Genomic DNA, 72,089 nt, shown 5'->3' with positions numbered 1-72,089 from the left:
TGGTTTAGATCTGGTTTAGTCCAAATTTAGTCCTGATTTAATCCTTGTTTAGTCCCGGTTTATTCCTAGTTTAATCCTGGTTTAGTCCTGGTTTATTTTTAGTTTAAATTTAGTTTAGTCCTGGTTTAGACCTGGTTTATTCCTAGTTTAGACTTAGTTTAGACCTGGTTTAGTCCTGGTTTATTCCTAGTTTAGTCCTGGTTTATTCCTAGTTTAATCCTGGTTTAGTCCTGGTTTATTCCTAGTTTAGTCCTGGTTTAGTCCTGGTTTATTCCTAGTTTAGTCCTGGTCTGGTTTAGTCCTTAGTTTAGTCCTAGGTTAGTAGCTTGTTTAGTTCTGTTTAGTCCTGGTTTTAGTCCGTTTAGGTTTAGTCCTGATTTAGTCCTAGTTTAGTTTAGTCCTGGTTTAGTCCTAGTTTAGTCCTGGTTTAGTCCTAGGTTTAGTTTAAGTCCTTAGTTTGTCCTGTTTAGTCCTGGTTTAGTTAGTCCTAGTTTAGTCCCTGGTTTAGTCCTGGTTTAGTCCTGGTTTAGTCCTGGTTTAGTTTAGTCCTGGTTTAGTCCTAGTTTAGTCCGTCCTGGTTTAGTCCTAGTTTAGTCCTGGTTTAGTTTAGTCCTAGTTTAGTTCCTAGTTTAGTCCTGGTTTAGTCCTAGTTTAGTCCTGGTTTAGTCCTGGTTTAGTAGTTTAGTTTAGTCCTGGTTTAGTCCTAGTTTAGTCCTGGTTTAGTCCTAGTCCTGGTTTAGTCCTGGTTTAGTCCTGGTTTAGTCCTAGTTTAGTCCTGGTTTAGTCCTTGGTTTAGTCCTAGTTTAGTCCTGGTTTAGTCTTGGTTTAGTCCTAGGTTAGTGCTTGTTTAGTTCTTGTTTAGTCCTGGTTTAGTCCTAGTTTAATCCTGATTCAATCCTGATTTACTTTTGCTTTCATTCTGGTTTAATCCTGGTATAGTTAGTTTAGTTTAGTCCTGGTTTAGTCCTGGTTTAGTCCAGAGATGGTCCTGGTATAGACGTGGTTTAGTTCCTCTTTAGTTTTGGTTTTGACCTGATTAAGTTACTGCCAGAATCCACATGAGGAGTGAGTGGGTGGACCGGAAACCTGCTTTATATATACTTACAGTTTAGTACAGTACAGTATAGTTTAGTGCTGGTTTAGTCCTGGTTTAGTTCTGGTTTAATCCTGGTTTAGTCCTGGATCAGACTTGGTTTAGTCCTGATTTAGACCTGTGTAGGACCTGCCAAAATCCGCCGGAAGAGTGTGTGGGTGGCCCGGGAAAACCTGGACTTTATTTATAGCTATTTCTAATTTAGTCCTGGCTTAGTCCTGGTTTAGTCCAAGGGTGGTCTTGGGGTGGTTCAGGTACAGACCTGGTTTAGTTCCTCTTTAGTCTTGGCTTTGTCCTGATTAAGGAAGTGCCAGAATCCACAGGGAGAGAGTGAGTGGGTGGACCGGGGAAACCTGGATTGTAAACAAAGTCCTGGTTTAGTCCTAGTTTAGTCCTATTTTAGAACTAGTTTAGTTCTAGTTTTGTCCTGGTTTAGATCTGGTTTAGTCCCAGATTAGTTCTGATCTAGACTTGAATTAGTCCTGGTTTAGTGCTGGTTTAGTCCTAGTTTAGTCCCAGTTTAGTCCTGGTTTAGTTCTAGTTTAGTCCTCGTTTACTCTTGGTTTAGTCCTGGTTTATTCCTGATTTAATCCTGGTTTAGTCCTAGTTTAGTCCTGGTTTATTCCTTGTTTAGACCTGGTTTAGTCCTGGTTTAGTCCTGGTTTATTCCTTGTTTAGACCTGGTTTAGATCTGGTTTAGTCCTAGTTTAGTCTTGGATTAGTCCTAGTTTAATCCTGGTTTACTTCTGGTTTAGTCCTGGTTTAGTCCTAGTTTAGTCCTGGTTTAGTCCTAGTTTGGTCATGGTTTAGATCTGGTTTAGTTCTAGTTTAGTCCTGGTTTACTCTTGGTTTTCTCCTGGTTTAGTCCTGGTTTAGTCCTGGTTTAATCCTGGTTTTGTCCTGGTTTAATCTTGGTTTAGTCCTAGTTTACTCTTGATTTTGTCCTGGTTTAGTCCTGGTTTTGTCCTGGTTTAGTCCTGGTTTTGTCCTGGTTTAATCTTGGTTTAGTCCTAGTTTAGTCCTGGTTTAGTCCTGGTTTAGTCCTGGTTTAGTCCTGGTTCTGTCCTGGTTTAGTCCTGGTTTAGTCCATCTTTCGCTCTGATTTATTCCTGGTAAAACTGTTGAATTCTCCGTCTTCACCTTCACCTTTCATTAGCGGCTGGTGCCGGCTTTTCACACCAAAACAACAGCCTTCAGCACCGCGCTTTAAAAATAATAGAAAAGAGTGAAGGGAGGGGGGCCGCTCTGTCTCCATGGCAACGTTCCCACAGTGAAAAAAAAAAAAGAAATCATTTAGTCGGAAAGAGCTTTGCATCAGTTCAGTGAGCAGAGGAGAGGAGGGAGGGCTGACAGCGCTGTTAGCACCATAATATCTGCAGCTAATATCGGATTATTAGGACGATAATGAGAGGGAGAACCGGCCCTGTGCGGAGGAAATGTGATGAGAACAGTGGAAAAGAAGGACAGGCTCGGGAGACCACCGGGGTTTCAATATGTGGGACCAGTTCATTTGTTCATTTGTTTTTCAAAATAAAACCAAAAATAAGAAAATGAAAAAACACTGCTACTTTCTTCATTATTTGTCTCCAAAACCAAAGTGAAAAAAAAAGGATAAAGTTTTTTTCAGTTTTCGATTTTGTGTTTAAATGAGGTAACAGTTTCCGTGACTTAAACTGTGATGCTGGACTTTTGTGTCGCATATGGACTCAACCAGAACTAAACCAGGACTGAATCCCAGGACTGACCAGGAATCCCAGGACTCAGGACTGATCCCAGGACTGATCTGAACCAGGACTGAACCAGGACTGACTGATCCCAGGACTGAAACCAGGACTGATCCCAGGACTGAGGATCCCAGGACTGAACCACTGGGAGGACTGAACCAGGACTGATCCCAGGACTGAACCAGGACTGATCCCAGGACTGAACCAGGACTGATCCCAGGACTGAACCAGAACTGAACCAGGACTGAACCAGGACTGATGACTGAACCAGGACTGATCCCAGGACTGATCCCAGGGACTGAACCAGGACTGATCCCAGGACTGAAAGACTGACCAGGACTGAACCAGGACTGATCCAGGACTGAACCAGGACTGATCCCAGGACTGAACCAGGACTGAACCAGGACTGACTGACAACTCCAGGATCCCAGGACTGAACCAGGACTGAAACCAGGACTGACTGACCCAGACTGAACTAGGACTGATCCCAGGACTGAACCAGGACTGAAACCAGGACTGAACACCAGGGACTGAGAATCCCAGGACTGAACCAGAAGTGAACCAGGACTGAACCAGGCCTAAACCAGGACTGAACCAGAACTGAACTAGGACTAAACCAGGACTGATCCCAGGATTGAACCAGGAGGACAAAACCAGGACAGAACAAGGACTAAAACAGGACTAAAGCAGAACTGAACCAGGACTGAATGTTGGGACTGGCCCGGAGGTGCGCTGCATAGATCGTCAGGTGACCACAGGTTTTCGAAATGACCGGCACAGAGCTCCACACCCCATGGGGCGAAGTGCAGCTGCCACCCGATCGCGCTTTGCGGACACCCTGCTTCAGTCCTGCTTCAGTCCTGGTTCAGTCCTGGTTCAGTCCTGGTTCAGTCCGTATGCAGCTCAAAAGTCCAGCATCGCAGTTTAAGTCGCCTGGTTTAGTTTCTCTTTAGTCTTGGTTTTGACCTGATTAAGGAAGTGCCAGAATCCACATGACGAGTGAGTGGGTGGATTGTAAATAAAGTCCTGGTTTAGTCCCAGTTTAGTCCTGGTTTATTTCTGTTTTTCTTCATTATGCATCTTTTGGCTGGAGCGACTTATAGTCCGGAAAATACGGTACATACAGGAGAAAATACAATGCTCAAAAGGAGTAGGCAGAATTTATTTGAGCCTAACCCTGTACGTATATCCAGAATAATCTCTCTGCATGTTTAGAAATCTGATCCTCACGTCCTCCGCTGAATCTCAGGCCCAGTCAAACGTGAACATCCAATCAGATTTTCACATATGAATTAAAGGAGCTCATTGGTCACAGATCATTTACAAATAAAATCACTTTTCTCTCACCTCAGATTAACAGAGTTCAGTGTTTTGCTCATTGATTCTCCAGAAGTTCTCCGTGTTTTTCAGGCCCCTGTGATGTTTTTTTCCTTTATTTTTTTCCAATATGGACAGATAATATGTGTCCCTGATCCACCTTAACCTGATTTACACCAGACTGAAGTGTGCGTCACTTTGAACTGAGTCTGCACATTAACCCAGAACGGCTCTTACTGAAATTGCAGAACATCTTGACACGCTGAAATATCAAACTTTTATTACATCCAATTGAGAGAAAAGCACAGACATCGTCCCTGTCCCTCTCCTCTTCATCCTCTGCTCCATCTGACCTTTTCTTCATTTTCTGCTCCATCTAAACCTCTCTTCATCTTCTGCTCGATCCGACCCTCTCCTCTGCATCTTCTCCTCCATCTGACCCTTTCTTCATCCTCTCCTTCTTTTGACCTTCTCTTCATCCTCTGCTCCATTTCACCCTCTCTTCATCTTCTAGTCCATCTGCTCCTCTCATCGTCATCTTCTCCTCCATCTGACGTTCTCTACATCTTCTTCTCCATCTACACCTCTTTTCATCTTCTCCTCCATCTGACCCTTTTTTCATCTTTTGCTCCGTCTGACTCTGTCTTCATCTTCTCCTCCATCTGACCCTCTCTTAATTTTCTCCTCCATCTGACCTCTCTTCATCCTCTCCTCCATCTGACCCTCTCTTCATCTTCTGCTCCATCTGCTCCTCTCCTCTTCATCCTCTCCTCCATCTGACCTTCCCTTCATCCTCTTCTCCATCTGATGTTCTTTACATCTTCTGCTCCATCTGACCCTTTCTTCATCTTCTGCTCCATCTGCTCCTCTCCTCTTGCATTTTCTCCTCCATCTGACCTTCTCTTCATCCTCTCCTCCATCTGACCCTCTCTTCATCTTCTTCTCCATCTGACCCTCTCTTCATCCTCTCCTCCATCTGACCCTCTCTTCATCTTCTTCTCCATCTGACCCTCTCCTCTGCATTTTCTCCTCCATCTGACCCTTTCTTCATCTCCTGCTCCATCTGACCTTCTCTTCATCTTCTTCTCCATCTGCTCCTCTCCTCTGCATTTTCTCCTCCATCTAACCCTATCTTCATCTTCTATGCCCTCTGACTCTCTCTTCCTCCTCTGCTCCTCTGACCCTGTTCATCCTCTTCTCCTCTACCCCTCTGATTTTCAAACTTCTACCCCTCTCCTCTTCATCCTCTACCGTTCTGCTCTTCATCCTTTACCCCGTCTGACCCCCTCCTCCTCCTCCCTCCGTCTTTTAAAACAGATCTTCGCGCCGGTGGGTAGACGCGGTGACAGTGATGCATTGGCCCTAATTGCTAATACATGGGATTATTACGCTAATGATAATGGATCCCACGTCCTGCTCAAGATGGCCGTGGTGTCTGTGGGCGCTCGCTCTGACAGCCCCATCTGCTCCTCGCTCATGTTTATGTCACATGTCCAAGCGGATTCGAACACCAAATCTCCAGCTGTGCCCCGAGCGGTACCAGGCTTAACTATGACAAAAACACAACCGCACGAATGCGAGACAAGCGTCGTTAATGCTGCCGTCGTGGGAGACAGGCCCGTGTACGAGAAAAGTTACACAAATCTGACTATGTGGGCTGGAAACGGATTTTTAAACTGTGTGTTTGTGGATTTTTATGCCACACGCCCCAAGTGTTGCAGTCAAGAGCGTACTAATCGAGACCGAGACCTGTCCGAGACCACAGGGTTCAGAGACTAGGACAAGACCAAGACCTCTGAGGGTCGAGACCGAGACGAGACCGAGACTTTTAAAGGCACAGACTGAGACAAAACCGAGATTTTTAAAGGCTGAAACCAGGACAAGACCAAGATGTTTAAAGGCCGAGACTGAGACAAGATCAAGACTTTTAAAGACCGAGACAGAGACAAGACCAAGACAAGACCAAGACTTTTAAAGGCCGAGGACAAGACCAAGACAAGACCAAGACTTTTAAAGGCGGGGACCGAGACAAAACTGAGACTTTAAAAGGCAGAGACTGAGACAAGACCAAGACTTTTAAAGGCCGAGACAAGACCATGACTTTTAAAGGCAGAGACAAGACCAAGACTTTTAAAGGCTGAGACTGATATAAGACCAAGACTTTTAAAGGCCGAGACAAGACCAAGACTTTTAAAGGCTGAGGTTGAGACGAGACCCAGACTTTTAAAGACCGAGACAGAGACAAGACCAAGACTTTTAAAGAAGGGGACTGAGACAAGACCAAGACTTTTAAAGGCTGAGACTGATATAAGACCAAGACTTTTAAAGGCCGAGACAAGACCAAGACTTTTAAAGGCTGAGGTTGAGACGAGACCCAGACTTTTAAAGACCGAGACAGAGACAAGACCAAGACTTTTAAAGGCAGAGACCGAGACAAGATCAAGACTTTTAAAGGCCAAGACCGAGACTTTTAAAGGCCGAGACTGAAACAAGACCAACACTTTTAAAGACCGAGACAGAGACAAGACCAACACTTTTAAAGGCCGAGACAGAGACAAGACCAAGACTTTCAAAGACCCAGACAGAGACAAGACCAACACTTTTCAAGGCTGAGACCGAGACAAGATCAAGACTTTTAAAGACCCAGACTGAGACAAGACCAAGAATTTTAAAGGCAGAGACTGAGACAAGATCAAGATTTTTAAAGACCGAGACAGAGACAAGACCAACACTTTTCAAGGCTGAGGTTGAGACGAGACCCAGACTTTTAAAGGCAGAGACAGAGACAAGACCAAGACTTTTAAAGGCCAAGACTGAGACTTTTAAAGGCCGAAACTGAAACAAGATCAAGACTTTTAAAGACCGAGACAGAGACAAGACCAACACTTTTCAAGGCTGAGACCGAGACAAGATCAAGACTTTTAAAGACCCAGACTGAGACAAGACCAACACTTTTAAAGCCCGAGACAAGACCAAGACCATGGCCCATTGAGCCCAAATCAAGACCGTCTTTGTAATTTTCAACATTTATTTGTATTTTACAGTTATTTTTGGCACATTTATACAAATATTTTTATAAACCTATCTCCATTTTATCATTTTATCTGCACTGAAACCCTTTTTTGGACCCTCACCCACAGTTTGAGAACCCCTTCTTTAAGAGAACTTCCACTGGTACTTTACAGAAAACTGTGAAGAAAGTGGGTAGGATTTTTAAACCTGTTTTTTCAAGTTTCTAACTTACATTCTCTTACTGGTTTTGCAGTGGCATTTATCAGACTCTGCACATTTACCAAGCACACATTGTGACAAATACAGATGCATTTGTGTCCTTTTATTAAGCACTAAACTTCAGTCACATGTCACGGTAAGAAGTTTATTGCCAACAGCAGCACTCGACAATCCTACTCAATGCTGTATGTTTGCAGAACGTCCGGTTAATGTTTTTTTTTTATGGCAAAATGTCTGTGGAAATGTCTTGTGTATTTTCCACCAGCTTCATAAATCTGCCCAACACCAAATCTTCATCCAACAAGGTCCACAAAGAATATTTGTTCATGAAGAATCATCCACAACTATCAAGGTAAGAAAGACGAAAGCTTAAAGGCGAACAACGACGACGCATTAGTGAACTACTGATCAAAACTAATGGTCACGAATAAAACAGAAGTAACTTGTTCACTTCACAAAAATGGATTTGGGATGTACATATTAGATTTGTGATTTGGTGATGGGGCAGATTTATGAAGCTGGTGGAGAATACGACATTTCCACCAGACATTTTTGCTTTCTGCAACTTTTGCTTCATGACATCATAAGGTGGAACAGAGTGTTTTGAGCTTTGGAGATGTAGACAGACTAATAACAAAGGGTTACTACAGCTCTGTTTTTAAGGCGGTGACAACATTACAACACGGTTTAAAGCTCACAAGAGTGTAGGACCTTTAAAATGAACTAGTTCTGTATTTTGTGTTTTTTAAGACAGCACCTTTACAGCCGAGTTTCTGAGTTGACTGAGATTATCCTTGTAAAGGAGTAAATTGTGTTTATTTGTAAAAGCAGCACTCTGAGTCAAAATCAGACCTCTTGTGCAGATGTGTCTGCATCTAGCTGGTAACAAATTAGAGAGCCTTCTTTTGCAGGTAATCTGTAAAAGTGGGACTATAATAATAATAATAATACACATAATATTGCACTTTTCAAGATACTCAAAGACGTTTTACATGAAGAGACAAACGCAGGCAAACAAAAGAAATAAGAAAGTTCAGGAAAGGTGGTTTTAAAGAGATGGTTCTCAGGAATTTTGTTTTTAAACATGGGAGTGTGGATGAGTCTCTGATTGTGTTTGGGCAGGGACTAAACCGAGATCAGACTAAACCACAGAACAGGACCAAACTAGAATTGTGAACATACCCATATATACAGTATATATAGAACTACTGTATTTTATGTTTGCTTCTGTTTCTACTGTGCTGTTCCCAGCTACAGTTGCCAGGAGATTTACAGAGCCAGCTGTGAGCGCATACAAAATCCCAGCCAGAGATTCTTTATTTATTTTTCATTTTTGGAGATGAATTTCAAATATGAATGATTCTGTTTGTGGTGGTCCAGATGATGCCAGTGCCACAGACCAGGGCCCAGCTGGACTTTACGCCCAGAATGTGAACACAGAATTGTGCAAAGACAACGCCAATGTCCCTTTGGGCAGACCAGGACCGGAGAGGGAGAGACACAGTGCACCATGAGGAGGAAAAAAGCACAAACCAGCGCCTTATTTTTCAATTACTGGTCCATCATTTAGACCTGGTTTAGTCCTTATTTAGTCCCGGTCTGGTCCTGATTTATTCCTGTTCTAATCCTGGGTTGGTTTTTGTTTAGTCAACTTTTACTCCAGTGCATTTGAGATCTGAAATTGTCAGAGCTATAATGAAATTGTACAGACTTTAAAACACAGACGACACTTCTGAATTACCACCGGATGACATCGCCAGGTGGGACCAAGCGTTTTGGGAGCAGGATCACTTGAATCATGCAGCAATGATGAAACAACATAGTCAATCTAGTAATGCCTAGGAAATAACATTGTATTATTATGGTAAGAAGTTTAAAAAAATAATTTAAGCACAACACAAAATCCTTTGCACCAAAATCTAAGCACACTGCCACACACACATTGGTACAGATAAGGTGATAAAGTGTCTTGCCAGTGTACACAGGCTTGAATGTAGGAATTGAACCTTCAACTTTAGGAGTATAGGTTGGAAACTGCCACCTAAAAAGCTACCTGAAAGTAGATGGAAAAATTACTAGAAAGATATTTTACATTTCAACTCATATCAGTGGCAGCTGAAGTGATATGGAGACTTAAAGAAGACATGTAGTGCTTGTGTCCTTGGGCAAGACACTTAACCTACCTCGCCCTGAGTGTCTGCGTACACTACTGTATGAATGTGTGTGTGGTTCCTTGTTTTAAAGTGCTTTGATGAAAAAGCACTGCATAAAGATACTTAAAATGTGCTTAAAAATGACTCAAACATGCACGAATCGCTCCAAATACAACTTCAAGAAGGTAAATGAGAAGCGGAAACAATTATACCATGATTAAAAGCGTTATCTTGTATATAGATCTGCTTTAATCATTTGTCTTTGAACTGGCATGTTGCTGGTTTGATTCCCATCTGTGCCAATTCTATCTTCACTCACATTGTCACTCTAGAAACTAGTGTTGTAGTACTCAGTTTTTTTATGGTCTTGGTTTGTCTCGGACTCCAGTGCTTCATTTGGACTTGGTCTTGTCTTGTCTTGGACTTGAGGTCTGGTCACTTAATGTAACTCCAGTAGGAACTTGAAAAGACAGGTCTGAGGTCTGACACAAACTGTAACTGTAACTCCAGTTAGGAACTTGAAAAGACAGGGTTAAAAATCCTACCAAAAGGTAGCATCACCTCTGGATATATATTGGCCCGGTCAAGCAGAAGTAAACAACAAGGCCAAAAATTCAAGTTAATGCATCTGATATAAGAATGTATTGAACAGATACATATGTACTCTAGTTTGTGAAACTGTTTACCTTTTTCTGTACCATTTTTGGTTCTAAAGTTCCATACGTTTTAAACAGACCATGTATGAAACATGGAACAAAAATTATATTAGACCTGCAAATCATGTAAATAAATGGATGTATTTCATCATATCTTGTGTTATTTGATCTTTGAACTGTTGATGAAGGGACATGATTTTTCAAAAAAAAAATTGATTTAAAATGATAAAAATTTGCTTGGAAGGACTGACATATTTTATACAAATAGTTTCCTTTCATTTTGAAGTAATATTAAAGTATTCAGAAGAAAAAAGTTGACAAAATGATGTAAAATCCATGCACCTTCTACTTGTTTGAACAATTTTCCCTCCGTTACTTTTCCCTCCGTTACCATGACCTTTCTTAATAAAAAATCTCATGACTCAAAAAGTACGAGGTTTTTCAACCTAATCTTGTACCATATGGTAGAAAACTATATGAAGCAAATATTCAAACCAGTTTGTTAAGGATATGTAAGTGAGAACCAAGAGTTATCACTGTTTGGATTTATTGCCCAAAAAGTGCTGCATATTTCATTCCCTCCGTTACCGACATGAGTTTTTTAAATTTTTTTGTCAACAATTTGAAAGAATATCACAGGTTTAACTTGACCCTGTTGGAGTGTAACTCTTTCCTACATTCTGATACTTTACTTATTTCAATAGTCCCTCTAGTTTCTGAATAAGAGACATTTGAATGTCAAAAATCTGCCCCTGTTTCCCTCCATTACTGCTTGACCAGACCCATATTTGTACAAAAATAACTGTAAAATACAAATAAATGTAGAAAATGACAAAGACGGTCTTGATTTGATCTCGATGGGCCGTGGTCTCAGGTTTGTCTCAGTCTCGACCTTTAAAAGTCTTGGTTTTGTCTCGGTCTCAGGACTCTGTGGTCTTGGACTGTTCTTGGTCTCGATTAGTGCGGTCTTGACTACCACAATAGGCAAAACACAATGCACCTTTAATAACAGAAATCTCCTGTACTTGTGTGAAATGAAAGTGTGTGTGTGTGTGTGGTTTTGGTGTGAGCCTGCAGAGTGAAGCAGAGCAGGCAGGAGCTGGAGGAGCCACAGGGGAGGGGGGCTATTGTTGGCTCTTCCCCCTCACGCGGAGAGGGCTGACGGGGCCGCGCGCGTGTGGGCTGCCCCTGACACTCTGTTAGCATGGTGATAGCGCCAATGCTACGCTAATTAGCATATGTTTGTAGCACTCGCAGGACGGAGGCAGATGTGAAGAGAGAGGGATATTATTAAAACTCAAAATGGAAATCGGACACTGTTCAAAATGGATCTACAGGCGTATTTCTAATTATGAAATAGTTTGAAAGCTTATAAAGGGATTGTCATATTTCTTCTAGCGTACATGGCCATAGAGTTGTCTTTGTTATTGAAAAAGGTCACAGAGCTGTTTTTACACTTTATAATAATTACTTTTTAATTATCCTCATTAAATCGTTAGGAGTAATTCAGGCTTAACAGCTAATTAATTACGGGGTGTGGGGTTTGGGGTTTGTTAGAGTAAGAATTAAGTAACAAAGCCTGAATCGTCCTCATTAAACTATTTGTTAAAGAGGGGGTATTATGCCAAATGGATTTCAGCTTTCTATCGTGTTATAACGTTACTCCCTCATCAAAAACATGCCAGAAGTGGTTTCATACGTATAAGTAATCTAGTGATCTCTCCTGGGCCCTATTCAAACCCTCCATAGCTGTAAGATTCTGTGCAAGGCTCCGCCCACAAGCCTACGTCACGCATGCTCCCACATGACAATATCTGGGTTTCACGTGAAGTCACAGGGCGACGTTTGTCAGCACACAAAATCAGTTGGAGGGCAGGAAGTGAACTGACTGGAGGAAAATGCCGATGTGTTGTGTAGTTTACGGCTGTGCCAATTGTTCTAACCGAGAGAAGGAAAAGCGATTTTTTAAGAGTACTGAATACAGTCGTCCACAAACGTCAGAAATGGGAAAAGCTGACACAACAACGCCGTAAAAAGTGGATTACAAACCTGTTTGCGGTCGGGAGGAGCAGAATTCGCTAATGCTCGTGTCTGCAGTGACCACTTCGTCAAAGGTTTGTTACAAAGCTAAATTGTTTTTTGTGGTTTACCTAAACATAAACGAATCACTAATGGCTAACGATGTTTGTTGACATTAAATAGTTCATATAGAGGTTACTGCCGATACACTGCAGTTTTTCCCATAACAGTCTATAGACAGTTGTCTGGTGTAGAACGATGTCTGGAGAACTAGGTAATTCGTGATCTCCTCTGCCTCGATTGTTGGCAAATCTTTTACTTCGGTTGAAAATTCTCTCATTTTCAATAAGATCAGGGTCACGCCCAATATATTTGTTGACTAACTGCTCGTACTTTTGCCTTACTACTAGCTCTAAATCCTTACAATAAGAACTCTTCTCCATATCTGTGTTCTCCAGAGCCGTGTTTGTCTTCACTTCCTGCCCTCCACCTGAAATTCGCGCATCATCGTGATCACGTGACTGAAACCCTCCTATTCTCCATAAATATACGACAACATGATACAAAATTCTACACAACAACTTAATTGTGTAGTGATAGCGCTCTGAAGGGGGAGTGATTTAGGGCGGGGAGCAAAGGAAAGGGAAACTCAAAGTGTGGCAAACAAAAGTGAAGCCTAAAACAATGTGAATATGTTGTTTTTTAATATGTGATGCATTAGAAGTTAATACCCAATTGAAGTGTAATACTCCCTCTTTAATTAAGTGTTAGGTCATGCTTTATTAAGGCTGATTAGTTGTAGTTATTATAAAGTTTTGTTTCTAGCTGGTTGCACTAATGGATCTTTTTATTTTCCTGCAGGGACATTTAAGTTTTCTTCTCTCAAATAAAACAGTTTGATGATTACCTTGCTGTTTATGGATACTGTATATATAATTAATTTAGACTATCACAAAATGTTATCTTTTTCTGAATAAAAAAAATCGTACTCTTGATTGAGGTTCATGTTTCCTTCAAAAGACCCTTCTGGTTTGATCTTTATGTAACTGTTAATTTAAATTCATTCAAAACATCACTTATGGACCATCTGGATCTTGTCACGTCTTTAACGCTGTCACAGGAAAACTACTGTGGATCTCTGCTGACCTCTGCTGGACATGTGTGCAACTACACTTCGAAACACAAAAGAATTTTAAAATCTAGTAAGCCTATAGGAGATTTACAAAGCTCTACATTTATAAAGCAACTTCTTGAAGCATCAGGCGCCATTCTTTACTCATTTGTAGAAAATATCTTATATATTATCTTCATGAAGATGTGAGACAGGCCTCTGCTCTGACCATGTTCAAATCTATAAGCACCACATGGTCAAATTTTAAGATTTTATTGATCACTTTTAAGCTTGTTTAGGTCTGGCACCGAGTTACATTTCAGAACTTTTCCCGCAGCCTTAGATCCTCAGGCAGGTCCCTGTGGCTGTTCCGAAGTCCAAAAAAAAAGGCTCCAGACGAAGGGAGACCGAGTCTGAGGAAATAATCAGTATCATCTTTTAAATCACTTCTTAAAACAATTTGTTTTATTGGCTGGCCTTCCTTTAACTGCTTTTAGTTAGAATGTAATCCCTATTTATTTTTCTTCTGTTTTTAAAATGTATTATAATTGAATTGTTTGCATCATTGTCTGTTTCTGGATGCCTTCTGTATGCTATTGTTATGTCTTTTGTAGTGTTCTTTGTGGCTTATACAACATTTTGTAAACTTTGTTTTTAAAAGTGCTTTATGAATAAAGATTTATTATTATTTATTTATTATTAAATGGTTCTATTATGCTTTACATACTGAAATGATGTTGTTCTGAACCCTTCTCTTTTAAAATACACACCCAGTCAAAAGTTTGGACACACATTTACATTCATTTGTCTTCTTTATTTCCATGATTACTTACACTGTAGATTCTCACTGAAAGCATCAAAACTGTGAATGACACATACGGAATATAGTAAACCAAAAATAATCTCAAAATATCTCAACTTGTTTTAAATTAGAATAAATAAATTAATTACCCACCCTTTACTTTGAACCCTGGTTTGCACATTTGGCATTTCTTGACCCTGACATGGTAGAGCTGTGAAGTGAAAACCATTTCAGGGACTTCATCAGGAAGCTCAGTAAAAGAAGGCCATGGGTTTGCAGCTCTGTCAACAAAGCAAAGAGTGGCTATTTTGAGGATTTTAATATAATGTACAAATATATTTAACCTTTTTTTCCTTCACATAATTCCAAATATCTTGCCTGTGAAAGAGAGGGTGTCCAATCTTTTGATTGGTAGTGTAATTTTTATTTTAGTGTTTATATTGTATATTTTAATGCATCTTTCTTTTAATTTACTGTCTTTCCATTGTCAGCGAACAAAGTTTTAAAACTGCTTTGGTGCAAACTGCAAATATATAACAAGAGGCCATAATAATAAAAACATATACAAATATTATTCACATACATAATGAAGTAAGTATAACTTACTTCATTATGTATGCCATTATTTATAAGTGCAGTTATACTTAAAGTATAAGTGCACTTGCCTTATATAGATATATATTATATTTACTATCCTATTTTTTTGTGTACATAGTTTTTATTGCCATTTACCATTTGCATCTTATTAAATTCTAATGTGTGAAGTTGTGTGTTCTAATAATTTTCTTTGTGGCTTAGTAAAGTTTGTCTAACAAAATAAAATAGAAAACAGAATAACAGTTTTCACATCTGGTTAGTGATGGCAAATCAAAAATGTTTAAAAAGAGTTTGAGTAAATGTTTGATATTTCATAATAATGTTTTATAATCATTCAACAGCGGGATGTTTCATTGTATTTTAATCCATGAATCAAATGTATTTAGTCTAAGGTGTGTTAATATATATTTTTTTAGTAATGCAGAGCTATAATGTTCAATTTTAATCTAGGTTTAATCTAGGTTGAAGCTTTAATATAAGCACTTTTTGGGGGTTTTGCCTCATCTGGCAACTACTTTTTTTTTTTTTTTTTTTATATCATCTAGTGTTACAATATCTTATATATGTGCAAAAAAAAAAAATAAAAAATACCCGTAAAATGTCATAATCTGTTACGTTACAGTGCAGGACTATGACTATTATTGTTTTATGCGTGAGTTACATTAAAATAGTTACAGATGAGATATTCTCCATTTTTACTCTGATCGTTTGCTTTAGTTCTAGATTTGACCTCCAATGATGATTGATTATTATTATTATTATTTTTAAGAGTAATTATGAAGTTTATGAAGTTTTTGTTTTTTCGCATCAAAGTTCAAAGTAAACCGAAGAACAGAAGTATTATAAAAGCGACTATACTAATGGATTAAAAGTTTTAAACGCAACAGCGACCGGAAGAGGATCATTAGACGTCACTTCCGTAATAATAAAACAAATGTTAGCTTATGATGCTCTGACCATCTGCGTTTTTGGAGCTAAAATCGTTCATTTTAATTAAATTTGAATAAACATTTTTTATTCGGGAGCGGGCCGAGGACTATCGGGTGAGTTCTGTCTTTTTATATCACACAGGATTATGGTTCAGGTGAATGTTTAAAGCAGAGCAGCTAGCATGTGTTAGCTGTTTGACGTTCACTTAAGGAGACACTACAGGAATTAGAAGCACGTATTTTTGTTAAATGTAGATAAACTTCTTTGAATACGGTGTGTTCAGAGGCAGGTTTGATCTAGTTTTTGACAAAGTTGTGTTTGGGCTGTAGATTAGATGTCGTTCGTGTAACAGCATATTAGCAGCACTAGCACTGTGCAGTACCATCCATTTAAATATGTGTAAAAATCAATCAAAACAGACACTGTAAGTGTTCTCTGTCGCGGTTTTTAATCAGATCATGTTAAGAACAATCCCATCTGGTCATATACAGCAACTCAAAAAGCTATATTTATATAAACTATAGTTTAATTTATCCTTATCTGCCATATTGTAAAGCACTTTCTCATCTACTCTGAACAAAATATTTGTGTCAAAACGTTTTGTTCAGATTGCAACTTATTCCTTGCCTCTAACTTCGTCTGCTCATTTATTCATCAATCTTAACATTCTTAATATTTATGATAGGAATATTCATCAAATTAGTATTTTTATCTGTAAAATTATTTATAATACGACTACGATCCCTGAACATTTCACATTTGACTTTAAAACCAATGCAGAGATTCATAGGTACAAAACAATTTTACAAATTGCTCCCATTTGCTCAAACAAACTCAGATTTCAATGAAATTTGAAACAGTTAGCTTTCTGCTCTTAAACTCTCTGCCCTACAGTTACTTAATGTGAAAAATATAAATTTGGCACATTAGCGCCCCCTATAGATTGAAACAAAATTTAATATGCGAGAGAAAAATCTTGTTTTTCAAACATTTCTGAAATTTTGCTAAGTTTTGGCATCCCATGTCATATTTTTTTTACGCTGTCACCATAGTGATGATATAAACTCTCCATGTTATTCCAATGGGTTAGGATTATGGTAAAATGGTAAAATCGCCAAATCGCACAAACTTTGGCCAATTTCACTAAAATTTTAATTGTGGGTTCATAATTACTATATCGACTTCAAAAACCTGAAAGCTGGAACAATATATTTTGAGGCTCAATATTTAATGTGTATATTTTAGTTTTTTCTGTATTTTTTTCTGTAATACTGTATGTTTTGAGCTGCAGAGGGATGAAAAAAATAACTCACAGGACTAATTATTTGTTGTTGCTTTTTTAATGATACTGTATTTTTAAAAATGGTTTACTGGGATTATCCTGCTTTATTTTTTATTGTGTCAGTGGCATAAAGTAGCATTTCTCTGTAGCAATATATCATGCTTCAAAATGTGTTCATTCAGGACAGGCCTACTTACCTCTCCCTCCCCTCCTCTTCAGGGCGATGGTGGCCGGTGCCATGGAGCCGGCGGTGAAGCCCGGGTCTAGTCAGGTCGCTGATGTCGTGTTTGTGATTGAGGGAACAGCGAATCTCGGGCCGTACTTCGAGTCGCTCATGAAGAACTACATCCTCCCCGCCATCGAGTAAGAACTGTGCTACTGCATTATACAATTTTAGACAGATAAAACATCAAATATAACACGTAGCAACAGTTTAAAGGTGAATTATACTAGTATGTTAAAAGTGCATTGTGTTACTTTATTCATAGAGGGTTCATCAAATGCTTTTCTCCATGGAGATGTTATTGCTTTGTCTGGAATGTTTCACAGTATGGTATTAAACCTTTCTGTCTTCATTAGGGCTGGGTATCATTAAGAAGTTGCTGATACGATACATACCTCAATACATAGGCCACGATACAATCCCTATCTCAATATGGTGAGCTTTCAATTTGATACGATACATTTTAAATTGATTTGATATGGTTCAATAAAAATAAAGGCTAAATCATGACTGTGAAACTAAAAGTCTTTGTTAAACCACTTCTTGTGCAATGAGAATATGAAACACACATTTTAATCATCAAAACAGTGAAAATGTCAAATGTCTTGCATAAATGAGTTTTCTTCCACTAAAGAAGCAGCAAAACTGTAGCGTTGTAACAAAATAATTTAGTAAAATATACCAAAAAACACTCTTGGCGATATCAATACTGTATCATCACAATAAACAATACGATATATTGATATTTTGATATTTTTGCACAGCCCTAGTCTTCATGGAGACCAAAACAGACCAAGGTACAGGTCAGGCCTGTATAAAGTCTACCTCGCTTACATTAGAATGTCTGTTTTTCTAGGTATTTTTGAGCTATAAAACCACCTGTAGCTAATAAATGTAAGGTAGAGCTGTTTAATGTCATACTGTGGAACATCCCAGGCAGTGGGATGACATCCCTACAGATACAGAAAAGGTGACGGAAGATGGAACCTCAATCAAAAAGTTACACAGTGCACCTTTAAATTTTATGGGTCCGTCACCTGCTTGTCTCCATGGAGAGGCTTTTGATTTACCTGTAAGATTCAACAACAACAGTATGGCATTTAACCTACAGTATTTGTCACCATGGAGACTAGATGTGTGCAAAAATATTGAAAAAATCAGTATATCGTATCGTTTGATGCAATGATACAGTATCAATATCATGGGCTGCTGTATCGATATATCGCCAAGAGTGTTTTAGGTATATTTTACTAAATTATTTTGCATAAGAGCTGCAGTAGTGTTGACATTTTCACAGTTTTGAGTAAAATGGGTGCTTTTCATATTTACTTTGCACAGACTTTGTGGTTTCTGTATCGAATCGATTTGAAATATATCGTATCAAATTGTATTGAATCAGAAGTGCACTGTATCAAAAAACGTATCATATCGTGGCCTGTGTATCAAGGTATGTCTTGTATTTGCAACTTCTTAATGATACCCAGCCGTAATAAAGACAAAAAGTGACTCCATCAGGTTAAGTTACAGGTCAGGTCTATGGAAAGGCTACCCCATTCACAGTAAGAATGCATAAAAACACCTCTATTTGAATAAAAGCATGCAACACAGAAGTTTAATGCCATACTATGGAACGCTCCAGGCAAAGTATTAGTATCTCCATGGAAACAAGCAGGTGAAAAGTTACATAGTGCTATAATAAAAACACAAGTAATTACTCTTACATGGCATAATATTGTCTTGATGTTTTCTTTGTACATTTAAGTCTCGTTTACTTTCTGCAGGTATTTCAATGGTGGGCCTCCTGCAGAAACAGATTTTGGTGGAGATGTAAGTGGATATTTAAAGGATTTATAGATTTTATAGTCATGCTAGTAGCAGTATTGCAGATCCTGATTTGCTTAGTCTGTTTGTGAGACTCTTTATTTCTCATATTAACTTGTTTTAGTGTAGAAGGTGATATTGACTTGTCTACTTTGTTCTGCTGCAGTACGGTGGGACACAGTATGGCCTGGTGGTCTTCAACACCGTGGACTGTGCTCCAGAGTCTTACGTCCAGTGTCACGCTCCGACCAGCTCCGCCTTCGAGTTTGTCTCATGGATCAAGAGCATCCAGTAAGTCTTTTTTTTGGCCAAATTGTGTTTTTGGTCCCAGTTTTACTCCCCAGACTCTGTGTGTAAGTATGTACCGTATTTTCTGGAGTATAAGTCGCACCGGACTATAAGTCGCACTTTTTGGGAAATGTATTTTATAAAATCAGAGACCAGGAACCGATATTTCATCTTGAAAGACAAGTTATAGTAATAACAATAGAATAGAAAACAACAGGCTGAATAGGCGTTAATATGTTAACGTAACGTATTAACAGCTATCCAGGTAATTATAGCATAAACAACAGAACATAAGTTTAACAAACTCACAGTCTCACTCCAAATCACTAAATCCATTGAATTCTTCATCATCGTTGTCACTTCCTGCATGACCTCTGGAGATAAACCATAGATCCAAGAGGTAAACAGAGCGTCGCTTCCTCTTCTGTGTAGCTGTCATCAGACTCGGCATCAATTCCAGTTAGAATTATTCCGACCTTTCTGAATCCTGACAGGATGGTTATGGTTCAGCTTTGTCAATTCAGCCAGTGACTTCCAGGAAAGTTGCATGGCACACCTGCCCTTTTCCTGTGAAGCTGTGTTCTCCAGCCCCGCTTTCCGCCAGTGGAGTGCAAAGTGACAGTGGTACAGGAGTAATAGGATTAGCAGATACTGAAACACAAGCCTAGAGCCTAGAGCCTCTGTCAGTGTGAAAGTTTGAATATATAAGTCCCACCGGAGTATAAGTCGCAGGACCACCCAAACCATGCAAAAAAGTGCGACTTATAGTCATAAAAATACGGTAATATTTTTATGGGGCTTTTCACAGACATATAGTGTCAAAGCCTCTTTTTGTGTATCATCTAGAGCGGTTCACTTTTTCTAATGAAGAACTTTTCTATTTATAATGAGCCTTGGACAATCTTTTCAAGCTGTGGATGGTTATTTTAGCTATGGTACACAAGAAGAAGAAACTTAAACGGCATTTTAACGTTATTTATTACTTTAAACCAGGGGAGCTAAAGTGGGTTCTGAGATTTGTAGAAGTTTCTATTTTTATCTGAGTTTTCTCTCTAGAGACGATCAGGAGATAAATAAGAACCCACTGCAGTCTGTCCTCGTAGAAAGCACCATTTCATGCAAATATTTTAGCAGACAAACTTTTTAGATCTAAAACATTTATAGGTTTGGCTCTCATCCCGCTTATATGTAATCGCTTTGGCCCCCTTGATGAAAATTAATAGTTAAAATATATTTGATAAATGAAGGTTTTAGAGATGATGAATAGGACAACATAAAACACAAAGTTGTAGTTGCTTAAAGAGGTATGCAAAATCAACTTTTTGGAGCTTTCTGCCATGTTATAACGTTGTTCCCTCATTAAAAACGTCCCCGAAGAGGTTTTAGATGTCATCCATGCAGTTTTGACTCATTTAGCGATCTCTCAGGCCCTATTCAAACCCTCCTTATGGTTAGTTGTGAGATTCTGTACTACTCAGGAAATCTCAAGTTTTGTTCATATTTTAGTATTGATGCTATACAAGTTTTAGTATCAGTTAGTATCTGTTTATCCCATTTTTGACTCTTAATGTTAAATGTGTTCCTCAGGTTCATGGGAGGAGGAGCAGAGAGCTGCAGTCTGATCGCAGAGGGCCTGTCTGTCGCTCTGCAGCTGTTTGACGACTTTAAGAAGATGAGAGAGCAGATGTGAGTTCTCCACTTTCGATCTGAAAATATTTTAAAATGAACAATATCTGAAACCATCTAACAGCGAATTCCAATTTTTTCATACAGAGGCTAAAATAAAATATGCTATGACATGTTTTTCTCATTGCTGTGTTGTGTTTTCCAGAGGTCAGACTCACAAAGTTTGCGTGCTTTTGTGTAACTCTCCTCCGTATCTGCTCCCGGCCGTGGAGAGCGTCAGTTACACCGGACACACTGCGGACAGCCTCGTCAAGATCATTAGAGATGTACGTACACAAATGTTTAAAAACGCACTATGGAACTTTTTGGTTGGGGTCCATCCTGCTTGTTTGTATGGATATGTCACTGCTCTGTCTGGAATGTTACACAGTATGACTTTAAACAACTCTTACTTATTTACGTATTCAGTACAGGTAAAAAAAAAAAACAGGCATTCTGACTGTGAGCGGGGTCGCCTCTCCACAGAGCTGACCTGTGACTTGGTCTAGTTTGCTCTCCGTGACAATAGAAAAGTTTAATGCCATACTGTGAAACATCCCAGACAAAGCAGGAACATCTCCACAGAGTAGAGCATTTGATGGACTCTCCACCAGAAAAGTTACATAATGCACTTTTTGTACTTTTAAAGATATACTATGGAACTTTTCTCCATGGAGACCTGCTTGTAATTGCTTTGTCTGTAATTTTTCACACTATGACATTAAACATATCTATTTCCATGGAAACAAACCCGTGAAGCCACCAGGTCAAGTCACAGGTTAGATCTGTGGAGAGGCTTTTTTGAGCATCTGTAGTTGTATAAAGCAAGATAGGTATGTTTAATGTCATACTGCGGAACATTCCAGGCAAGGCAGAAACATCTCCATGGAGACAAGCAAGTCCCCTCTCCACCCCACCAGAAAAAAATACACATAAACCTTTCAGAAAATGGTGTTAGTTTACCTGCTTTGCTAGTATGACCAAAACAAACAGCATTATGTTATATTGTTGTGTCACTGGGCAAGACACTTCATCCAGTCCATCACATTATGTTTGCAGAAAGGGATCCATTTTTCTGTGGTGGCCCCCAGGAAGCTGCCAGCTCTGAGGGCGCTGTTTGACCGAGCGTCTCCAGTGGGGGGCGCAGTGGAGCCTCTTCAGGACTACAGCCAGGAGGTCTTCCACATGGTGCTGGTCAGAGGCATCTCACTGCCAGGTCAGGAACTACTCTGGGTACTGTTACACGGTCAGGGAAATCAGATTATTCGTTCATTCGTTTTTTAATATAAAACCAAAAATAAGAAAACGAAAGAACAACAGTTTTCTTCATTATTTATCTCCAAAACCAAAGTGAAAAAACAGATAACACTTTGTTTTTTCAGTTTTCGATTTTGTGTTTAAATGAATAATGGACAAAATGTTTCCTTGAATAAAACTGCGATGCTGGACTTTTGGCGCTGCAGACGGACTGAACCAGGTGACTTGGACTGAGACCAGGACTTAGACCAGAACAAGACCATCACTGAGACCGGGACCAGACCAGAACTGAGACCAGGACTGACACCGGGACTGCCACTTGGACCAGACAGGACTGAGACCAGGACTGAGACCGGGACTGCCACTTGGACCAGACCAGGACTGAGACCAGGACTGAGACTGGGACTGCCACTTGGACCAGACCAGAACTGAGACCAGGACTGAGACCGGGACTGCCACTTGGACCAGACAGGACTGAGACCAGGACTAAAACCGGTTTAGTCCTGGCTGGTTCAGTCAGTTTTGTGGTGCAAAAGTCCGGCATTGCAGTTTAAGTCACGTAAACGGGAAACGGCCGTTATCAGTTTTTTCCATTATTCATTTAAACACAACATCGAAAACTGAATAAACAAATCTTTATCTGTTTTTTTTTTCATTTTGGTTTTAGAGACAAATAATGTAATAAGTTGTTTTTTGGTTTTCTTATTTTTGGTTTTATATTGAAAAACGAATGAACGAATGACACGGATTAAATCAGACTACTCAATATTAGATCTGATTATTGGCGTGTGTTTACACGGCCCAAAACAAAGGTCCTCAAGTGAGTTTTTTCATTTGCAAAGTGATTAAAGGTCTTATATTATGAAACAGTGACATAATATAGGATCTTGTTTTAATGTTATGACCTTCTTAAAAACATCTACATTTCCAAAGCTCAAAATGCTCTGTTCAACCTTGTGATGTCACGAAGCAGTAGTTTTCAAGTTAACAGCTCCTTTTACCTTGAGTTCAGTAGAGAATGGCAATTCCAGAGCTGAAAATTTCCAAGTATATGGGATTTAAAACACAGTGGAGCACTTACTGTATTACCACATGACATCATAAGGTGGAACTGACTGTTTTCTGTTTGAGATATGCAAGGTGTGTGTGTTAAACATGTGTGAATGAAACAAAACTCAACTCCATGTATGTTTGTGATGACATTATAACATCAGAAAATAGCGTAATATGGGCCTTTTATGATAAAACAAGAAAGATCCAACATAATAATAATAAAATAATTGTTAGTTGCAGCCCTAGAAATAAAAATATATAACTGTTTATTTCCTTCCAGTTTCCTCTGTGGGTGGATCAGGAGGCCACAAACCTGTGCAGCCTCCACAGCCTCTGCCCGTCCAGTCCATGGGAACAGCCCCTCAGGCCCCTTCACACATGGGCTCCAACCACCCCTACCAGGTACTCGCACCCGGACGCCATTTTGAGGACTTTTCACCTTTTAAAAGAAAAAATATTATGCTTATACTATTCATTATTTTATGTTACTCCTAATCACCAAAGCACATTCCTAATTTGTGAATGTTGTTGACAATAGCAATAATGCGATCTCTAATTCATAGTCTTATTTCCATGGCAACCATCCTAGTTTTTAATTACCGTGTGACCCCTGCTTTCAGAACGCTCACATGGCCGCACAGATGGTGGTGGAAGTTGCAACCAACCAGAAGCGCTGTAAGTTTCATTTAAGTGACATTTTTATACTGACTTAAAGGCGCACTATGTAACTTTTCAGGTGAAGGATCCGCTCACTGATTGGCTCCATGGAAACTTTATCGCTTGGCCTAGATTGTTCCACAATATGGCATTAAACTTTTGTATTTTGTATTTAATTATACTCAAAAACACCTTGAAAATCCTGCCTTTTTACTGTGACCAAGGTTACCTGTAACTTGGAGTTAAATCATGTTAAAGCCATACTGTGGAACATTGTAGGCAATAACAAAGCAATAACATCTACATAGTGACAAGTAGGAAGCGAATCCTCTAACAGAAAGGTTCCATAGTGCATCTTTAAAAAACTGATCTGATTTCCTTTTTAAATTAAAGTAAATGTGATCATTTTGTGCATACTGCTGTGGGGGGGGTTCTGCATGTACGTTTATGGAGGAATGTTCAGCGGTGTGGTTTAACAGCACAAATCAGCTCACCTGTTGTAGTTCAATTTAAGTCAGTTCTTTATGACCAGTTTGTGTTAAAATAAAGATCAGATTAAATTCTAAGTTAAGTAACTGAGCTTTAGACAGAGCAGTGCCCCCAGTTAGCATCACACCCTCAGAGAATGTCGATGATGTCAGCTGCAAAGTATCAATAGCTAAACTGACTTTTTTTAATGCCACAGTTCAGAGCTCTCCTTTCGGGAACCAGCCCTCCATCTCGAGCGTGAAGCTAAACCAGCCCAGCATCTCCACGGTAACCACGGGCCCCTCCTCCATGATGTCACAGGCCCAGGTGCAACCGAACCAGCAGCCGCAGATCCCGCCCCAAGGACAGTCTGTGGCCAATCAGCAGCAAGCTCCTCCACAACAGCAGCAGCAGGCGCCAAACCAGGCCGCCACCGCCGCGGGGCAGCCCAACATGGTAACGCACGGGGAACTTTTCAAACTTTTCTCAAACTTTGATTTCATACATGATTACCAGGGATGTAATAATAACAGACATATCGTGATCGTCAAAGTTCTCACAATAATATCGTGGACCATCACAATATATCGAAATACAAGCCTTGTTAAATTAAGAGTTATGGTGCAGCAATAGCTAAAAAAAATACAGCGGGAACTACATAGACCATGATCCTTTGCTCCATTTCAGTGTACAGTACATGAAGAAATAACAGTTCTAAACACTTTTAAGTCTTAGTTCTTTGGATTAAGTCTTGTCAAGGCATTTTAAGAGGAAAAAGTAGCATATTTACAGTTTGGTTTGCCTCTATGAAATATTGCAATAAATATCGTACTGTGAGATGGATATCGTGAAAATATCGTACAGACAGATTTGGATATTGTTACATATTTAATCGTGAGCCTCCCCACCATATCGCAATAAATATTGTACCGTGAGGTTCATACTGTGACGATATCGTTTCCTGAGACTTGGATATCATTACACCCCTAAGATTACACATAGAAGTATAATATATGAGCATTCAGTACTAGAATATGAACACAGACTTGATATAGGTATTAAAAATAATACATTCTAACAGGACCATGAGCTCCACCAGAAGGCAGCCGTCACAACAGTGTGATGTTCCGTGAACCCAAATCCACTCCCTATACAGACAGGAAGTCATATATTTGTTTGATACATTTTCCAGTGTCATTAATAAGTACAGTATGTCATTCTAGCATATGCAAACACTGCTAAAAATATGTCTAGTTGAGTTAAATTAGCTACCATCTGTTATTAGAGTGACCGACTGGCAGCTGTAGCTTTCTCACTTATCACTACTAGATTCTAGTCTGCGTTATTGCTGTTTGATAGTGTGCCAGCTCTGGCCTGACAGAAGAAGAACAAACAGCACAGGTAAGTCTGAACAAAGGCCGGGTGAGGGGAGGTGGGAGAGGAACAGGTTTCACGTTTACCATCTACTGGTAAAAAAAACTGAATAAAGTTACAGATGGTTGCTCTACAGAATCAGTGTGAAAAACCAGAAAAAAGAAGGTTCAATACCTTTAAGGACTTTGACTGGATTGTAAATTACATATATTCTATAACTGTCACAGTGGGAGATCTGATCCTCTCTTGTTTTGTCGACAGTCTGGAGTTTCTGGAGCTCAGGGAAATGCCAACGCAATCGGACAGCCCCAAGGACCCAACAAAGTGGTGGCCTGGACCGGAGTCCTGGAGTGGCAAGAGGTAAGGCCCTCTCAAACTTATGCTGGCAGTCAACGATTTGGACACACCCTCTCATTCAAAGTGTTTTTTTTTTCTTTATGTTTTCTACAATTAATATACATTCAGAAGACATGAAATATGTCCACATTTCCATACAAGATATATGGAATTATGTAGCAAAGAAAATAGGTTGTATAAATAAGTTCTGTCTACCTGACGAAGTGTCCTGAAATGGTTTTTACTTCATTGTGCCACGTCAGGGTCAAGAAATGTGAAAATTGCAAAACAGAGTTCAAAGCAAAGGGTCATTTTTTTTTTTTTTATTTAAATCTAAAACAAGTTATTTTGAGTTTAGTGTCTCCAAACTTTTGACTTGATCGTGTGTATCCCGCATTTTGTTCTGCCAGCGATGAGTGTGAACACTGAGAAAGTTTCAAACAAAACCTTTTGGCCACGTGAATACTGTGCTAATAGAGCCATGTGTGGATTTATGTGTGTGCTACGTCATAATAACCATCGATTATAGTCACTGTGAATAATTGGTCATCACTATAACCTCTCCTCCATTGGCTTCACTCAAGGTCACATTGATTGAGTTTACAGCTCTGACGGGTCTAAGAAAACAGCTGAAATGACGTTTACGCGGCTCCTGTGATCCTGGGTTTGTGTATCTGTGAACTCTGGATCAATCCTGAACATCGACTGTCAGATCATCAAGCAGCTTCTGTTTGGAAAAAATATGGATTATTACAGATGGACAGAGAGGAATAAGACATGGGGGGTTTTCTTAAAGGGCCCATATTACACTATTTACTACTACTACTACTACTACTGTTACTACTACTACTACTACTACTACTACTACTACTACTACTACTGTTACTATTACTACTACTATTACTATTACTTTACTCTATTACTACTACTACTTCTACTACTACTGCTTCTGCTACTGCTTCTACTACTACTACTACTACTACTACTACTACTACTACTACTACTACTACTACTACTACTACTGCTAATACTACTACTGCTACTGCTCTTACTACTACTGCTACTACTACTACTTACTACTACTGCTACTGCTACTACTGCTACTACTGCTACTACTGCAACTGCTGCTGTAACTGCTGCTCCTATTATACTAGTACTACTGCTACTACTACTACTACTACTACTACGACTGCTACTACTACTACTACTGCTCCTATTATACTACTGCTACTACTGCTCCTGCTACTACTACTACTACTGCTACTACTACTACTTTAACTACTTGTACTGTTACTACTACTTCTATTACTAGTACTGCTTTTACTACTAGTACTGCAACTGCTGCTGCAGCTTCTACTACTTCTACTACTACTACTACTACTCCTACTACTCCTACTACTACTACTATTAGTACTACTGCTACTACTACTACTGTTACTATTATGGTACTATTATTATTACTATTTTACTATTACTTCTACTACTCTATTACTACTACTATTTCTACTACTATTGCTGCTACTACTACTGTTACTATTACTGTTACTATTATTGCTACTGTTACTATTACTTCTGCTACTCTGCTACTACTTCTACTACTACCACTACATGTTTTACTTCTAGTACTAGTAGTTTTTATTACGATCCATTGTGCTTCAGTTTGCTCGTCATTATGTTGTTGTGGTAATTTCCCCGGGGGCTCAATACAGTTTATCTGAGAATAAAACAGATCGCAGATTAAACTAATATTCTTTAAATTGGACCAGGAGTTAGAAAAGGCCACAAAATGCCAAAACGCAATGTATCACGACGCTGTTAACAATACAATCAGGGCGTGTCCGAGCAGAGTTGGCCGCAGATCCGGGTTTTTTTTTTTTTTTATCAACAGCTAATTTCTCAAATGAGTTTTTCCTGCCGATGGGTGCAAAAAGTACATCGGTAATATAAGGACAAATCACTGCCCGTACCAAAAGACTAATAATGAAATGTATTGTAGAGACCTGATAATTTGCGACCGCTGAATCCATTTGTGGGTGTATTTTATCCCGAGTACTACCGTTAATGGAACATGGAAGGGGAGAGACACGGCCAAGTTCGCGAAGGCCAGAGGAGGGCTGTAGATCTTTAAAGGCCCCATTTTACGCTGTTTTCTGATCTGTGTTATTATATTGTTTCCTCGTCAAAAAAAAAAAAAAAAATAGTAGTACAGGAAGTGGTTCACTGTATTTTTAAAGGTGCGTTGTGTAACTTTATGGAGGGTCTGTCAAATACTTTCCTCCATTTGGCTGATGTTATTGCTTTGTCTGGAATGTTTCACAGTATGGCATTCAACTTTCTATCTTTCTGTCTTCATGGAGACCAAACCAGAGCAAGTTACAGGTCAGATCTGTGGAGAGGCGACCTCGCTCACAGTCAGAATGCCTGTTTTTTTGGGGGGGTTTTTTAAGGTATTTTTGAGCTATAAAGCCACCTGTGACTGAATAAATGTAAAGTAGAGCTGTTCAATGTCATACTGGGGAACATTCCTGGCAAAGCAATGACGTCTCCATAGAAACAAGCAGAAAAAGTTGCATAGTGCTTGTTTAAACTCCATAACTCCATACACTTTCACTGGAATCATTTGGATAATTTCAGCCCTGGAATTTCAAATCTCTACTGAACAAAGGGTGAAAAGGAGCTGTTAACTTGAAAACTACTAATACGTGACATCACAAGGTGGAAAAGAACATTTTGAGCTTTGGAGCTATAGACAGACTAATAATGCAGGATTACTCCAACATGTGTGACTGAAACAAAACACAACTCCAGTTATGTTTTTGAGGAGGTAACAGCTTTAAAATATGTCTAAAATAGATTGATCAGAATTTCAAAATTTAAAAAATCCTTGTTTTTTGGTGGTTTGTAACAGAGGTGGGACCAAGTTGTTGTTTTGCAAGTCTCAAGTAAGTCTCAAGTCTTTGACCTCAAGTCCGAGTCAAGTCTCAGTCAAATACAGGCAAGTCAAAGTCATGACTCACTGGCCCAGAAGTCCAAGTCAAGTCCAGGTCATCTACTTTGAGCTTCAAGTCATTTCAAGTCTTTAAACCAAAGTAATGTAGCTTAGATTTTTGCAATTCATATGAATTTTAATCTAAATTGTACTTAAAAAGCCAAGGTATATTTACATATGAGTATTTATATAAGAGTTGCTGAAATGCAAATGTTTCCTTTTAAATGTCTTGATGAGACCATAGTGTGAATCATTACAGTCAGAACAGAAAGAATTCAGATTTAAAAGTGCTTCTCAAGTCTTCTCAAGTCACAGGGCTCAAGTCCGAGTCAAGTCCCAAGTCACTGACCTACAAGTCCTAGTTGAGTCCCAAGTCTTTGTCCATTTTATCAAGTCTCAAGTCTCAAATCCTAAAAATAGTGACTCAAGTCTGACTTGAGTTCAAGTTACGACTTGCGAGTCCCCACATCTGGTTGGTAATAATAAAATTATGAAACGAGTGCATAAGTAAAGAAAATTGTTATGCAGTGACCATTCATGCTAACATATGAGCCAGTATGTCACATTTTCTTTGTGTTTTACTCATTTTTAAGCAGATTTATTGTGTTTTACCTAAACAAATTACAGTTTATGCCTCTCTTTACTGTTGGCAAGGTTAAAATTGGTCCAAAATAGGAACATCTGGGACATTCCTTGTATAAAACTGGGACAAATCAGTGGTTTTGGATAAATTTGATGGGACAGGGGTCTCGGGGCTCAAAACTGGGACTGTCCCGGGTAAACAGGGACGTCTAGTCACCCTAGGCTAAACGCTCACAAGGGTCAATTTTGCGTAATACAGGACCTTTAAAGAGGGGCTAGTTTTACTTCTGTGGGGTATTCACTGCTAACACATAACATATTTAGATCACCATGCACCACCAAATCCTGTATTTGCCGAAAACGACATATTAATGTGTTTCATACATTTCACTGGTATGTTTAACGCTCTCCACACTAAGTCACTCCCCCTTCAGAGCGCTACCACAACACAATCAGCGCGCATCCCACTAATGAAACTACTGCACATCACGTCGGGTTTCTCAAGCTGCTGTGCACAGTTTTGTATCATGTTTTTGTATATTTATGGAGAATTGTCGTGTGGGAGCTTGGGGGACGTAGGCAGAATCTTTGGTTTGAATAGGGCCCAGGAGAGATCGCTAAATTACTCAGACATGTGTGTATGACGTCTAAAACCTCTTTAGGCATTTTTTAATCAAGGAACAACATTATAACATGGTAGAAGGCTCACGAAAATCAATTTAGCATTATTCACCCGCTTTAAAGGTGCACTGTGTAACTGATTGTTTCCATGGAGATGTCATTGCTCTGCCTGGATTGTCCCACAGTATGACTTTACACAGCTCTACCTTACATTTATTCAATTACATTTGTTTTTATAGCTCAAAAATACCTAGAAAAACAGGTACTCTGACTGTGAGCGGGTTTAATGCCATACTGTGAAACATTCCAGACAAAGCAAGAACATCTCCACAAAGAAAAACATTTGACAGACCCTCCACCAGAAAGGTTACACGATGCACCTTTTATGAAGATATACTATACTTTTTCAGCTTTCATTTAGTATTAAACTATAACACACAGACCATTATTTTACATTTTGTTCATTGTAAACAACATTATCAATATAAAATGGTTTAGTAGTAGAAGCAGGACCTTTGATTTTCTTTCAAAACTGCAGTCTGTGGAGAAAACCCTATTGCGTCTAATGTGTGATGTGCATCGGACAGGAGGTGATGGATTGGACATAGACTCGGTATTGATCGCAGCAGATGAAGCGGCCAATAGGATCTGAGCGATAATGTCTTTACAAAGAGCTGTTAATTTCCTCTGACATTTTGTGGAGGAAAATCAGATCTTTAAAAGCGCATCGGAGCGGCCATGTTTTAATCGCTCGTCCTGATTGAGGTCGCTGCGGCAAACTAGGCGGGTTCACGTGACATCAGAACATTCTTTATCGCCTGTAGTTTAAAGAAGAAATGTTTATAGTGTTTCTGGTTTTTATTTAGTGTCAATATACAAAGGCTGTGCTGTTAAAGGTGCTATATTACGCAAAATTTACTCTTGTGAGGTTTAAGTCATGTTATAATGTTGTTACCTCCTCAAAAACAGACCTGGAGTTGTGTTTTTTTTTATTCACACGTTTGAGTAATCCTTTATTATTAGTAGAGGTGTGCAAAAATATTGAAATATTGAAATATTGATATATCGTGTTGTTTAATTTGATGATACAGTATCGGTATCGTGGGCTGCTGTATCGAAGAATATTTTTTGGTGTATTTTACTAAATTATGTGTAAGAGCTACAATTGTGTTGACATTTTCACAGTTTTGATTAAAATTGGTGTTTTTCGTATTAACTTTGCACAGACTTAGTGGATTTTTAGTATTACAGCCATGATTTAGACTTTGTTTTTCACTGAACTGTATTGAATCAGGTTGAAATATATCGTATCGAATCGAAAGTGCACTGTATCAAAACCGTATTGTATTATGGCCTATGTATCGAGGTATGTATTGTATTGGCAACTTCTTAATGATACTCAGCCCTAATTATTAGTCTGTCTACATCTCCAAAGCTCAAAATGCTCTGTTCCACCTTGTGATGTCCTGAAGCAGCAGTTTTCAACTTAACAGCTCCTTTTACCTTTAGTTCAGTAGAGACTGGCAATTCCAAGGCTGAAATTATCCAAATGATTCTAGCAAAGGTGTATAGAGTTTAAAAATACAGTGGGGTGCTTCCTGTATCAGCACATGACATAACAAGGTGGAACAGAGTGTTTTCTGTTTGATAGAAGACTAAGGTTACGTTTACACTGAAATGAATCACTGTATCACCGTATTGGAAACAATCTGCGTCCAGACACTTTTCTGTGTCCGCACGCCTTCCCTATCCACACAGCTTTTCACATACTTGTTTACGTTTTACAGAAACAAAACTTAAAACCACATGGCTAATTTGCATAAACTGAGCACTCAAAAAAACAGCTCACTCCTTGTGCCCTGATGCAGTTCAGCTTCTGTGAGACTAAAGGACATGACTCAGTGGAATGTATGTTTTCTTTCTGTGACAGAGGGGTGTTCTGCTAATGGTGAGTCTGTTCTGTGTCAGTAGTTCTAGCTACGCTGTTTCCTGTTTGTCTCTGGTTTGTTTAACCTGTTTTCCGCAATAGCATCACTTGACCGATGTCACTATCACCCCAGAGAATCAGGAAGGCACAAGTCACAGTGACATGGTCCAATAAGGACGACAACTAGAGCTCTTACGTCAGCGTATCAGCGTTTTCATGTGTCCACACGGCCCGGATCAGATCCATACTCAGATGAATTTGTGGGAGCTGGCAGCACCAGATCGTTCTGTGTCTGGAGCTGGTTTCCATCGGATTAGTGTGAATGAACATTGCATCCACAACGAAAACTAATCGAATATATACTAGTGTAAATGGTACCTAAATCTGCAGGGTTTGTGTGTTAAACATGTGTGTATGAAACAAAACACAGCTCCAGGTTTGTGATGAGGAAACGACATTAGAACATATATCAGAAAATAGCGTAATATGGACCCTTGAACCTGCAGACAAAGGACATGCACATTTTTCTCATTCTCAGTACATGGACAGGCCTCATGTGAAAACTCAGAACCTCATGACTGAATGCATGTGCTGGGATTTAGGTAGTGACCATTCAGCTCAGAGAGAGGCATTTTAAGTTAAGGATTTTAGCATTGAAACTGGCAACACAAATGAGAGAGTCATGTGAGGCTCATTCTGCTTTTTTATTCAGTTTTGGTTATAACATCAACAACTTGGCTATCATTTGTAGTGTTTTTGTAACTAAGAATAAATCAGCACTACACTTGTTCTGAGTAAAAGCTATATTTGATTTGAACATGTTTTCCTCGTATCTATGGACTCAGGTCATGGTTGTAACTTGGCGATCTTGTAAAGCAGACAGGAAGCGGCCGCGTTGTCCTTGTAACTGACGGAGGATGGTCTCAAAATGAAGTACTGCTTTTAGAGGGCTTTAATCAGGGCTGGCTGATTTCACATTGAAGTTTCATTTATAAGGGACACTAGAGAAGAACAGAGCTGTGACGGTTTGAAAGAAGAAGGGACGAGACTAGGACATTGGGAAATCTGTGTGAGTTTAATGATTTGAGTCAAGAACAATTGTTTATGCACGTTTTATTTATGTTATAGTATTATTTTGATTCATGTGATCTGTTATTTGAAGCCTCTGATTTTTAAAAAAGAGAAATTTAACATCTTCATTCTTAAAGGTCCTATATTATGCAAAGAGCTTTAAGCCATGTTATCATGTTGTTAGCTCATCAAAAACATACCTGAAGTTGTTTTTTGTTTCATTCGCACATGTTTGCGTAACGCTGCATTATTAGTTTGTCTGTGATATGCTCATGAAGTGGTACTTTTCAAGTTAACAGCTACTTTTTACATTTTGTTCAATAGAGATCAGCAATTCCAGGGTTGAAATTATACAAATGATTCTAGTGAAGGTGTGAGGAGTTTAAAAACAGAGTGGAGCACTTCCTGTATTACCACATGACATCACAAGGTGGAATGCCGCGTTTTCAGTTTGATAGAAGAACTCAGCCTAAATATGCAGGGTTGTTTGTTAAACATGTGTGAATGAAAAGAAAACATAACTCGAGGTATGTTTTTGATGAGGAAACAACATTGTAACATTAATCGGCAAATGCTGTAATATGGGCCTGTCAATCATGCTCATCAGTTACCATGGAAACAGTATACCGGTCTATATGTCTTTGTAAAGTTATATACATAGTGTAGTCTTGTATGGCCAGGCAACTTAAATCACATGAAAAGCTCCTGATAGCGTTTTATTACATTTTTATGAATATCTGCCGTAACCTTGGACCTCCATTTTGTATTTTTGTACTTCCTCAGAAACCCAAAGCCACGACCATGGACCAGAACACCAAACTGACCCGTTCTCTCCCGTGTCAAGTCCACGTCAACCAGGGAGAAAACCTGTGAGTAAACTGATTTAAAATGAGCATGTTTTTGATTTTGATCAGGTCTTGTTTTAAGGGCAGCCCCAATAGTAACAAGAAACAGCATAATCTAAAACTTAGAAGTGCATTTTGTAACTTTTCTGGTGTAGGCTCCGTCAAATGTTTTCCACCATGGAGATGTTATTGTTTTGTCTGGAATGTTTCACAGTATGGTATTAAACCTTTCTATTTTCATGTAGACCAAGTTACAGGTCAGATCTGTGGAGAGGCGACTCCACTCACAGTCACAATACCTGTTTGTCTAGGCATTTGAGCTTTGAAACTATAAAATGTTGAATAAAATTGTCATACTGTCAAATATTCTAAGCGGAGCAATGACATCTCCATAGAAACAAACAGGTGACGGACTCTCCACCAGAAAAGTTACACAATGTACCTTTAAATCATTGCCTCACCTTAATGATTTTTCCACAATTTTTCAATATCCATCCATCCATTTTCGTCCGCTCATCCGGGGCCGGGTCACGGGGGCAGCAGCCTAAGCAGGGACTCCCAGACTTCCTTCACCCCAGACACGTCCTCCAGCTCCTCCAGCTTTTTCAATATTTAGTTTGGAAATTGAATGTTTATATTAACTTGCTTAAATTTTAGCTGTACCAAAAGTTGTACATTTGCATAGTGCTTTCCGGTTTTGAAATGTACCATACTTAGAATTTGTTCTAAGTAATTATTATATTATTTGTTTTCAATTTATTTAAAAGTGCATTGTGTGACATTTTGGTTGGGGTCTATCACCATGCTTGTTTCTACAGATGTGTCATTGCTCTGCCTGGAATGTTCCACAGTATGACATTAAACAGCTCTACTTTACATTTGTAAAATTACAGGTGGTTTTATAGCTCAAAAATATCTAAAAAAAAAACAAAACAAAAAAAACAGGCATTCAGATTGTGAGTGGAGTTACCTCTCCAAAGATCTGACGTGTAACTTGGTCTGGTTTGGTCTCTGTGATGATAGAAAGGTTTAATACCATAGTGTGAAACTTTCCAGACAAAGCAATAACATCTCTACGGAGACTAGAATTTGACTGGCCCTCCACCAGAAAAGTTACACAGTGCACCTTTAAATGAAACACACATTATTTGACCTTTTTGTTTCACTTTCAGGAACACGGAGCAGTGGCCACAGAAGCTCATAATGCAGCTCATCCCACAGGCTTTACTGGTGAGGATGTTTTCAACTGCCTTCACTACTGTACACTCACTGTACTGCACTGCACTGCACTGTACTATAGTATACTTTACTATACATTCTATGCTATTCCACTGTACTATAGCCACAGATAAATGATAAATTTGTACTGTAAAATGCATAAATCATCATTTCAATTCTTATTACAGTATATTCACTACACACACTGCATTTTCAAGTTGTCCTCTCCCTCTGTTTCGCCCCCTCTCTTTTTTCTCTCCCTCTTTTTCTCCCTTTCTCTCCTTTTCCTTCTCTCTCTCTTCTCTCTCCCCCTCTCTTCCCCTCTCCCTCTCTTCTCCTCTTTCTTCTCTATCCCTCTCCTTCACCTCTTCCTCTCTCTTTCTCTTCTGCTCCCTCTCTCCTGACTTTCTGTCTCACCCTCCCTCTCCCTTTTCCTTCTCTCGCCTTCCCTCTTCCCCTCTTTCTTTCCCTCTCTCTCTCCCTCTGCTCCTTACTTCTCTCTCTCCCTCTCTTTTTTCCTCTTCCTCTCCCTATCACCTCCTGCTCTCCTTCTCGTCTCTCTCCCCCCTGCCTCTTCTCCTCCCTCTTCTGTCTCTCCCTCCCATCTCCCTCTCTTTTCCTTCCCTCTCTCCCTGTCTCTCCCCCTCTTCCCCTCCCCCCCTTTCTCTCTGTCCATAGACGACTCTGGGTCCTCTATTCAGAAACTCGAGGATGGTGCAGTTTCTTTTCACCCACAAAGACATGGAGTCCCTCAAAGGCCTGTACCGCATCATGGGCAACGGATTTGTAAGTATTTACGTTTCGTTCTCTCTGCCCGTCTGCACAGTCTGTTCTTCTGAAAATATTTTACAACACATAATTTGACCCAATTTCCCTAATAATGCATCCATCCTGCCATGCATTTCCCCTCCTCACCTCTAGAGGGTGTCCTTGTCCATGCTTTTCTTTCCTCTGAGCCTCTAGACTATAGCATATTTATTATATATATTATATCTAGTCATATACATGGGTTTGCATTGTTAAAGCTCCACTCTGTAAGTTTTCTGCCACCTGCTTGTCTACATGGAGATGTTGCCGCTTTGTCTGAAATGTCCCTGTATGGCATTAAATATATCCATCTTGCATTTATTCAACAACATGGGTTTTTATTGACTTAAAAACTTGCATTTTTACTGTGAGTGGGCTCGCCTCTCCACAGACCCGACATGTAACTTGGACATGTAGTGTCACCTGCTGTCTCTATAGAGATAAATAAGTGTAATGCCATACGGTGGAACATTCTAGGCAACATCTCCATGGAGAGAACCAGTAATAAACGCTCCACTGGAAAAGTTACACAGTGCACCTTTAAAGTGCATGTGACAGGTTTTCATGTTTTTTTTTTCTAATAAAGACTTGGTTTGGTGGGATAGTACCTGTCATGAATATTTATTATAATTTTGCAAAAATTGACAAGAAAAGTACAAAAAGAGTTACAGGAAATTGCCCTGAGTTCTAAAATGGAATCCCTCTACTTATGTCCAAAAAAAAAAGATAGTTTAAACCTTCATATAACAAAATAAAGTTGTTATCATTTATTTTCTTTAATAATAGCTATTGTGTAATTTAGAAGTTTTAGCCCTCGTTTACTTTATCATTATTATTAGATTCACCTCTACACGTGTCATATCTGTTCAAATGTCCAACCAGGAAGTTAAAGTTTAAATTTCACTAAAAATCAAAAATTCACCAAACAAACAAACAAAAAAAGATAATAATAATAATAATAATCTTAACATTAATTGTGTTGACTATGTTTTATTGAAATTAATATTCTAACCAGCACTTATGCACTATAACGATATGGTTGCTAGGCAACTGTTATGGAATTACATCATACCTCAACATATCTGTTGTAAAAGTATAAACATTACCAAAATAAACAAACAAACAAAAAAACAACCGCAACAACAAAAACAACAAAAACAACACCTAGGTAATAAAATATTTATTCTGCTATGTTTGAGTAAAATGAGTAGTCTGACCTGTTTATATGCACTTTAAGTTTATTGTTGCGAGGTAACAGTTATGGAATTACCTCTACGTATGTACGTACATACATATATACATACATGAATGAATTCATTAATCATTGAATTTATTTAGCACCTTTCAAGACACCCAAAGTGCTTTACAGTTCATTGTTCATTCACTCCACAGCGAAGTGAGGCTACCAATCTGCACCATCAGCCCCTCCGACTATATCCATCACTCATACACACTCCACTTTCTTACTAGGCAATGTAGGTGAAGTGTCTTGCCTAAAGAACAGCGTTTTTTTTTTTTTTTTAACCACTGGCACCCCCCTGTGGCACCTGATTTTCTCAGTGGTTTCCCATCCAAGCAGTAACCAGCCCTGGCCTTGCTCAGCTTTTGAGATCTGACAGGCTCAGGCTTTGACAAACTGATATGGCCACAATAAGATATGGTCATATATGTTGCTACTGTCCAACCAGCCAACCAAGAAGTACAATTATAAACATAATATTACAAAACTAGGTAAGATTTTTTAAAACAAAAATATATGAATTATGCTGACTGTGTTTTAGTAAAATGAGTAGTCTAACCTGTTATATGCACTTAAGGAATTACCTGTAGTTATATCATATCTGTTGCTAATGTCGAACCAGCCAACCAGGAAGGCAAATTATGAACTTCACCGATATTACAAAACTAAAAATCAAAACTAAACAAACAAAAATCTGTGAATTATGCTGACTATGTTTTACTGAAATGAGTAGTCTAACCTGTCATATGCGCGTTAATGAGGTGAGGCCAGAGAGAAAAGGCTGACAGCCCCTGCACCAGCTGAGCCCTGTCCCTCTGCGATTTACGGCCGAGGGAAGGCGCCATGCTCAGAATTAACTTAACATCATTTGCATTCAATTTCCGAGCGGCCATGTTTGAGTGGGCAGAGGATGTCCCCGAACTGCACTGAGCTCAAATTACATCTGGGGCTCTCTTTAGGTTTTAACTGTGGAATAGGCCATCTGCATCTAGTCACACGTGTGTTAGCTAACTTAAAGAGGGGGTATCACACTTTACATAACATATTTAGATCACGCTGTTACTTCTTTATAGTCTGGAAATGCAGAATTAGGCGAAAACAATGTATTCAACTGTTAAATAAGTCTGACTTTCATTTTTGACACTCTGAGTCCTTTGCTCTCGATGCTACATCATTCCACCTTCAGAGCGCCAACACATAACAATTGGTGTACATGCTAATGAAACTGCTGCACATCATATCAGGTTTGTGAAGTTGTAGTTTATTGTTTTATATCCTGCTTTTGTGAAAAATTGCCGTGTGGGAGCGTGGGTGACTTAGGATTGTGGGCGGAGCATTGGACAGGATCATATAGCTAACCGGAGAGATCACTAAATGAGTCAAACATGCATGGATGACATATAAAACCACTGAAGGCAGGAAGTTATTGATCAGATCTGTGGAGAGGTAATTAAATGAATAAATGCGAGATAGAGTTTTATACCATATTATTGCTGAAAGTAGGAAGAATAGAAAAGTTTCATAGTCCAACTTTAATGCTTTAAAGGTGGTAACTTTTTTGTTGTGGGTCCTTCACCTTCTTGTTTCTATGGATATGTCATTGTTCTGATTCGAATGTTCCACAGTGTGACATTAAACAGCTCTACCAAACATTTATTCAATTACAGCTGGATTTATAGCTCAAAAATACCTAGAAGAACATGCATTCTGACTGTGAGCGGGGTCGCCTCTCCATAGATCTGACTTGTAACTTGGTCTGGTTTGGTCTCCATGAAGATCCAGTCAAAGCAATAACATCAATAAAGTATTTGACGGACCCCTCCACCAGAAACGTTACACAGTGTACCTTTAATCTGTTTTCATTTGAATGTGTCTCCCTCTTGTGGTCAGGCGGGCTGCGTGCACTTCCCCCACACCACGTCGCCGTGCGAGGTGAGGGTCCTGATGCTGCTCTACTCGTCCAAAAAGAGGATCTTCATGGGCCTCATCCCCAACGACCAGAGCGGCTTCGTCAACGGCATCCGCCAAGTCATCACCAACCACAAGCAGGTCCAGCAGCACCGCGCGGTAAGAACCAGAGGGAGGGGGCGGTCATTACCAACCACAAGCAGGTCCAACGACTAACTATCTAATTATAAACTTTTTTTTCCCTCCAAGAATCAGGAATTACGCCGTTAGTATCTTAATATTTTTTAGTGTTACCATGACAGCAAAACTCTGATCTTTAGAATCAGAATTTATTTGTCATTTCGGTATAAAAAATACACAAAAACAAAACATCATCAGCATAAAAAACAATAAATACCATGTTGTCCACATGATTGGGCACGCTCATAAGCCTCCAACCCCATCAAAAAATGACTGCGCAATCCAGAGCGCCCTATACACGAATCCACTCTGGTGTCCCAGCACAACTTCAGTAAACTACAAAGCCACACCACCCGCGGCGCACGCAAACACACACGGAGCAGACAGCGACCGCACAGTGAAAAACACCCACAGACACACTCATCACTCCACGCCGACGAGGAACGGAGGAATGAACCGAAAAAGTGAGTGCAACGTGTCACTTCTAGACACAACTGAACAACTGAGTCACTGCGAACACGCCGACAATCCGTTGGTCCCAGACAGCACCCTCCCTACACGCCACAACTGAACAAAGCCCAGAGTCACCGTGAACGCACAAACAAACAAAACCACTGACCCATCCAACTGTTGTGTTTCCTTTAAAGTCCGGTGCGGTTTATTTGTGAAAAAAGTTCGAAAGTAGACCATTCTATGACAGTGCGCCTTATAATCCAGAGTGCCCAATAGTGCGGAAAATATGGTAGTTTAAAATGTCAAATATATGTCAAATGCAGTCTTTAAAAAACATAAAAACTATTAATAACAACAACTTTAAGAGGTGTGAAAGACTTGTATAAACTAGGAATAATTAGGAAGCTTGGAATGTGTTTACAAGAGATACGTTTGGACTACTTCAGATTATTTAAAAATAGTTCAAGTTTTTCTAAAAAAGATGAAGATCAGGTACAGCTCCTGTAACTTCTTTAACCTTTTTAAACTTTAAACATTTTAACTATAGATTTTCACAGCATTCACTTCTGGAGCACATTTATAGAGACAGACCAATATTTAGACTTTTTAACACAATGATTATCAGCCTTAAATCTCCAGCACAGGCCGATATTTTGTTTTGGTCGATCTTCTGCATAAAACATACACACAAAGCTTTATAGTAACACTTGAATACGATGAGAGAGCTGCACAAAGTGAGACATCACAGCTTTCTTACAGGTTTATGATGCGAAAAAGAGCTGCAGGTGAGTTTATAGTAAATTTAAAAAGGAAGGAAAACAATCAAAATCTGGTCGACATATCGGCCCAAAAATATCGACAAAGCTTATCGGGCATTGGTTCCTCTGGATTCCAAAACTCATATCATTTGATCTCTACACATTTAATTACCCAGCATGCTTCACAAAAGACCCACTGAATCCTTCTCAATAAACTATTTCTACATTATGATCTAAGCTAGGGGTGGGCGATATGATGATATTTTAAACATATCTCGATATTTTTTAAACTTGATATGGATTTTGACATATCGTATATATCGATATAATGCTTATATTCAGTTTTGATTCCGCCGCTTCGCTTGTTTGCCTTCTCTATGCGTGCCCCCGCCTCCCTGATTTTCCTCGCTTGTATCTCATTCACTCCTCACGACCGCTGTGAACGCCGAAAGTTGCTGCCAGTGAAAAGCTTCTAGCACCACGATACTTTTCCACCGTTTACAGACAAAAACCTCAGCAGCACATCCTCATATTCCACCGAGTCTGAAAGAAGCTGAATCACATTAGCGACACGAGGAGTGCGCTGTTTATGCAAATTAGCCATGCGCTTTTAAGTTTCGTATCTGTAAAACGTAAACAAGTCTGCGCAAAGCTGCATTAAACACATTATAATCTCAAACGGGCTGATGTGGCTCATAGTCGTAATGCTTTTGTTTTGTTTTTTAATCTTAAATGTTCCTATATGAACTGCCTACCTCTTACACTTCAATAAAAATAAAAAAAAGACCTTGTTTAATTTGGCATATTTGTTTTTGCAGTTTTCAGTTTTGGGGGTTATTTTTGTACAGATATCGAGATATATATAATATATCGAGATATAGCAAAATGTATCGAGATGTAGTTTTTGATTCATATTGCCCAGCCCTAATCTAAGCCTTTGTTAAGACCTTATTAAGACTAATTAAAGTGTAGTTATTCTCGTGTTCCTGTCAGTCCCTTTCCTCCTCTTTAGCCTGGTTGTCACAGACTTGACCATCTCCTTTACAGCTGCTGGTTAATCACCTCCAGATGTTAGCCCAAACCCCCAGAGACTGTTTCTTATGGCCCTTACTCTGCTCAGAGGTAATAATGACCAGGAATTACATCGCACCGACTGGGAATAGAGCTGCATTGTCTATGGCATTAAACGGCATTGTTATTGACATTTCATTTAGCCAGCTGCGTATCTCCCCTGCAAAACACTGCACTACCAGCTAATGGGGCTAGCTTTAGCTACCGTTAGCTCATTATCTGGCTCTAATGAAAATGTAAGTGCCCCATACGTCCAAGCGTTACAGTGAATTTGAAGCTGTTGTTTTATGCATGAATGTTTAGGATTAATGACGGAATTTTAATTTGAAGTTACAGCGGTAATTGCGGCTAAATAATGCAGCAATCAAACCAATCTGAGTTGTTAGCAGAGGTAAGTTATGTGGTAAATTAAAGGAAACGTTTAAGCATGTCGACAGAATGAAGGAGAGGTTTTAGATTGGCCGTTTTACTTTGTGGATTTGTTCAGTATTTCAGTGTCACTTTGCATCGTTATTCCTGAAAACCTGTAAATAGTTCACTGGGTCAAGATTAAAGTTAGGTTTTGTCATGGGTTAAGAAGCTGTGGGATCCATCTCCAGATTTTGAGCTAGTCTTGGTCAGAACTACTTTAGCTGGAGGATTTTACCTTTAGTGCATGTTTTCAGTTGATGAGGGGAACCGGTAGCCTTTTTCATCAGCCGGTTTCACTTTGTAGAAACCGTCTGACCTCGCAGTGTTAGAATTTGTTCGCTCAATGGTAGGCAGATATTTTTTTTTTATTTAACCAGTCCCTGCTATTTGGTCGTGACATATGTAATGCACCACTAATGGGGCTAACTGGTATATTAAGCTTTTCCCAAATCCCGTAGGAAGAAGAGCAATAACATCTTTCCCCTTGATAAGATTCACCACATTCTCTTTATTTCAGCTTTAAATCCTCGATCTCGAGAATCGTTGCCAACAAAGACTGTATGGCTCTTCGCTGATTGGCCGGTGCCCGAACTCGCACATCCGGGGTTTTTGCGAACCGTCTCGTGTATTCTGTTTTCTGATCTAGTCGCTGGAGAGAAATGAAACTGAGTGGAAGCAATAGGTGGCTCCAGCCTGGCTAGGGAACCGGAGCGCCTAGAGGAAACCCTCCCAAACACAAGGAGATCATGCAAACTGACTGCAAAAAGAAGGGTCAGATCGGCCGGGGAATCGAACGTTGAACCTTCATGCTGCGAGATGAGAGTGCCACCCACTCAGTCACCATGCCCCTTTTTAAAATCCATACACCCGTGACAATACTCATTCAGTTCATTTTAATATGTATCTTTCATTTCACATCAGTTTTTTTCTGCGTTCCTTTATCACTAATCAGACAAAATCAGGCAGTGGACTTTAAACAGCTTTAAATAACTCCGGACTTTTTTTTCTTTTTCCCATACATAAAGTTTTACATTATACATACAAATGTTATGAAAAACTGAAGTATTTTAAGTGAGAGCCCTTCCATACATGTGTAGAATCCACTTTTATTTATATATCACAAATCAAATTAATACAATAAAAGACAATAAAAGTAAATCATAAAAAGAAACAATACATAAAAAGTGTTAAAATCCATAAAGCTAAAAATAATAGATAGATAGATAACTACATAAATAAATAAATACAACTCACACACGCTCACACGGCGTTAAAAGCTAGAGAGTAAAAGTGGGTCTTAAGACGAGATTTAAAACCCTCTGTTTGGACATGGGGAGTCAGAGCATTCACAGCCACAGAGAAGGCCCTGTTCCCTCTGGTTTATAAGTTTCATCTTTAGTCACCACGAGCTGGAGCTGGCCCTCGGACCTCAGAGCATGCGCCGGGGTTTAAATCTTGATGAAGTCCGAGACGTACTGTGGGTCCAGTCCATTCAAAGCTTTTAAAAACAAACAATAAAATCATCAAATCAATTCTAAATCGAACAGGAAACCAATGCAAAGACGCAAGGATTGGTGTGAACTCAATTCGGAGTGCTACACATCAATCTGAGCCAGGTTAGTAATGACAGCCGCAAGCCTACGTAACCAAGAAGCTCTCTGCAACACTCCTGCACAATCATGTTCTAGAAATATACAAAAGCATAATACAAAACAGTACACTACAACTTCACAAACCTGATGCGATGTGCAGTAGTTTCATTAGCGAGATTGTGTTGTGATGCTTCAAAAGTGAACCAACCAACTCAGAAACTAATTTAACTTAAACACACACTGTTTTCTGTCAGCATTTTTAAAAGAATAAAAGGTAACACGGTGATTTAAATAGGTTAGGTGTAATACTCTCTCTTAATAATGCACATAGACCTGTAGTTTTGCACACATTGCATTTTGTCTTTCTTTCATCATATTTCAGTACATCACTCTCCCTCCCCTGTCTCTCTCTCTCTCCCTCCCCCTCCCGCCCTCTCACTTTTTCAGCACTTCTGTCCACATTTGAAGCGCGTCCATCTCTCCCATGTTCCCTCCTTCACACATAACTGTCCATGTTGCATATTCGTGACAGAAAACGCTCCGAGCTACGGCCACGGAGAGTCTACACACAGACCCATAAACTCCCAACACGCACATTTCACATCTTTAGACAACGCATCATAGCTCTGTTCTTATGGCTGCATTGCACAAAAGACCCATAAAAGCTGCTACAGTAGAGATTCCAGAGAAAATGGCCAGCGCTTTCTCCCATTTTGGCACTAAAACAAGAGACAACTGCGCGTTTGGATTGGCTGCAACATAAGGGTGACTGCTTGGATAGTTTTTAGACATTGTTCAGTTCTAAAGGCTGTGAAAATGTGTTTGTATCAGCAGAGAATGGGAAAAAGGCAGTGCATGAGAAATGGGGAGGAGTCAGAATACACAAGGCAAAACAATGTACTGAAATCAAATTGAAATCACAGTTTTAAGTTGGTGGAATTATCTTTATATTAAGTTGGTGGAATTATCAAACAGCAATGACTGCATTTGTTTGGATCACTAGCTTTTATTATTTTATTTTAAATGTTTTTATTAAATTAAAATAATTAATAATTTCACTTTTTTTTCTCTTTACTTAATACTAAAAATTACATTTGGATGGAATATTTCAGGCAGTTGGTTGTTGATGACATACTAGGTAGGTAGGTAGAGGTATTACGTTTTAGTATTTCTCTTTTTTTCTACTTTTTTTCCACAAACTGCCACTTAACTGACGTAAAACTATGTAAAAAATAAAAATAAAAAAAATGCTGTAAACATGAAAACCTGTTTTATGCACTTTTCACCATAATTTAATAGTTGTTGTTTTAGTTACTTAAGTAAATATGTATAATAAAAAAAATATTCAAACATCCATAAATCAATTCTTTCAAAATAAAATAAAAAATAACAATACATTTTTATTGAATTATCAAATAGCAATGACTGCATGTATTAGATAATTGATCAAATTATTTCACTTTTTTTCTCTTGGCGACTTAATTCCAGACGTCTGACTTCATATATTTGATATCTTCTCTGTGCATTAAATGTAGAAAGTAGTAAAATAGAAAAAATATGTATTAGAGCTGGCCCACCGGCTACAGACAGACTATAAAGACATTATTTAATGTTTTGTTATTATTTTCTATTATGCTTGTTCTGAATTCAATGTTTAAGCAAAACTATTATTGAACATTTATTTTAATAAGAAAAGTTTTAACATTACATACCTCAAAAGATTTGACTGTGAATTTGAGTTTGACACCCCTGAGTTTGTCCAGATTTTGACTGGTAGTGTGTATTATTGGACAAGCAGAGTTTTTGCAAAGACATATTCCTGATAACAATATTTGAATCATCTTTTCCATTTTATCTTGTAGACAAAATACCATCCGTCTGTAGTAGTGACAGAAGTTAAAGGTCCTATATTACGCAAAGTTGACTCTTGTGAGCTTTAAGTCATGTTAGAATGTTACTACCTCCTCAAAAACATACATGGAGTTGTGTTTAGTTTCCTTCACATGTTTGAGTAACCCTTTTATTAGTCAGTTTACATCTCCAAAGCTCAAAATGCCTCTGTTGCCATGAAGGGGTAGTTTTCGTAAACAGCTACCTTTTTACCTTTAGTTTAGTAGAGATTGGAAATTCCTGGTCTGAAATGATTCCAAATGAATCTAGTGAAAGTGTATGGAGTTTTAAAAAGACACAATGGAGCGCTTCCTGTATTACCACATGACATCACAAGGTGGAACGGAAAAACAAACAAATGAAACAAAACACAACTCCAGGTCTGTTTGTGACATAGATCAGAAAATGGGCCCTTGTTTTAATACCTATTTCTGTACTTCATATGTTCTAACTAAAGCAAATGCGTGTTTCAAATGCTTTGGAAAAACCCCGAATTGAAATGAGTGGGAATTCCATCACTGCTCCTGTCACAACCTGTCAAAATAAACACTCACGCTTACAGTAGTTCGATCAGTTTTCAGATGCTGTCAGGGCTCATCTCAGCTTCGCTCATTTTATGTCTTCATCCTTATACGTGAGCAGCCCTGTGTCTATGGCGGAGAAGCACTTTCCACAGAAGACATTAAATTATGATGATTTCTCCTCCCTCTCTTGTGTATCGTTGCATATTCAGCCCTGCATTGCTAATAGGGAAGCGCTACAGCAATCTTAACATAATTAAAATTTCACTTTCGGTCGTTAAGGATTCGCAGAGCTGGAGAGACCGGGAAAAGCTGTGCAGGGAGGTAGGTTTATCAGGCAAAATAAAGGATTGCGTGTACTTTTGCATTAAATCAGGGTTGCGCTGTATATTACAATCTGAGTTGCTGTAATTATCAAATCGCAAAGGCTGCACTTGTTTAGATGTTAGGATCTCATCTGCAAAGAAGAAAATGTATAGTGTTTTTATAGGAAAATCGTCACAGTAACGCTAATAATAACAATAACAACACATTTCCTGATTCTCTGAGGATAAAACACTTCAGAATTAGATGCAGACAGTACTAATTAAACTACAGTACCTTATTAAACTAATATCTGATCTGTCATTATACTGTTTTCTCATCAGCTCTGCATATTTAGACTGAGTTTTTCTCTCAAACAGAAAATACGCTATTCCAACTTGTGATGTCATCAGGTGGCAATCCACAACTAGTTCATTTATTTATTTATTTTTGTTTTTGTTTGCAGTGGTCCAAATTGTTCCTCACTTACCTTATCCATTCAGAGCATCCTAATCATTCACCACAATGAGTTTCTAAGCACTTTTTACATTTTTCAGAGACAAGAGTGGAGTTTTGCCCTCACAGTGATGTTAACAACAACAACTAGCATGCTAACAATGCACTTCATGATTATCTGAGGATAAAATGCTTTATAATTACATGCAGACAGCACAAAACAGTTTAATTTCTCCCTTAAAAGCTACTTATACAGTATATCTTTATCTTCTTTAAAGTTGTATTGTGCAACTTTTCTGGTAGAGGGACCCTCACCTAGCCAGGCTGGTGCCACCAGGTGCCTCCACTCAGTTTTATTTCTCTCCAGTGACGAGGTCAGGAATCAGAATACACCAGAATAGACGTTTTGCAAAAATCCCGAAAGTGCAAGTTCGGGCACCAGCCAATCAGGGAAGAGTCAGACATTCTGTTTTGGCAACGATTCCCGAGATCGAGGATTTAAAGCCGGAACAAAGAGATTGTTTGGTGAATTTTATCAAGGAGAAAGACGTTATTGCCCTTCTTCCTACGGGATTTGGGAAAAGCTTAATATACCATTTAGCCCCGTTAGTGACGCATTACATATGTCACGACCAAATAGCAGCGATTAAATGAAAAAAAGTACTCGCCTACCGTTGAGCAAACAAATTCTAACACTGTGAGGTCAGACAGTTTCTACAAAGTGAAACTGGTTGATGAATCAGGCTATCTGTCATCGGCTTGTTTCTATGGACATCTCAGTGCTCTGCCTGAAATGTTCCACAGTATGACATTAAACAGATCTACCTCACATTTATTCAATTACAGGTGGTTTTATATCTCAAAAATACCTAGAAAAACAAGCATTCTGACTATGAGCGGGGTCGCCTCTCCACAGATCTGACCTGTAACTTGATCTGGTTTGGTCTCCATAACGATAAAAAAGTTTAATACCAACCTGTGAAACATTCCAGACAAAGTAGTAACATTTACAAGGAGACAAGCATTTGATGGACGCTCCACTAGAAAAGTTACACAATGCACCTTAAGCAATTTATCTCAAATACACAGACAAAAAAATTTGATATTTCCACTTTAAGCTTAGATACATCATACGGAACCAACACACACTATTAATCACTTCTTCTTCAAAACATTCCACATGGCTGCTGCACATGACTTCATCTCCTAATATTGTGCGAGTGTTGCATAAATTGTGCGTTAGATTTCACAGGTTACTGGGTTAAGGACAGGGGATAAATCACGACTAATGCTCGGGGATGGGGCAGCTGGGGCCACGCGCTCTCACAGTCTCCGGGCGGATTCAGATGTGTAAGGAGCAGGAGCGTGGCTGTAGATCTGTAGTAAGATGGATGACTAAAGCTGCCTTCCATTCCAGGCCAGAGTTAATAATTTGTGCTCAGAGCTGGGCTAAAACTGGCTCCAATCTTCTTTTTCCAATGGGCCATGCCAGCGCAGTACACAACGCCGAAACTACTGCACTGTTTTACTTTATATAAAAGATAGGTAGTGTTCATGTGACGGCTCAACTGTCTAGAAGCACTGTGTTGATACTTTGCAGCTGATATCGTCAACATTCATCAACATACCCTGGCGGTGTGATTCTAAGGCTACGTTCAGACTGCAGGGCTTAATGCTCAATTCCGATTTTTTTGTGAAATCCGATGTTTTTGCGAGGTCGTTCACATTTCCAATTAAATGCGACTTGTCTGTGACTTCAGTGTGAACGGTAAACGGCCCGAAAGTGTCCCGCATGCGCACTGGAGACACGATGACGTCAACCCCATGCGTCAACCGCAGCGAGCGTGCTCTGTGTTTACGGAAGTTGTCCAAATATGGTCGCGAGCATTGAGCACCTGGCGATTTTACAGTTCCGGTTTCCGCCTGCTTCAGCGCAGAATAGTGACGTTTGTCGCTTGTCAATGACGTGTAGGTCGGATGGATGCGCTTTGGCCTTTCATACTGAAGTCGCATGTGAAAAGATCGGATATGTATCGGATTCAGGACCACATATCCAAGTGGCCTGGGTCGCATTTGAAAAATTCGGATCTGTGCCGTTCAGACTGTCATTAAAAGATCAGATACAGGTCACATAGAAGCCAAAAAATCGGATTTGGGTCACTTCAGGCTGCAGTCTGAACGCAGCCTAAATGTAGTCACTGCTCTGTTTGAAGCTCTGTTACTCAATGTAGACTTTATGGTCCATGGGGTCTTAAAAGTCTTAAAAGGGTCTTAAATTTCACATTCCTAAATTAAGGCCTTAAAAAGTCTTAAATTATGTTGTCCAAGTCTTATTTTTTCCACAAAGGTCTTACATTTCATTAGCCTATTTTTCTGTATACTCAACCGGGCTGCAGTGTGAAAAACAAAAAAAACAACAACATGAAATCACATAACATGAATGAACGTCTAATTTGGAGCATGCACAAACAATACTTAGGTTTCTGGCGCTGGCGGCAATGAGTAAACAATCAGTAGAGTGGAGGAAGATGTTGGATACAGCATTGGAAAGTGTAAATTTAATCCACAGTGGCTCTCAGTTTCTAGATATAGTACTGTTGTTGGTTCATCATTATTAGAATTAGATTTGGTTTTTCGCCCGCATAATGGGAGCGATGTTGGTCTTAATTTTCATTTAAGTGGTCTTAATAAGGTCTTAAAAAGTCTTAAATTTGGGGTAGTCAAACCTGGGGATACCCTGGATTAAAGAATAGACTTAGTTAGATTTGCAACTATGGTATATCAGTATCGGAAAAAGCTCAGATACCTCACATTTTTCAGGTATCTGTATCAGCGAGTACTCAGACCAAATCACCTATCTGTGCCCCTCTGTATTTTCCAGAATGAGAACCTGTACGCTGCAAAAAAACTTGGCCACAATTTAAGATCCATCCATCTATTTTTTTCCACTTATCCTGGGTCAGGTCGTGGGGGCAGCAGTCTAAGCAGGGACTCCCAGACTTCCTGCGGTGGGGGAGACAATTTAAGATATAACAATTAAATCTATCAGAAAATCACTTAAAAGTTGTGAAATAATTTGTCCATACGGCAAGAGAATTTAAATTTTATGAGTTATCTTACAATAAACTACTTCTAGACTAGAATGAAGCAGTCTCTGGTCTAGTAAGTAAGACAAAATTGTTTCAAGAAAAGAGAAAAATTATTGATTTAGTTTACATTTGGATTGTACAAAAGAGGGTCACGTGTTGGTGAATTACATCTCTTACAACACTTTCCAAAAAGCAGTACTAGAATGGAAACAAAAATATGAAATTAAATAAATAAAAAATTGTGAGGCCAAAACTGGAAAATGAATTGTGAAATTTATATACTGTATTTTCCGGGCTATAGGTTGCGCTCTTAAGCCTCCAACCCCATCAAAAAACGACTGCGCGCCCCACAATCCAGAGCGCCCTATACACGAATCCACTCGGGTGTCCCAGCACGACTTTAGTAAACTACAAAGCCACAACACCTGCAGCGCACGCAAACACACACGGAGCAGACACACTCATCACTCCACACCAACGAGGAACGGAACGAAGGAAAGAACCGAAAAAGCAAGTGCAATGTGCCACTTCTAGACACAACTGAACAACTGAGTCACCTGCGAACACGCCGACAATCCAGTTGGTCCCAGACAGCACCCTCCCTACACGCCACAACTGAACAAAGCCCAGAGTCACCGTGAACGACACAAACAAACAAAACCACTGACCCGTCCAACTGTTGTGTTTCCTTTAAAGTCCGGTGCGGTTTATTTGTGAAAAAAGTTCGAAAATAGACCATTCTATGACAGTGCGCCTTATAATCCAGAGCGCCTAATAGTGCGGAAAATACAGTATTAGGAATTATTTTATCTTTCGTATCTCGTCTCATCTTCTGGAAATTGTGTCTCGGGGATGGGCAATTATTTTTTCCATGGGGCCACATGAGAAACAAACTAGACTCTCGACTAGAATGAAGCAGTCTCTGGTTTAGTAAGTAGATAATAAATCTGAAAACAAGATGAATAACCTGATATAAATTTTAAAATCTTAGCCAGATCAGAGAAATTTGCAGTGTAGGCGCTAATGCTACCACATACTTAAAATACACGAATAATGATAGAAAACAGATTTGTGTTCCCTCTTTGATACCCTTATTTAGCCTTTGGTGTGGACGCTGAACTCGGTAAAATAACTACGGAGAGTGCAGCCTGACACAGCGCTATAACTCTTCTGTTTACTTCCTGGTTTACTGATGATAAAAATGCTTTATATTAATAGTAGACAGGACACGGCGGCCTCACTTTGATTTATTATTATTTTGCTTTTGCTTGTCATCATATTTACCTCACACTGTTTCTCATACTCGTACACGTGTTTTGTCTCTGGTTGTTTTGCAGCAGCAGATGGGAGCCGGTGGGGGTCCCATGCAGCCGGGACAGGTGCCTCAGACACAGAACTTCATGAACCGAGCTCCAGGACCCGGGATCCCTGTCTCCCACGGCAACGTCCAGCAACAGGTAACCCTTGACCTCTTCCCCCCTGACCTCTTGAGACTGACGGCTGCTGTTCATTTTAACCAGAGTGAGATGGTGATAAAAACACTAGAGTGGACGTCCGATACCAAAGTTCAGCATTTTCAGCGTTCTGGCGTCGACGCTCTAGTCTAGACGCATATCCACATAGACTTTACGTATAAACTGGACTTTTGGAGTTTGGAGTCACTGTAGGCAAAGTGAAAAAGTCCACTCTAGAGTTTCATCCCATCTCTTTGATTTTAACATTTCTCTCACCTCTTCTGCCCCTTTGCCTGGTGTTTTGTGCATGTGGACTGACTCTCTCCTCCACTCCCCTCCTCCTCCTCCTTCTCCTCTCCTCCCTCCTTTCTCTCTGTCTCTGGATTACTGGGGCGGTCCTGTCCAGTCTGTGGTGGTGGGGATGCCCAGTGTGAGTCAGGTGGCTCTGATGGAGGAGCAGCAGAGGCAAAACAACATGGTGAGCTCCAACACTGGGTACATTTACATAGACAGAGAGGAAAAAACAGATACCAGGATAATCAGTAGGGCTGGGGATCATTAAGAAGTTGCCAATACACAGGCTATGATACGATACATATCTCAATACAGTGAGTTTACGATTCGATACGATTCAATACAATATATTTCAAATCGATTCACTATGGTTCAATAAAAAAATAAAGCCTAACTCATGCCTGTCTTTGTTAAACCACTTCTTGTGCAAAGTTAATCAACAAAACAGTGAAAATGTCAAATGTGTTGCATAAAAAAGTTTACAGCACAGCAAAAACTGTAGCGCTGTAAGAAAATAATTTAGTAAAATATAGACTTGGACAAACTTTATTGACCCACAAGGGAAATGATTTGGACACAGTAGCTCAAATATCGATACAGCAGCCCATGATATCAATACTGTATCATCACATTAAACAGTACGATACATCAATATTTTGATATTTTTGCACACCCCTAATAATCAGATAACCCAATTAATAGTGTGTGTTTACATGACCAAGAGAAATCTGATAATAAGTTTTATCTTAGTAGTTTTTTTTTTGGTCAAAACCAGCATATATGTGAACAGTCATAAAGAAATCCAACTTCAGAATAACTCCAGAAATCGGATAACAGATCAGATTTTTTTGTGTATGTAAACGCAGCCAAACATAGACACACAGTTAGTTACACACAGAGTTAGTTAGCCACAATCATCCATTTCAAATTATTTGATTAATTTTGGAGTTCATCCTTGTAGTTCCAGTTTGAAGTGTTTTTGCATAAACACTAGAAATGGTACAAAATCTCGTTCCACCAGATCTCGCGAGACAAAATTCCATCTCTTACAGTTCGAAAAAGCAACACTAGAATGGCAACAAAACTACGAAATCAAATAAATGAAAACTGTGAGGCCAAAACTGGTAACTGAATCATGAAATGCATATTTTTGGAATTATTTTAAAATCTCATCTTGTTTCATTCTCATGGACCCTATTTCTGATCTTGTCTCGTCTTGTGGAAATTGTCTCATCCCATCCTTAAAAAACATATACAGTGAAAATTGTTATAACTTATTTTTTTGTCCAGCTATAATATTTAATAAGTAAGTAGTGTTTTTGTTTTTTTTGGATTCCTATATTGATACTTGGCATTACTGTACTCGATACCGATACCAGTCCGATACCACAGTGTGAAGCAGCAGAGTAAGGCTATTCAATGTTGTTACAGTACAAGAGCAAAAAATAAACCTACAAAAATTCTTTCTCTACTGAAAATCTGTAGAATAAATTAGATTTTGAGAACTAAGTGTTAAGAGTCAAATATAGAAGTTTTGCTGATTTAAGCACTTTTACTTTTCCACTTTCTACCACAGCGCATAGATTAAAACAACAATGAGGCCTGTAAAAAGAGTTCTCCTCGGAGCGCACGGCTAATTATGTAGAGTAAACAAAGTCCCAGTTAGTGCTGTTGTCCCTGCACTCTCTTTGGCTTTAGTTACTTTACTGAGTTCAGCATCCACACCAAAAGCTAAATAGAGGTGTCAAAAAGTAACACAAATGTCTTTTCTGTCATTATTAGCGTGTTTTAAGTGTTTACAGAGCCTCTACAGTCTGTATTTAACCTGCTCTGAGCGTTAGTGGTAGCGTTACCGGTAGCATTAGCCACAGATGTCAACAGCAGCTGCACACATCTACAGATCCTCATTTAAAAAGTGGTATCGGATCGGTGATTTGGTCTGAGTACTTGCAGATACCCATACCTGAAAAAACAACAAAGTAAGTAACTGAAATGTAATATAGCCAGTGTTGGGAAGGTGACTTTTAAAATGTATTTCCCTACAGATTACAGATTACATACCCAAAAATGTAGTTTGTAACGTAATCTATTAAATTACTTAAAGTGAGTAATGTAATCTGAATACTTTGGATTACTTGATATTGTCTTAACTTGTTTTTTAAAGCTACATGAATGTACCAACCACAGCCTGAAAATTCATGTTTGTTCTCTTCAAATTGGTTCTGGTTTAGACCTGGTTTAGACCTGGTTTAGACCTGGTTTAGACCTGGTTTAGACCTGGTTTAGACCTGGTTTACCTGGTTTAGTCCTGGTTTTAGTCCTGGTTTAGTCCTGGTTTTCCTGGTTTTAGACCTGGTTTAGACCTGGTTTTAGTCCTGGTTTAGACCTGTTTTAGACCTGGTTTTAGACCTGGTTTTAGACCTGGTTTTAGACCTGGTTTTAGTCCTGGTTTTAGTCCTGGTTTAGACCTGGTTTAGACCTGGTTTTAGACCTGGTTTTAGACCTGGTTTAGTCCTGGTTTAGTCCTGGTTTAGACCTGGTTTAGACCTGGTTTGGACTTGGTTTAGTCCTGGTTTACACCTGGTTTAATCCTGGTTTAGTCCTGGTTTTAGTCCTGGTTTTAGACCTGGTTTAGACCTGGTTTAGTCCTGGTTTTAGTCCTGGTTTAGTCCTGGTTTAGACCTGGTTTAGACCTGTTTTAGACCTGGTTTAGTCCTGATTTTAGTCCTGATTTTAGTCCTGATTTTAGTCCTGATTTTAGTCCTGGTTTTAGAGTCCTGGTTTTAGACCTGGTTTTAGACCTGGTTTTAGACCTGGTTTTAGACCTGGTTTAGTCCTGGTTTAGTCCTGGTTTAGTCCTGGTTTAGTCCTGGTTTTAGTCCTGGTTTTGCCCAAAATGTGAAAAAGGGGAAAATACCACCATGTAATCCATTTATTTCAACAAAGTAACTGTAATTCAGTTAAATACTCTGATTACGTAACTCTGGTACATGTAATCTGTTACTCCCCAACACTGGATATAGCTCTCAATGAAATGGAGTTTTAGGTGGTACTAGTGGTGCAGAGGACGGCTTTCCCTACGGGGACGAATCGGTCTATAAATACAAAAAATAAGAAATTAGTTGGAAATTTTGATTCAGTAGAAGTAAAGCCAGATAATTCTAAATAAATAAAAAAAACAGTTTTAATAACAGACTAGTGCTACAATTACTCAAATTCATATTCTATTAGGTAGTTGTTGTCTTTCTTTCTAACTTGTGCACAGCTCCATCTCACCATTTGCACGTGTGGCGCTCTGACAGTCTCTAAGCATGTTTTTCCTCATGCTCCAGAATGCTTCTTTAGCATGTCCTGAACTCCACATATTGTATTACTCACTTATAACATGCATGTACAATAAAAGCGTCTCAATGAAAGATCGTTTTATTTTGAAATGCTATGAATTGAAGAGGCTGATTCGGACATTTACCTTCTCAAAGTTTTTATGAAAATGTTATGTATTCAATTCTGCGTAGAGTATTGGCAGCAAAGTTTATTAAGCAACGTTATAGAGTAAAACAAGTAACCAGTGTTTTTAAATTTAAATTACATCAAATATTCTGATGTATTATGGCCAAAATAACTACATTAGCATTAGAATTAGTGTCCAGACCTTTTCTAGTTTTATCTTGACTGGTTTTGTGACGATTCTTCAGATGGCAATGCGAGCAGCGGGACCAGCCAATCAGCAGCCTCCGGTCAGTGGAGCCCCGCCCACTCAGGGAGGCCAGGCCCAATCACAGGGACAGATTCTGCGCCTGGCAAACCCGGGAGCCAATCCACAGCTGCGCAGCCTCCTGCTCAGCCAACAGCAGCCGGTAAGAACTCAAATGTGACCTGTGAGTGAGTGAGTATTACGACCAGACGTCCCTGTTTACCCGGGACAGTCCATATTTTGAGCCCCGTGTCCCCTGTCCCAGCAGATTTATACAAAAAAAAACAGTGATTTGTCCCAGTTTTATACAAGAAATGTCCCAGGTGTCCCTATTTTTGACCATTTTGATCCAAACCAGGACTAAACTAAGATTAAACCAGGACTACATCAGGTCTAAAACAGGACTATCAGAATTTTTTACTAATTTGACTCCCTGCCATCAGTAAAGAGGAACATAAATTATCAATTGTTTAGCAGAAAACCGTGTTTGTAAATGACCTTAAAGCAAAAAAATGCAGCAACAGAAGTCTATCAGATTATGACTGTCACGAAAATGCACAATGTTACGCGCTCTTTTCACTATTTTATGGATACCAGCCATCAAACCCCAGTGTGTCCCAGTTTAGAATTTTGAAAACCTCACCGCATCACCCTATATTCAGAGAAAAGCTTTTGTGACATGCGTTTTTTTGTAACTGTTGTATTTGGAAAACAAACTACAGTGGATTTTAGAACAAGTCTTCAATCATTAATTTTGAACTAAACACTAAATCCACTTTACTACTAAACTGTGTATGTGATGCTTTAATACTATTATCTACTGTTCCTAGTATGAAATGTCTATTATTATATGTGCATCTATTCTTTGTATTTTCTGTTTTGTATTTTATCTTCCACGTGTGTATTGTGTTTTGCAACTTCAGTGAAAACAGAGGTAAATTCTGAGCTTTCTGGTCAAAAACACCTACATCCAAGTTTGCCCCCCTTTTTTTTTCTTTTTTTTTTTTTTTTGTTAAAACCTGCACACGAACAATTAGAAAGAAATCAAATGCAACTGGCTTTCTTTACTTGCGAATCAAAATCTGATTAATATCTGATTTTTGGGCCTATAAGGTCATATGCAAACCACAAATTCTGATGTGAGTCACAAGAGGGACTATGATCAGAAAGACATTTGCTGATTTTGCTGTTTACATTTCATTTAAAATAATATTTTAGCTCAAAACAAGATCTCACGAATCAAAATTGCCACTGAAAATGAGCTTGGGACATATTTTTCCCCTTGTTTTTATGTTTGGATTGGATACAAAAATTGAGTTAAGTACTGGTGTGTTACATTTTTTCAGAAGCTGTAGTCCCAAAAAGCACTGCTACAAAATATTAAATAAAGTAAATCAAAAATAGTGAGGCCAAAATTGGGAACTGGATTGTACAGTTTATTTATTATAAAGAATGTCTCATTCTCGTAGTTCCAATCTCGTGTCTCATCCCGTGTTGTCGAAATTGTATCTTGTCCCACTCCTACAGTCTGATAACTCCAGAAATCAGATCATGATTTTGTTATACAAGCAAACATGGCCAGTATGAGATCCCTGTGTCAGGGGCCTAGTCTAATCCTCGCTGTTTCGTGTGTGTCTTCTACAGCAGCCCGGTATGTCCCACATGTCCGGTATGATGTCCCACCAGGGCATGGGGCAGCAGATGGTCCACCCCACGCCAGGAGGGGGCGCTCAGATGCAGGGCCAGTGGAGGCAGCCTTTAGGAGGTCAGTGAACACCCCACACACAGAGGAAGAAACCAGAACAGCACCAAAATACAAAAAAGCAAAAGACAAAAGTCTTAAAAACGTGAAAAACACTACTAGTTTTGTTTTTAACAGTTTGTAGTCGTCCAAAGTTATTCCTCACTTAGTTTATAAGCACTTCTCACAACTTTCAGAGACCCGACAGTTTTACCAACCTAACAACTAGCATGCTAATAGTGCACTTCCTGATTATTGGACAATACAACACAGTACAGGAGCTGCTTATGCAATATATCTGAACCAGAGTCCTACACGGGTCCATTTTTGGAGACCTGCACCCGTGCAGTAAAGCACCCCCCTAAACCCAGACTAAACCCCCCCCCAGGACTAAAAACCAGGACTGAACCTACGCTGTGTCATTTATGGATTTTAAATATATACACACACACTGCAACTGTTGAGCCGATCACCAGGACTACACCAGAACTGAACCAGGACTAAACCCGTGTCTTTAGCGGATTATAAATATATACACGCCACAACTGCCGAGCCAATCGCCAGGACTAAACCAGGATTAAACCAGGATTAAACCAGGACTAAACCAGGACTAAACCAGGACTAAGCCAGGACTAAACCAGGATTAAACCAGAATTAAACCAGGACTAAACCAGGACTAAGCCAGGACTAAACCAGGACTAAACCAGGACTAAACCAGGACTGGATCAGGACTGGAACAGGACTGGAACAGGACTGGAACAGGACTGGATCAGGACTGGACAGGACTGGACAGGAATGGATCAGGAATGGAACAGGAATGGATCAGGACTGGATCAGGACTGGATCAGGAATGGGAACCAGGTCTAAACCAGGACTGGACCAGGACTGGACCAGGACTGGACCAAGGACTGGACCAGGACTGGACCAGGACTAAACCAGGACTAAACCAGGTCTAAACCAGGTCTAAACCAGGACTAAACCAGGACTAAACCAGGACTAAACCAGGTCTAAACCAGGACTAAACCAGGACTAAACCAGGACTAAACCAGGACTAAACCAGGACTAAACTAGGAGTGCAGTCGCCCAGCTGATCACCTCTGCTGATGGTTTTATGTAATAAATACACTAAAGTCTCTCTCAGCCTGGTCCATCGTTCTGGGAAAAGACCGGGAAATGTCGCTTGTTACCAGGGCGACGGACGTCCTGTTTGCACGTCAAGTATTTTTCTCCCATTCGTTGTCCATTTGATTCACCTGACCCGCCTGTGTGTAATCACTACCCGCCAGAAAAATTCCAGAATGTTTAAATCTGCCCATTTCAGCAACTATTTGTGTGACCGTGTGCAGGACTCTGATCTGAACTGGACAAGACAGGTTTTGCTCAAATACATGGACAAAAATAGGGTGCAGGGCCTTTAAAGTTGCATTGTGTAACTTTTCTTCTGGAGGGTCCGCCAAATGCTTTTTGCCATTGAAATGTAATTGCTTTGTCCGGAGTGTTTCACAGTATGGCATTAAACCTTTCTATCTTCATTGAGACCAAGTTGCAGGTCAGATCTGTGGAGAGGCGATCCCACTCACAGTTACAAAGCCTGTTTTTCTAGGTATTTTTGAGCTATAAAACAACTTGAAATTAAATAAATGTAAGGTGGATCTATTTAATGTCATACTGTGGAACATTCCAGACAGAGCAATGACATATCCATAGAAACAAACAAGTGACAGCTCCCTAACCGAAAAGTTACACATTGCACCTTTAAAGCTGAATGACTTAGTGGGAACTCAGAGTGAACCCAGCTTTAAACCAAATTATTTTAGCAGCTCCTTTTTGTAGTCGCGTAATCGTTGCATCAAGCTCTGAAAGTTTGAGTCACTGTAGGGAAAATTCAGCAGTCTTGGGAAAGTTTTCAGCCCTTTTCATGTAATAAGAGTTGAAAGTTATATTTTTACAGCAGTCTGAGTGAAATGCTCCAACACAGAAATCCTGGTGTCAAAATTTTGAACAGTAAGAAAAAGTGGACTCTTGTGAGCTTTAAGGCGTCTTATAATGTTATTACCTGATGAAAAACATACCTGGAGTTTTGCTTTGTTTCATTCACACATGTTATGTAATGTAATGAGTCATGCTTCATTATTAGGCCTGTTCACACTAGTACATATTTGAATCGTTTTCGTTGCGGATGCAGTGTTCGTCCACACTAATCCCATTGAAAATGGCTGGCCACCAGCTCCCACAAATACATTTGAGTACAGATCTGATCCGGCACTGTGAACGCCTGAAAACACTGATACTCTGACACGCTGATGTAGACGGTCTATGCATATGATCATACTTATAGACCGTATAATCTCTGAAAAGTTTAACATGAACTATCTCCAACACGATAGAAGAACAGAGCAAACTTACCATTAGCAGAACATCCCTCTGTCACAGAAAGAACATATATATTCCACTGAGTCGTGTCCTCCTGAACTGCATCAGCGCACAATAGTGAGCTGTATTTTTAACTTAGTTTATGCAAATTAGCCATGTGGTTTTAAGTTTAGTTTCTGTAAAATGTAAACAAATATGCTCAAAGCTGTGTGGATAGGGGAGGCTTGTGGACAGAAACAAATCAGTCCTCACTCTGAGTTGCCATTCTTGTCTTAAAATCCAGTGTTACGCTCAGTAACAACTGAACCTTGTTGTCGGTCCACGAAAAGACTGTTTTTACACTTTCCGTCTCCCTCGGCTCAAAATCAGTTGCTGCAACTTGACGTGACTAGTGTTTCAGGTGATTTGCGTTACCGTATGGACAGGGAAGGCTTTGATTGAGGATACAGAAACGACGTGTCTGGACACAGATCGTTTCCGATACTCTGATGCGGTGATACTGTGATACGTGCATTTGTTTTAGTCTGTTTATGGGCCTGTTTACATGAGAACACTTGCGGGTAAAAACAACAAAATATTTTATCAGAAGTGCCTTTCGTTTAGATGGTGATGGTGTTTTTGGGGCTTAAAAATGCAAAAATCTGAAACCGCCCTCCAAAGTGGAAAAGTTGAATACGCTCCGCCGTAGCGTTTCCGCCTACACTGTCCAAGATGCAAAACTCTGATCAGAACTGCTCAGGTCACGTACGCGTTTACGTCATGCACATCACCGCCGAGCGTCACCACCATTGGCATGCATACCCATTCCAGTTCCACACACTTTTGCATCACTGTATCCACGCAGATTCCCTCCCAAAAACGCTCATCTAAACGCGGAATAAAAGTGAAGACGCGACGCCTCTTTTGCATCTTCTGTTCAGACTGTCATATAAACACCTTAATCTCCAAAGCCACCTTATGAAGTGATAGTTTTCAAGTTAACAGCTACATTTTACTTTTAGTTCAGTGGAGATTGACAATTCCAGGTCTGAACTCATCCAAATGATTCTAGTGAAGCTGTATGGAGTTTGAAAACGCAGTGGAGCACTTCCTGTATTACCACATGACATCACAAGGTGGAACTGAGTGTTTTCACGTTGAGAGAAGATTTGTGTGTTAAACAAAACACAACTCCTGGTTTGTTTGTGATGAGGAAACAACATTACAGCCATTTATATAAAGGCCTTTTTTTCTATCCTTTTCCTTATGTGGTTTTTACTTTTTTGGAGTGTCTTTTACTCTTTTTTCATTGTGTCCCAAAAAAATAAATAAAAGGGAACAACATTATAACATAGATCAGATAACAGTGTAATACAGACTTTTTAAACTTCTGACGCTTTCCCCTCTCTCTCCCCGTGTCTGTCCCCAGGTCAGATGATGATGTCTGGGCAGAGAGGAGCCGTGCCTCAGCCCGGGATGCCTCAGGTCTCCAGCGTGATGGAGGATGAGATTCTGATGGACCTCATTTAAACACAAACACTGTCTTCATCTGTGGATCAGAGCCGAGGCAGGAAACAGGAAACAGGAAACAGGAGCGGGACAGGGTGGAAACTCAAGATTATGGACGATAAAAGTTGCATTTTTTTCTTATTTTTCAACTGGCTTTCTTGCAAATGAAGTGTGAACTAAAGCAGTATTATGTAACTTTTCTGGTGGAGGAGGGTCCATTACCTCCTTTGCCTCATGGAGATGTTATTACTGTGTCTGGAATGTCCCACAGTATGGCATTAAACTCACCCAATTTGCATTTATTCAACTACAGTGTTGTTATAGCTCAATAAATTAGAAAACATCTATTCTTACTCGCCTTTCCACAGAACTCACCTGCTTGTTTCCATGGAGACGTTGCTTTTTTACTTGTGTATCTCCATGGAAACGAGTAAGCGAGGCCACCATGTTCATTTACATGTCAGATCTGTAGAGAGGCGAGCCAACTCACGGTAAAAATTGCGTTTTTAACTGGCATTTTTTAAGCAATAAAAACACCTCTAGTTGAATAAACGCAACATGGTTTTAATGCTGTAGTGTGGAACATTTCATGCAAAGCTATATCAAAAATGTGGTGAACGCTCAACCAGAAAAGCTGCACGGTGTAGCTTTAATACGGCTGACTTTGTATTCCCACAGCAGCAGAACGGAGAAGCGATTATTTTGTATAGAAGCTCGCAGAAATACATTCACATCATGTTTCACACTCCCTGTTTTGATTTAATTGTTGTAAATACTTTGAAATGTCTCTCGTTATTATTCCACTCCTGTTTCCCGTCTCAGTTTGGACACGTACCTGCTCCGATTCCGCCGTTTTGGGCTTTTTTTTCTTTTTCTTTTTTCTTTTTTTTTTTTTTTTTTGTGCTGTTTCTTTCCAATTTCTTGCTGCTGAAATGTTGGCCATAATTAAGAAACAAATCATGCGCGAGGCCGGTTCTGCTGGAGTTAATTGGGAGCAGACTGTCCCAGCGTCTCTACACACCGGATTATTATGGTACACTTTTGCTGAGACTGTAAACGCCGATGGACCAAAACAATACGACCACTGACGAGTCAATAATGCAGATTTTCTACTCGTAAAGATAACCCAGTTTGAGTCTTTATTTATTTTATCTTTTGAATTACTACACAAAAATTGGTTAAAGGTGCGTCCGTCAAAAGCTTTGTCTGGAATGTTTCACAGTATGGCATTATTATGTCGTCATGGAGACCAAACCAGACCAAGTTACAGCTCAGATCTGTGGAGAGGCCCCACCGCTCAAAGTCAGAATCCATGTTTTTCGTAAGAATATTTGAGCTATAAAAGCACCTGTAATTGAATAAATGTAATGTAGAGCTGTTTAATGTAACACTGTGGAACATTCCAGGCAAAGCAATGGCGTATCCATAGAAACAAGCAGGTGACGATACCCTGATGCATCAACGTGAAGTAAAGAAAAAGCGTCGTGAGTTTTTGTTATAATTTTAGGTCTAATTTAAGCTTTGTCTGTCAATTCTGTTTTTTTTTACTCTTTAAAGGTGCATTATGTAACTTTTTGGTCGGGGATATGTCACTGCTCTGCCTGGAATGTTCCACAGTATGACATTAAACAGCTCTACTTTACATTTGTTCAATTACAGCCGGTTTTGTCGCTCAAAAATACCCGGAAAAACAGGCATTCTGACTGTGAGCGGGGTCGCCTCTCCACAGATCTGGCTTGTAACTTGTAGGGGTGTAACAGTAACCAAAATATTGCGATATCGAATCGTCAAAAGGCTTTCAATAATCATCGTGGGCCATCACAATATATCGAATCACAAGTTTCTTTGCTTAAATGAAGAGTTATGGTGCAGCAATAGCTAAAAAGCAGAGGGGACTACATAGACCATGATCCTTTGCTGCGTTTTGGTGCAAACTACATAAAGAAATAACAGTTCTAAGCAATTTTAAGTCTTAGTTTTTTGGATTAAGTCTTGTCAAGGCAGTTTAAGAGGAAAAAGTAGCATATTCAGTTTTTTTAGCCTCCACAAAATATTACAATAAATACCGTACGGTGAGATTTATATCGTGAAAATATCGTACGGTGAGATTTGGATATCGTTACATCCTTAGTAACTTTGTGTGGTTTGGTCTCCGTGAAGATAGAAAGGTTTAATGCCATACTGTGAAACATTCCAGACCAAGCAATAACATCTCCTTGAAGAAAAGCATTTCACGAACTCTCCACCAGAAAAGTTACACCTTTAATGCACCTTTTAAAGCGGGTTGCCATGGTTACCAAGTCCCGCCCCCGAACAACATGCTTCCAAAGTTTTTAGAGCGTCCCACGAAATATGTTGTGTTCATGTTTGAATCTGATTATGTCATAATTTCATTTGTGTAACTCTGTGGGAGATGATACTTTTTTGGTTTAAATTATCTCAAGTTACTTCATCCATCTACATTACTGGCCCGGTTTTGAATGACACGGCGACTCATTTCAAGCCAAATTATTTACAATTTGGTGTGAAAATCGCACTCACTCCATGGCAGATTTATTTTATTTCAAGCTTAAATGAACACAAATGCCACAAAAAGTGAAAATAATCAGGTCATTTAAAAAAGTAAATCCACCCTGAGAATCTTAAGTTAAAATCATCTGAATCCAGGTCATTATACTACTTTTTTTTGCAATGAAGGAACAGTTTTAACATGTTTTAGTTCTTTTACAGTCTGTATTAAACAAGTGGTCTTGTTGTTTTGCTTGATTGTCATGCTATAAAAGTTTGAATTATTCCCATATTTTTTAGTTTTTGTTATTTTCTTACGATGATGTACAAATAAAATGATGTAGTAATGTTGACCTAATGTGTAGTATTGTTATTTCAAAAGCTCAACTAAAAGTACAAAATATGATCAGGAAAATACTCAAGTAATAATAAAAGAAGTAGTAGAAGAAGTAGAAGTAGTTTGGGGAAACTACTACTAAATTAATAGTAATTTAAAGATCCTTACACAAAATTCATTCTTGTGAGCTTGAAGTCATGTTGTAATGTTGTTTCCTTGTCAAAAACAGACCTGGAGTTGTGTTTTGTTTCATTTACACATGTTTGAGTATAATCCTGGTTTATTAGTCTGTCTACAAAAAGCTCAAAATACTCTGATCCACCTTGTGATGTCATGTAGTGGTAGTTTTATCCTCCTTTTATCTTTACTTCAATATAGTGTTTTCTATATATGCAGGGTTTGTGTGTTAAACTTTAGGGATGTAAAAAATAACCAAAATATCGTGAAATCGTATCGTCAGAAGTCTCATAATAATATCGTGGACAATCCGTGTTTCATTCGTTCATTCGTTTTTCAATATAAAACCAAACATAAGAAAATGAAAAAACTATTTTCTTCATTATTTGTCTCCAAAACTAAAATGAAAAAACAGATAACGATTTGTTTTTTTCAGTTTTTGATTTTGTGTTTAAATGAATAATGGAAAAAACAGATAAAAGCTGTTTCCCGTTTACGTGACTTAAACTCTGATGCCAGACTTTTGGGACTTTCAGGATTAAAACAGGACTAAAACAGGACTAAAACAGGTCTAAAACAGGTCTAAAACAGGTCTAAACAGGACTGAACCAGGTCTAAACCGGTCTCAGTCCTGGTTTCTGTCCCGTTCTCGGTACCGGTCTCAGTCCCGGTCTCAGTCCCGGTCCTGTTCCCGGTCTCAGTCCTGGTCTCAGTCCCGGTCCTGTTCCCGGTCTCAGTCCCGTCTCAGTCCCGGTCCTGTTCCCGGTCTCAGTCCCGGTCTCAGTCCCGGTCCTGTTCCCGGTCTCAGTCCCGGTCTCAGTCCCGGTCCTGTTCCCGGTCTCAGTCCCGGTCCTGTTCCGGTCTCAGTCCCGGTCCTGTTCCCGGTCTCAGTCCCGGTCCTGTTCCCGGTCTCAGTCCTGGTCTCAGTTCTGGTCTGGTCCCTGTCTCAGTCCCGGTCTCAGTCCTGGTCCTGGTCCCGGACCTGGTTTAGTCCTGGTTCAGTCCAAATGCGGCGCAAAAGTCCGGCATCGCAGTTTAAATCACAGAAACAGGAACAGTTTCATTCATTCATTTAAACACAATATCGAAAACTGAAAAAAAAACGAATCATGATCCATTTTTTCATTTTGGTTTTGGAAACAAATAATGAAGACAACTGTTGTTTTTTCGTTTTCTTATTTTTGGTTTTATATTGAAAAACGAATGATACATGGATTATGGACCAGCACAAAATACTGAATTACAACTTTCTCTGCTTAATTCATTGTTATGGTGCAGCAAAAGCTAAAAAGACAGAGGGAACTACATAGACCATGATCCTTTGCTCCATTTCAGTGCAGACTACACAAAGAAATAACAGTTCTAAGCACTTTTAAATCTTAGTTCTTTGAATTAAGTCTTGTCAAGGCATTTTGAGAGGAAAAAGTATCTTAAAATATTGCAATAAATATCGTACTGTGAGATGGATTTTGGGAAAATATTGTATTGTGAGACTTGGATATCGTTACATCCCTATTAAACATGAATGAAACAAAACACAACTCCAGGTCTGTTTGTGATGAGGAAACAGTATAATACACATCAGAAAATAATGTAATATGTGCCCTTTAAAGAGTATCTGTCAGGACGTAATCTGATTTATAATTCATAGTTAATGCAATTTGAAGGACGTATGAGTTAATGTTGCACAAAAATCGGTGGTATTTTCAAAAGATAGACCCCAAAATGAGAAAATAAGATGCACTTTATATCTGAAAGAGCAGAGAAAGAAACACAAATGTTTAGATCATTTCATATTGTCAACATAAAACTTTTGTCTTTTGGAGATTTCAAGGGTCCATATTACACTATTTTCTGATTTGTGTTGTGTTATGTTGTTTCCTCATCACAAACAGACCTGGACTTGTGTTTTGTTTCTTTCATTTAACGCTGCATGTTTAGGCTGAGTTCTTCTTTCAAACAGAAAACACTCCACCTTGTTCCACCTTGTGATGTCATGTGTTAATACCTTGTTTGACTGTGTTTTGAACAGTTATTTTGCGCTTCATACACACACCCTACTCATGGAAAACACATGGAGAAATGCAGATGATGCAGCTTTTAAGTTAAAGGTGATTCATGTGTCTGTGGAAGAAGGAAACAGAGCTGCTGCACGTGAGCTCGACATCAACGAGTCGATGGTGAGATTTTGGCGACGGCAGCGTGACGAACAATGCAAAAAGACGACAAAAACTTTCAGAGGTGATAAAAGCAGACGGCCTGAACTTGAAAACGTTCTTGAAGATGAGGACACCTGCGGCTTATATTCAGGTGCGGCTTATGTATGTACAATTTAAAAATTTTGTTAAAATTTAGTTGATGCGTCTAAGGCTGCGTTCAGACTGCAGCCTGAAGTGACCCAAATCCAATTTTTTGGCTTCTATGTGACCTGTATCTGATCTTTTAATGACAGTCTGAAACACACAGATCCAATTTTTTCAAATGCGACCCAGGACACTTGGATATGTGCTCCTGAAACCGATACATATCTGATCTTTTGACATGTGACTTCGGTCACAAACGTCACTTTTCTGCACTGAAGTAGGCAAAAATTGTTAATGAACTCCGTGTCACTGAAGTGAAGCACATCACCACTCACCACTCTTGGCTCCGTCTCCACATCCACACGTTCCTTTCAACGGACGTTACTGCCGCTGTCCCACAAAACACCACGACCAAAAACCTCGTCCTTCTCCTTCTCAATCTCCTTAAAACAAGTAAGTTGTTCATGTTCTGGCTCCGGTACGAGAGGAACTTTAAAATCTCCAGGTGCTCAATGCTCGCGTCCATGTTTGGACAACTTCTGTAAACACAGAGACGCTCGCTGTGGTTGACGTCGTCGTGTCTCCAGTGCACATGCGGGACACTTTTGGGCCTTTTAATGTTCACACTGGAGTCACATACAGGTCGCATTTACTGTATTTTCCGGGCAATTAGCAATGCTCTTAAGCCTCTAACCACATCAAAAAACGACCACGCGCAACGCAATCCAGAGCGCCCTATACACGAATCCACTCGGGTGTCCCAGTACGACTTCAGTAAACTATAAAGCCGCATCACTCACAGCGCACGCAAACACACACGGAGCAGACAGCGACCGCACAGTGAAAAACACCCACAGACACACTCATCACTCCACACCGACGAGGAACGGAACGAAGGAACGAACCGAAAAAGCGAGTCCTATGTGCCAATCTGAGTCACAACTGACCAACTGAGTCATCGCGACCGATCCAGCGGTCCCAGCGGTCCCAGACAGCACCCTCCCTACTCGCCACAACTGAACAAAGCCCAGAGTCACCGTCAACGCGCCAAACAAAGTCCGACTGACAGTGCGTCTTATAATCCAGAGCGCCTAATCGTCCGTAAAATACAGCAATTGGAAATGTGAACGACTTCGCAAAAACATTGGATTTCGCAAAAAAATACGAATTGAGCGTTAAGCCCTGCAGTCTGAACGTAGCCTCATATTCAGGTGCGCTCAATAGTCCAGAAAATGCGGTAAATACAAAAATAATGCCCCACTGTCTTTTTAAACTCTATACACTTTCACTAGAATCATTTGGATAATGTCAGCCCTGGAATTCCCAATCTCCACTTAAGTAAAGTTAAAATGTAACGTGTTAACTTGAAAACTACTGCTTCATGACATCACAAGGTGGAACAGAGCATTTTAAGCTTTGGAGATATAGACAGACTAATAATAAAGAGTTACTCAAACATATGAATGAAACAAAACACAACTCCAGGTATGTTTTAGATCAGGGGTGTCAAACTCATTTTGGTCCGGGGGCCGTATCCAACCTACTTTGATCCCAAAGGGGCCGGATCAAAAAAACTCATGTCATATAAACCCCAAAAATAACAATAAGTTCAAATATTTGTGCAGAGAAACATAAATCTATTACTGAAATCTTTTTTAATTGATGAACTCTTTCTTTTTACAAAAATATATAATATTATGAACAACCTGAAACTTTAAGAAAAATGCAATTTCAACACAAAGTTTAACATGAACTTGTATGTAAATAGGAATAAGTTCATTTTTCTTGGACAATCCTGCACTCGGCTCCACTTTTCTCATGTTGGACATTTTTCTGATGAGGGTGTCACGGTCAACAGTCAAAACGATCGTCCTTTAAGAGCGTTTGGAAAGAGACAAGTCTTCATTTGTGCTGCTCTGGTGGGAGGGGCCACGTACAGAGACGCTGGAGACGCTGCTGTGATAAACACCACAGAAAAATTAACCAATATTTTAATAGAAAATATAATTAAAATATTTTAGTAGAAAATCAGCCGAGGGCCAGATTAAAGGTCTTGGAGGGCCGGATCTGGCCCCCGGGCCTTATGTTTGACACCTGTGTTTTAGATGAAGAAACAACATTCTAACATGACTTAAAGCTCACAAGAGTCGATTTCATATAATATAACATCTTTTACTCCCAGTGGGAAGAAGAACCGAAACTTTAATTCGAGTAAAAGTACTGCTACACTGTCAAATATATCACTAAAGTAGAAGTAAAAGTATCTGAAAGCAACTCCAAGCAGTACAATTGTGTTAAGTGACTGTAGTGTACTGGTCTCTGCGTGTACTCTGTGTTTGGAGCTGTGAGGTGAGGGGGAACTGGAATATTTACAGTTATGGAGCGATCGTTGGCCTTTTTCTGCCAAATGGTGTCACAGTGTTAATTTTAACCGGCGGCCATGTTGAGAGCCGAGAGGAGGCAGGCGCGGCAGATGGTCGGATTTGGGCATGTTTCCTGTTGGCATCGCGTTCAATGAGGCTGACCGCGTGTGGCACTGTACAGAAGCTCCTATACTCTCTAATGCTCGCACTAATGTAGCTCTGTTCACTCGTACGAGGGGCTCAGATTAAAGGGGGGCCAGATCTGTGGAGAGGAGACCCCGCCCACAGTCAGAATGTCTGTTTCTGTGGGTGGTTTTCCAGCTATAATTGAATAAATGTGAGGTAGAGCTGTTTAATGTCACACTGTGGAACATTCAAGTGCAATTTTTAGGTGTGTATTTTACTTAAGTACATTTTATATCGGATTCTTTTTACTTTCATGTCATTACATTTGAGTGCAGGGATCTGTACTTTCTACTCTTCTACATTTTAGATCTGAAATATAAAAAAGTACTTTTCTTTATGGTTTTGAGACCTGTCTGAGACTTATTTTTAACACATTCAATTGGAGTTAACATCCCAACTTTGAACAAAACACAAATATACAAAACTGATAGAAACATTAACAAATCAATACATGCATTAGGAATTTCGGACTTCCGGTCATCGTGCAATCCATACTGGGAAGGATTTTCCGAAAAACTGAGCATCAAACCTCCATGTTTGTTTTCCAGTGGGATGTGTCTTGTCAAAGTCGATCTTTTCTAGTCTTTTGAACCATATCTTTTTGTTTCTGGTTTTGATATTGTCATATTTTAGTTGTGGGATTCAGACATCTTAATTGTGTGGTTGTTGGATCCTAACAGCAGAAAACAGCTCGAGAAATGGGCTTTGGAAGTTTGTGAACTCCTTAAATGCAGAAGGGAATCAGATGTGTGTGACTGTAAACCTCTGTTCAAACTGTTTCTCTTCCCAACAGAATTGAAAAATAGTGAAAGGTGAAGGCGATGGGCACTAGTGACACACAAGAAGGACGAAAAAGGAAATCTTTGGCTGCCTAAGAAATCATCCCGAGTTTGCAGCAAATATTTTGTATGTGGAGTGCATTGTGCCATGACTGGAAGTCCGAAATTCGTGATGCATGTATTGAATCGCTTAAAATCTGCTGAACTCATTGTCAAAATCACTACAGTTCATCCTTTCATTGTTCTAAAACTCTCTGCAAAATACTTTTACATTTTTGGAATTTTGGACATAGGACCTCATTTCCTAGTGAGTCAGAGTGTTGGAGACGTGTGGAGACACTTTTTAAAATATTCCATCCAGTCCTTGTATTTGCAGAGGTCACTGGTGCTAGGCTAGTGCATGTCAATGGCCACAGTTAGCCTGTCGCTAAAAACAGTCTTATCCACTCCACAAAACACCCTGAAGTAAATCTATTATTACACCAGACTGTCCATGTGAATGTCTGTGTTGACAGAATAATTTTTGAAATAAAACTACTTGAATAATCCCCCCGCACCAACAATTTAATCAGAAATACACATTATCCGTAAGTATTCTCGATCTAGAAGCCTTCAGTCACTGTATTTCTACCTCTGTTTGGTTAATAATTGATTTAAAAGACTTATGGTATGCAATTTTCTAATCTATGTTATAACATTGTTTCCTCATCACAGACAGACCTGGAGTTTTGTTTCATTCACACATGTTTAACACACAAATCCTGAGTTCTTCTCTCAAACAAAAAAACACTCTGTTCCACCTTGTGATGTCATGTTATACTAGTCTGATTCAATCTGACCTCGCAGCGTTAGAATTCGGTCGCTCGACAGTAGGTAGGTACTTTTTAAAATTTAACCAATCGCTGCTATTTGGTCGTGACGTATGTAATGCGCCACTAACGGGACTAACTGGTATATTAAGCTTTTCCCAAATCCAGTAGGAAGAAGGGCAATAACGTCTTTCCCCTTGATAAAATTCACCGAACATTCTCTTTATTCTGGCTTTAAATCCTCGATCTCGGGAATCATTGCCAACACAGAATATATGACTCTTCGCTGATTGGCTGCTGCCCAAACTTGCACTACCAGGGTTTTTGCGAACCGTCTAGTGTATTTTGATTCCTGATCTAGTCGCTGGAGAGAAATGAAATTGAGCGGAGGCACTAGGTGGCGCCAGCCTGACTAAATGTTATACAGAAAGTGCTCTACAACGTTCTTAAACTTCACACACCTTCAGTAGAATCATTTGAATGATTTCTGTCCTGGAATTGCCAATTTCAACTAAACAAAATGTGAAAAGTAGCTATTAACTTGAAATCTACCACTTTATGACATCACAAGGTGGAACAGAGCATTGGAGATGTAAACAGATAAGGGTCAAACATGTGTGAATGAAACAAAACACAACTCTAGGTCTGTTTTTGATGAGGTAACAACATTGTAACATGACTTAAAGCTCACAAGAATCCATTTTGTGTAATAGAGACTCTTTAAAATGCATTCTTACTGTGAGCAGGATCGCCTCCCCACAGATCTAACTCCACAGAGATGTAAATTGAAAAAGCCGTACTGTTGAACGTTGCGCGCAGCTCTAACCGGCCTGTACACAGCTTCGTCCACAATCAGTCTTTCTTGCGTGGAAATAATAGTTCTTACATCATTTGGGGATTTGTGCAGTTGGACGCAGCCTCCTCTCTCGGTGATGGAGATGGACAGGAGGCGGAGGCGGTTGCTAAGTGACGGAGACAGTGGGGTTCTTGTTGCCGAGCGATCACACAGTGGACCCTCTCTACTCGCTCCATCCCATAATACCCCGTCCTCTCCTGTGGCGGTGGGGGGCCTGTCTCGTATAGAGCGCGCTTTAATTTACTGCTAATTAAACGAAGACACAAAACGACAATGTCCTCAATCACACGGAAAGGCCAGAGTGAGCTTTATTTATGTATGTAATAATCCCGCGCTTCAAAAATCCCTTAAAATGAGTCCAATTAGAAAAAAATCTGGACAAGAAAGAGCTCTGTGTGACTTGTCTCCATGGAGATATTTGCCTGGAATGTTCCACAGCATGGCATTTATTCCAGCACGTGTTTTTATTGTTTTAAAATACTTTGAAAAAACGCGTTCTTACTGTCAGTGGGCTCGCCTCTTTACAGATCTGACCTGTGACTCGCTTGGCCTGGTGGTGTGATCTTCTCGTCTCCATGGAGATAGAAAAGTGGAATCCATACAGTGGGAACATTTGAAGTAATACCCAGTTGGAGATAAGCAGGTGGTAGACGGTCTACCGTAGACCCTCCCCCAGAAAAGTACACGCTGAATCTTTTACGCAGTTTAATATTTGGGTTCTGATTTTGAGGCCATTGC

The 72,089-nt window shown here is 39.5% G+C and overlaps 1 protein-coding gene across 2 annotated transcripts; it reads left to right on the top strand.

Annotated features, from left to right (window-relative positions):
- The first annotated feature begins 15,617 nt into the window (after window positions 1–15,617).
- On the top strand, window positions 15,618–63,894 carry med25 (mediator complex subunit 25). Of its 2 annotated transcripts, XM_020933201.2 has the most exons (20): window positions 15,618–15,746; window positions 17,135–17,278; window positions 18,920–18,965; window positions 19,126–19,250; window positions 20,835–20,933; window positions 21,079–21,199; window positions 21,972–22,128; window positions 23,503–23,624; window positions 23,843–23,897; window positions 24,565–24,803; window positions 25,983–26,081; window positions 34,031–34,116; window positions 35,265–35,322; window positions 35,989–36,096; window positions 39,248–39,424; window positions 51,327–51,446; window positions 51,850–51,921; window positions 55,433–55,594; window positions 57,076–57,196; window positions 60,954–63,894. In XM_020933201.2, exons 2-20 carry the CDS (start codon window positions 17,139–17,141, stop codon window positions 61,052–61,054), a joined length of 2,208 nt encoding a protein of 735 aa, XP_020788860.1. In that variant the 5' UTR covers window positions 15,618–15,746; window positions 17,135–17,138; the 3' UTR covers window positions 61,055–63,894. The 2 variants fall into 2 exon arrangements, with proteins under 2 accessions (XP_020788860.1, XP_055008750.1); XM_055152775.1 differs by lacking the exon at window positions 51,850–51,921.
- Window positions 63,895–72,089: the final 8,195 nt, after the last annotated feature.

The sequence above is a fragment of the Boleophthalmus pectinirostris genome, unplaced genomic scaffold, assembly GCF_026225935.1.
Source record: "Boleophthalmus pectinirostris isolate CB_2022bp ecotype Guang Dong unplaced genomic scaffold, ASM2622593v1 HiC_scaffold_17, whole genome shotgun sequence".
Lineage (NCBI taxonomy): Eukaryota > Metazoa > Chordata > Actinopteri > Gobiiformes > Gobiidae > Boleophthalmus > Boleophthalmus pectinirostris.
The sequence above is the reverse complement of the archived record's forward strand: the minus strand, read 5'-3'. Positions and strand labels throughout refer to the sequence as shown.

What these genes read in the sequence shown, in the direction of transcription:
- med25 (XM_020933201.2), top strand. Translation starts at nt 17,139, where the DNA reads ATGGTGGCCGGTGCCATGGAGCCGGCGGTGAAGCCCGGGTCTAGTCAG. An exon ending in GTCAACCAGGGAGAAAACCT is followed by an intron (nt 34,117 to 35,264) that starts GTGAGTAAACTG and finishes TTTCACTTTCAG; the next exon opens with GAACACGGAGCAGTGGCCAC. An exon ending in ACGGCAACGTCCAGCAACAG is followed by an intron (nt 51,447 to 51,849) that starts GTAACCCTTGAC and finishes GGTCCTGTCCAG; the next exon opens with TCTGTGGTGGTGGGGATGCC.